The sequence below is a fragment of the Pongo abelii genome, chromosome Y (genome assembly GCF_028885655.2).
Source record: "Pongo abelii isolate AG06213 chromosome Y, NHGRI_mPonAbe1-v2.0_pri, whole genome shotgun sequence".
Taxonomy (NCBI): Eukaryota; Metazoa; Chordata; class Mammalia; order Primates; family Hominidae; genus Pongo; species Pongo abelii.
Window position 1 is genome coordinate 1,119,235 of NC_072009.2, and position 70,514 is coordinate 1,189,748.

The following is a 70,514-nucleotide window of genomic DNA, read 5'->3' on the forward strand; positions in this document are numbered from 1 at the left end:
GGGGCTTAAAATTTTATTTTGGGTTAGCGTTAGTTGGCCAGGCACAGTGGCTCATGTCTGTCATCCCAGCACTTTGGGAGGCCAAGGCGGGTGGATCACCTGAGGGCAGGCGTTCGAGACCAGCCTGGCCAACATGGCAAAACCCCGTCTCTACTAAAAATACAAAGATTAGCTGGGCATGGTGGTACACGTCTGTAATGCCAGCTACTCAGCTACTGAGGCAGGAGAAACGCTCGAATCCAGGAGGCGGAGGTTGCAGTGAGCCGAGATTGCACCATTGCACTCCAGCCTGGGCAACAGAGCGAGAGTCCGTCTCAAAAAACAAAACAAAACACCTGTGATGTCAGCTACTCAGCTACTGAGGCAGGAGAAACGCTCGAACCCGGGAGGCGGAGGTTGCAGTGAGCCGAGATTGCACCATTGCACTCCAGCCTGGGCAACAGAGCGAGAGTCTGTCTCAAAAAACAAAACAAAACAAAAAAAACAGTAGCTAATAAGTGGCCTCTGAAAAGGACATCAGTTTGGGAGTTTTTGGCCCAAACCTGGGAGAATAATAAGACGTGGGGAATTCTTTGTGTGGGCAGAAGAACATGCAGAGTGGGAAACCCAGTCTCCGTTTCTTGGAAAGCCTGGTTTTCATCTGTTCTCAGAACCTGTCTCTCAGCCACTAAACTTTAGGATAAGCTGCCAGACAAGGGAGACTTGAAATCCTGCAACTCACAGCTTCCGGGTAATCCTCAGTTCTCGAGAAGTAGAAACCGACCCCTCTGAGCCATGGGATTTTGGTTCTGGAAGTTCTGTGGGCTCCAGAGGAATGAGGGTTTTTTGGTTTTTGGTTTTTATTATGAGACGGAGTTTCACTCTTGTCACCCAGGCTGGAGTGCAGTGGCACGATCTCGGCTCACTGCAACCTCCGCCTCCCGGGTTCAAGAGATTCTCCTGCCTCAGCCTCCCGAGTTTCTGTGAGTACAGGTGCCTGCCACCACGCCTGGCTAATTTTTCTTTCTTTTTCTCTTTCTGTATTTTTACTAGAGACAGGGTTTCGCCATGTTGGCCAGCCTGGTCTCGAACTCCTGACCTCAAGTGATCCACCCCTCTCGGCCTCCCAAAGTACTGGGATTACAGGCATGAGCCACTGCACCCGGTCAGAAACAGGTTTTTCTTTTGTTTTGTTTTGTTTTTATGTTTTCAGATGGAGTTTCACTCTTGTTGCCCAGGCTGGAATGCAGTGGCACAATCTCGGCTCACTGCAACCTCTGCCTCCCAGGTTCAAGGGACTCTCCTGCCCCAGCCTCCTGAGTTTCTAGGAGTACAGGTGCCTGCCCCCACGCCCGGCTAATTTTTCTTTTTTGTTTTTGTATTTTTAGTAGAGACAGGTTTCGCCATGTTGGCCAGCCTGGTCTCGAACTCCTGACCTCAACTGATCCACCCGTCTCGGCCTCTCAAAGTGCTGGGATTACAGGCGTGAGTCAATGCGCCCAGTCAGCAAGAGACTTTTTTTGTTTTGTTTTGTTTTGTTTTATGTTTTGAGATGGAGTTTTACTCTTGTCGCCCAGGCTGGAGCGCAGTGGCTTGAACTCAGCTCACTGCAACATCTGCCTCCCGGGTTCAGGTGATTCTCCTGCCTCAGCCTCCTGAGTAGCTGGGATTACAGGCACCTGCCATCACGCCCGGCTAATATTTCTTTGGTGTTTTTAGTAGAGATGGTGTTTCACCATGTTGGCCAGGCTGGTCTTGAACTCCTGACCTCGTGATCTGCCTGCCTCAACCTCCCAAAGTGCTGGGATTACAGGCGTGAGCCAGTGAGCCCAGCCCAGAAGCTTGAGCTTTTTGTCATGGAGAATTTCCAGTTGGGAAGGAGATATCGAGACAGGATCATTCTGATCACAGTGCCCCAGGGAGACCCCTGTGAGGGGCGCTTTCTGTCATGTAGAGAAAAAAGTACAGCCTGAATGAGAAGCTCTCCGGCAGCATCATCAATGCCTCCAACCCCCAAGAGAGCAGGTGCTCTGCAGACCCCGCCCCACAGCTGAATGGTTTCTCCCTGGGGAAGCCAAGGCCCCTCTCCTTGCCCCTTAATCCCATTCCCCTGAGAGCAGGGCTTCTATTTCTTTCTTTTCTTTTCTTTTCCTTTTTTTTTTTTGAGATGGAGTCTCGCTCTGTCCCCCAGGCTGGAGTGCAGTGGCTCGATCTCGGCTGGCTGCAACCTCCGCCTCCTGGATTCAAGTGATTCTCGTGCTTTAGCCTCCCAAGTAGCTGGGACTACAGGCGCCGCCACCACGCCTGGAGAATTTTTTTTATTTTTAGTAGAGACGGGGTTTCACCGTGTTAGCCAGGATGGTCTCGATCTCCTGACCTCGTGATCCACCCGCCTTGGCCTCCCAAAGTGCTGGGATTACAGGCGTGAGCCACCGCGCCCAGCCTTTCCTTTTTTTTTTTTTTTGAGACAAAGTCTCGCTCCTGTCCCCCAGGCTGGAGTGCAATGGCGCGATCTCAGCTCACTGCAACCTCTGTCTCCCGGGTTCAAGCGATTCTCCTGCATCAGCCCCCCGAATAGCTGGGATGACAGGCGGCTGCCACCATGCCTGGTTAATTTTTCTATTTTTAGTAGACAGGGTTTCACCATGTTGGCCATGCTGGTCTCTAACTCCTCTGACCTCAGGTAATCCTCCCGCCTCGGCCTCCCAAAGTGCTGGGATGACAGGCGTGAGCCACCGCGGCCAGCCCAGAGCTTTTATTTCTTATCTCTGCATTCCCCCAACTCAACCTTCTCCCCAGCTCCCCTGCTCCCCTACCCCACCTCCTCCCCAACCCACCTCCTCCTTCACCTGCTTCTAGCCCCTTCCAGGAAAGCTGATGTCCCTTTTGAAAGAAAAATAAATCGCCGGGCGCAGTGGCTCACGCCTGTCATCCCAGCACTTTGGGAGGCCGAGGCGGGAGGATCACTTGAGGTCAGGAGCTTGAGACCAGGTCAGGAGATTGAGACCAGCCTGGCTGACACGGCGAAATCCCGTCTTTACTAAAAATACAAAAACTTAGCTGGGTGTGGTGGGGGTGCCTGTAATCCCAGCTGCTCGGGAGGCTGAGGCAGGAGAATCGCGTGAACCCGGGAGGTGGAGGTTGCAGTGAGCCGAGATTGCGCCACTGCACTCCAGCCTGTGGACAGAGTGAGACTCCATCTCAAAAAAAAAAAGAAAAGAAAAAATATGGGAAAGTTCTCTACATCGACATCAGCAACAAAGTATGAGCCACTGACAAGAACATCCACCTTCGTGGCCAGTTCTAGCAGCCTTGGTGAGCCATCTGATTTCGCTCTTGGAAAGACAAACTTCTCTACATGAATGGTGAAAGTCAGAAACAGGGTAGGAGCCATTGACAAGCAGACCCATTATGGTTTGCAGTTTAAGGAGCCTTGGTAAGACATCTGGTTGAACTCTTGGAAAGTTAAAGTTCTCTACATCGATGTCAGCAACAAAGTATGAGCCATTGACAAGAACATCCAGCTTCGTGGCCAGTTCCAGCAGCCTTGGTGAGCCATCTGATTTGGCTCTTGGAAAGACAAACTTCTCTACATCAATTCTGGAGCGAAGCAGCGTGCTATGGTTTGGGTACGGTTTGTTTGGTCCTGCCAAGTTGCATGTTGAAATTTGACCCCCAGTGTGGTAGTGGGGCCTGGTGGGAGATGTTTAAACCATGTGGGTGAATCCCGTATGAATGGCTTGGTCCTGCCTCCATAGTCATGAGTGAGTTCTCATTCTCAGTTTCCAGGAGAGCTGGTTGTTGAAAAGAGCCTGGCACCTCCACCCCTCTCTCTTGCTTCCTTTCTGCCCATGTGGTCTCCACACACAATGTCTTCCTTTCACTTTCTGTCATGACTGGAAGCAGCGTGATGTCCTCACCACACCAGGTCCAAACACCATGCTTCCTGGACAACCTGGAGAACCCCCATGAGCCGAATAAATAATCTCTTTTTTTAAAAATTTTATTATTATTATACTTTAAGTTCTAGGGTACATGTGCACAACGTGCAGGTTTGTTACATATGTATACATGTGCCACGCTGGTGTGCTGCACCCATTAACTCATCATTTAACATTAGGTATATTTCCTAATGCTATCCCTCCCTCCTCCCCCCACCCCACCACAGGCCCCGGTGTGTGATGTTCCCCTTCCTGTGTCCATGTGTTCTCATTGTTCAATTCCCACCTATGAGTGAGAACATGCGGTGTTTGGTTTTTTGTCCTTGCGATAGTTTGCTGAGAATGATGGTTTCCAGTTTCATCCATGTCCCTACAAAGGACATGAACTCATCATTTTTTATGGCTGCATAGTATTCCATGGTGTATATGTGCCACATTTTCTTAATCCAGTCTATCGTTGTTGGACATTTAGGTTGGTTCCAAGTCTTTGCTATTGTGAATAGTGCCGTTATAAACATACGTGTGCATGTGTCTTTATAGCAGCATGATTTATAATCTGTTTTTTTTTTTTTTTTTTTTTTTTTTTTTTGAGACACAGTCTTGCTCTGTCACCAGGCTGGAGTGCAGTGGTGCGATCTCGGCTCAATGCAAGCTCCACCTCCCTGGTTCAATTGATTCTCCTGCCTCAGCTTCCCAAGTAGCTGGGACTACAGGTGCACGCCACCACGCCCAACTAATTTTTGTATTTTTAGTAGAGATGAGGTTTCACCATGTTGGCCAGGATGGTCTCAATCTCTTGACCTCATGATCCGCCTGCCTCGGCCTCCCGAAGTGCTGGGATTACAGGGGTGAGCCACCGCACCCAGCCAATGATCTCTTCTTTATCGATTACCCAACCTCAGGTATTCCTTTACAGCAACATGAATGGACTAAGACACAGCTCCTGCAGGAACGGGGAGGCTAAGATGGTAGAGGTGCAGACTGTGCAGCCGTCTTTCACCTTTGCTGATGTTGTTATCTAGGTGTCATTTTCCATTGCATGTGCATGAAGCCCTATGCTTTGTTTAGGCGCCAACTGTTTGTATCGTAACACATCTCAAGTCTGCTTGGTTCTTTTTTTGGGGACGGAGTTTTGCTCTTGTTGCCCAGGCTGGAGGGCAATGGCACCATCTCGGCTCACTGCAACCTCCACCTCCTGAGTTCAAGGGATTCTCCTGCCTCAGCCTCCTGAGTAGCTGGGATTACAGGCACTCGTCACCACGCCCGGCTAATTTTTGTATTTTTTTTTTTTTTAGTGAGCCACCACCCCTGGCCTGCTTGGTGTTTCTTATGATTTTGTAGACGGCACAAAAGGCATCTGTATTTTTGTGTGTGCAAGTGTGTGTGCAGGTGTGTGTGTGCCAATATGCTTGTTTGTGCAGAGGAGTGTGCAGATGTGTGTGTAGTTGTGTGTATGCACATGTGCACAGTGTCCAGGTGTGTGGGGATGTGTGTGTGCAGGTCTGTGTGTGCAAACATGCATATGTGTGTGCAGGTGTGTGTGTGTACAGATGTGTGTGCAGGTGTGTGTGTGCATATGTGTGTGCAGATGCGCATGTGTCATTGTGTATGTGCACGTGTGCTCTGTGTGCATGCATGTGTGTGCACAGATATGTGTGCAGGTATGTGTGTGCAGATGTGCACTGTGTGCAGGTGTGTGGGGATGTGTGTGCACAGGTCTCTGTGCAGATGTGCTTGTGTACAGATGTGCATATATAGACAAGTGTGCATGCAGGTGTGTGCCATTGTGTTTGTGCAGACATGTGTGCAGGTGTGTGTGCAGATATGTGTGCAGGTGTGTGTGCAGATGTGCAGATGTGCATGTGTAATTATGTGTATGCACATGTGCACTGTGTGCAGGCGTGTGTGTGCAGATGTGTGTGTAGTTGTGTGTACGCCCATGTGATGTGGGTGTGTGCAGGTCTCTGTGCAGATGTGCTTGTGTGCAGATGTGCATGTGTAGACAAGTGTGTGTGTGTAATTGTGCTTGTTTGTGCAGACGTATGTGCAGGTGTGTGTGCAGATGTGTGTGTGTAGCTGTGTGTACACACATGTGCCCTGTGTGCAGGTGTGTGGGGATGTGTGTGCACGTCTGTGTGTGCAGACATGCATATGTGCTTGCAGGAGTATGGGATGTGTGAGTGTGCAGTTCTGTGTGTGCAGGTGTGTGTGCAGACATGTATGTGTGTGCAGGTGTGTGTGCGGGACTGTGCCAATGTGCTTGTTTGCGCAGATGTGTGTGTAGCTGTGTGCAGATGTGTGTGTACGCCCATGTGCCCTGTGTGCAGGTGTGTGGGGATGTGTGTGTGCAGGTCTGTGTGTGCAGACACGCATGTGTGTGCAGGAATGTGTGTGTAGACGTGTGTGGGACTCACACTTGAGCTGTTCCACAGGCCACTCTTTGGAGACGAGGTCAGGAGCCAATGAACTCACGGAGCAATTACAGGTTTCCCAATCCTAAGAAATGAGGAAGCAGGGGAGGGAGGAGCAGGGAGGGCCTGATGAGACAGAGGAGCTCTGAAGGGAGCTACTCAGAAGCGGGAGTCTCCGAGAGAAGAAAAGCAAGTGAAAGGAGAGGAAGCGGATGCCGTGGGGTAAGCTAAGTTCTTTCGTTCTGTGGTCTTCGAGCATGTCGAGTCACCCGGGTACATGTTTCTGCTGTGTCTGTCGATCGGAAAGAAAGAGACTGAACCGTAACGTAAGATTTCAAACGTTGACTCAAGCCAAAGTGGGGACAGCGGCCCGGAAGACTGAGACCCAAGGAACGTTGGATATGAGTTGTCTTCTGCCTTTGTTATACGCAGGTTTTTAAAGGCAAAATAAAAAAAAAAAAATTAAATAAAATAAAAAGAGGGAGGTGTTGTTGAAGGACAGGGAGGGGGCTTCTGTGAAGCTGTTTGCTGGGAATTCTCGTTGGTTTACAGAAAAAAACAATTGATTAATGATTGGCTGTACATTGCTAAGCTACAGGGCATTGGGGTATAGTATCTAGCATGGAATTATTACGTGAATTGATAGCTATCTGTGGCATCCGGAAGCCGTTTCAAGAGATGAACGCGGACGGCCGTGGTGGCTCACGCCTGTCATCCCAGCACTTTGGGAGCCTGAGGCGGGTGGATCACCTGAGGTCAGGAGTTCGAGACCAGCCTGGCCAACATGGAGAAACCCCGTCTCTACTAAAAATACAAAATTAGCTGGGCATGGTGGTGGGCACCTGTAATCCCAGCTACTCAGGAGGCTGAGGCAGGAGAATCGCTTGAACCTGGGAGGCAGACGTTGATGTCTCAAAAAAAAAAAAGAGAGATGGAAAGAGATGAACGCATAGCTGAAATGGGGAGGGAGTGTGATGGTGTTACTGGTTACTAGAAAGGGGTCCTGATCCAGACTCCAAGAAAGCGTTCTGGGATGTTGTGCAAGAAAGAATTGGAGGCAAGTTCACATTGCAAACTGAAAGCAAGCTTATTAAGATAGTAAAGGGGGGCCGGGCACGTTGGCTCATGCCTGTAATCCCAACACTTTTGGAGGCTGAGGCGGATGGATCACCTGAGCTCAGGAGTTCGAGATCAGCTTGGCCAACATGGCAAAACCACACCTTTATTAAAAATACAAAAAATTAGCTAGGCGTGGCAGTGTGTGCCTATAATCCCAGCTACTTGGGAGGCTGAGGCAGGAGAATCGCTTGAACCCACGAGGTGGAGGTGCAGTGAGCCCAGATCGCAGCACTGCACTCCAGCCTGGGCAACAAGAGCAAAACTCTGTCCCCAAAAAAAGATAACTAAAAGAAAAAATCACGGGGAGAGATGCTCCACTACAAGGGTGTCTGATAAAGGATTCATCTTTGTCATGACTATCTTTTGCAATAATCAATATTATATATATATATATATTTTTTTTGGGGGGGGGCATCTGATTCTGTCACCCAGGCTGGAGGACAGTGATGCAATCACAGCTTACTGCCGTCTTGAATTTCTGGGCTGAAGCAATCCTCCCATCTCTGCCTCCCGAGTAGCTAGGCGAAAGGCAAATGCCACCATTCGTGGCAAATATTTGTATTTTTGTAGGGACGTGGGTTTCACTGTGTTTCCGAGGCTGGTCTGGAACTCCTAGACTCAATCTGGCTTCCTGCCTCAGCCTCCCAAAGTGGTGGGATGACAGGTGTGGGCCCTACCGCACCTGGCCCAATATTATCATCTTTAAAGCAAAACGGATTCTTATACTAGGAAGGCTTTTGTTTTGAAGATATCAACACATCAGGAGGTTCCTGTGTCTGTTCAGTCCTGGGTCTATTTAGTAAACAGTATTCATCTGTTCACACATCTTGCGGAATGGCTGACCTTCAGAGAATGCTGCCCGGCCTGTCCCAGTCTCCTTGTTCCCAGCCCCTATTCAAGATGGAGACCCCCTAAGCCGGGCACGGTGTCATCCCAGCACTTTGGGAGGCCGAGGCGGGCGGATCACCTGAGGTCAGGAGTTCGAGACCAGCCTGGCCAACATGGTGAAACCCTGTCTATACTAAAAATACCCAAAATTAGCCGGGGTGTGGTGGCACGCACCTGTAATCCCAGCTACTTGGGAGGCTGAGGAAGGAGAATCGCATGAACCTGGGAGGCGGAGGTTGCAGTCAGCTGAGATCGCACCATTGCACTCCAGCCTGGGTGACAGAGTGAGACTCCATCTCAAAATAAATAAATAAATAAATAAATAATAAATAAATAAATAAAACATTTAAGGCTGGGCATGGTGGCACACGCCTGTAATCCCAATATTTTGGAAGGCTGAGGTGAGAGAGGATTGCTTGAGGTCAGGAATTCCAGACCAGCCTGGGCAACATCGTAAGATCCCCCATCCCTCGTGTATAAAAAGAAGATTAAATTATTACAAATTTTTAAAAAGACAGAAATGAAGCATCTTAGTTGCTACCCAGATTGGGGTACTAAGAGTCTGGATTTGGACAGCTTGTTGGGTGTTTTATAGGTGTGCTAAATCAGATGTCACTCTTTTTGTTGAGACAGACTCTCGCGCTGTCACCCAGGCTGGAGTGCAGGGGTGTCATCTCCGCTCACTGTAACCTCCGCCTCCCGGGTTCAAGTGATTCTCCTGCCTCAGCCTCCTGAGTAGCCGGGATTACAGGCACACGCCACCAAGCCCAGCTAATCTATTTATTTATTTGTTTGTTTATTTATTTTTTGAGACAACATCTTCCTCTGTCGCCCAGGCTGGAGTGCAGTGGTGCCATCTCTGGTGACTGCAACCTCCGCCTCCTGGGTTCAAGCGATGCTCCTGCCTCAGCCTCCTGAGTAGCTGGGATTACAGGCACGTGCCACCACACCCAGATAATTTTTGTATTTTTGGTTTTTTTTTTTTTTTTTTTTGGAGACAATGTCTTTTTCTGTCGCCCAGGCTGGAGTGCAGTGGTGCGATCTCGGCTCACTGCAACCTCCACCTCCCGGGTTCAAGCAATTCTCCTGCATTAGCCTCCTGAGTAGCTGGGATTATAGGCACGTGCCACCATGCCCAGCTAATGTTTGTATTTATTTATTATTATTTTTTTTTTGGAGACAGCGTCTTGCTCTGTTGCCCAGGCTGGAGTGCAGTGGCATGATCTTGGCTCACTGTAACCTCCGCCTCCCGGGTTCAAGTGATTCTCCTGCCTCAGCCTCCTGAGTAGCTGGGATTACAGGTGCCCGCCACCACACCTGGCTAATTTTTGCATTTTTAGTAGAGATGGTGTTTCACCATGATGGCCAGGCTGCTCTGGAACTCCTGACTTCAAATGATCCGCTCACCTTGGCCTCCCAAAGGGCTGGGATTACAGGCGTGAACCACCATTCCCAGCCGGATTTCACTCTTTAAATTTTTGGTTTAAACTCGAGAAGCTCTTCTCAAAGCCTGAAAGCTCTTGGTCCCCTATAGGTTTGCTGTAAATCACAGACATGAGGCAGATTGATTAATAAGGGAAAAGACATACACTTTTTTTTCTTTTTTCTTTTTTTTTTTTGAGACAGAGTCTCGCTCTGTCACCCAGGCTGGAGTGCAGTGGCGCCATCTCAGCTCACCGCAACCTCCACCTTCCAGGTTCAACTGATTCTCCTGCCTCAGCCTCTCCAGTAGCTGGGATTACAGGCATGTGCTACCATGCCTGCCTAATTTTTGTATTTTTGGTAGAGACAGGGTTGTTCCATACTGGTCAGGCTGGTCTCAAACACCTGACCTCAGGTGATCTGCCTGCCTCAGCCTCCCAATGTGCTAGGATTACAGGCGTGAACCACTGCACCCAGCCAGATTTACACATTTATATAATGTGTATACACAAGATTCTTCAGAATGAGGACTCCACCCCACAATGAGGTTCAGAAGCTTATACACCACATTGAGGCTACAGAAAGGATAGGGGATTGGATCCTGGTACAAAAAAAAAAAAAAGGGTTATAGGGTTGGGGGGAAAGAGGAATTCTATTGAGGAGCAATATATAATTTCTACTGAGGACTGAACTCTGATTTTTTTCTTTATTCTTTTTTTTTTTTTTTTTTTTTTGAGATGGCATCTCACTCTGTCGCCCAGGCTGGAGTGCAGTGGTGCAATCTCAGCTCACTGCAACATCCACCTCCCGGGTTCAAGCGATTCTCCTGCCTCAGCCTCCTGAGTAGCTGGGACTACAGGAACCTGCCACCATACCCGGCTAATTTTCTTTGTATTTTTAGTAGAGACGGGGCTTTCACCATGTTGGCCAGGCTGGTCTCGAACTCCTGACCTCGTGATCTGCCTGCCTCGGCCTCCCAAAGTGCTGGGATTATACGCATGAGCCACTGCGCCCAGCTTCTTCTTCTTTTTCTTTTTCTTTCTTTTTTTTTATTTTAGATGGAGTCTCACTCTGTCGCCCAGATGGGTTACAATCTCAGCTCACCACAGCCTCCGCCTCCCAAGGTCAAGCAATTCTCCTGCCTCAGCCTCCCGAGTAGCTGAGATTACAGGCGTGTACCACTACTGCCTGAGTAATTTTTGTTTTTTAGTAGAGACAACGTTTCACCATGTTGGCCAGGCTGGTCTCGAACTCCTGACCTCAAATGATCCACACGCCTCAGCCTCCCAAAGTGCTAGGATTATAGGCACGAGCCACCACACCTGGCCTCTGACATTTTTTTATCTTGCCCAAATTCCTATCTAAGAGGTCTGGGGAGGCAAGCCCTACAAACCATAAATTCTCATCAAATGGGATTTATTTAACCCTGTATATTGTGATTTACTTTCCAAGCTGACTCTGGCAAACATTACAAGACAAAGAGAAAAAAACAACATATTTTGCCCCAAAACATGTTTCTTAGCCATATTTTTTCGTTTTCTTTTGAGACGGTCTCATTCTGTTTCCAAGGCTGGAGTGCACTGGTGCAATCTTGGCTCCCTGCAACCTCCATCTTCCGGGTTCAAGCAATTCTCCTGCCTTCTCAGCCTTCCAAATAGCTGAGATAATATGCATGAGCCATCGTGCCCAGCTAATTGTATATATATATATATATATATATATATATATATATATATATATATGTTTTGTTTTTTTTTTAGTAGAGATGGGGTTTCACCGTGATGGCCAGGCTGGTCTCGCACTCCTGACCTCAGGTGATTCACCTGCTTCGACCTCCCAAAAATGCTGGGATTACAGGCGTGAGCCACCATGCCCAGCCTTCTTTGCCATATTTTGAAATGACCCCCAAAAGCTGTGCTTTGTTGGGGAAAATTTGCATCTGTAAAGAATTTCTGCTGGGGGTGGTGGCTCACGCCTGTAATCCCAGCAGACCAAGGCTAGCGGATTACTTGAGGTCAGGAGTTCGAGACCAGCCTGGCCAACATGGCGAAAACCCGTCTCTAGTAAAAACAAACAAAAAAAATACAAAAAATTAGCCGGGCGTGGTGGCACGCGCCTGTAATCCCAGCTACTTGGGAGGCTGAGACAGGAGAGTCACTCGAACCCAGGAAGCAGAAGTTGCAGTGAGCTGAGATCATGCCATCTTGTCAGAGCGAATCTGTGTCTCAAAAAAAAAAAAAAAAAAAAAAGAATCTGTTAACATAGCTGGACATAGCTGGATCTTTTTCTTCCAGAACCTCCTAATCCTTAAGAGATTAACTAAGATCTGAATAGAAAACATTTGTCAGCCTGGCGCGGTGGCTCACGCCTGTCATCCCAGCACTTTGGGAGGCTGAGGCAGGTGGATCACCTGAGGTCAGGAGTTCGAGACCAGCCTGACCAATATAAAGAAACCCCGTCTCTACTAAAAATACAAAATTAGCCAGGCGTGGTGGCAGGTGCCTGTAATCTCAGCTACTCAGGAGGCTGAGGCAGGAGAACTGCTTGAACCCGGGAGGCAGAGGTTGCAGTGAGCCCAGATCACACCATTGCACTCCAGCCTGGGCGACAGAGCAAGATTCCGTCTCAAAAAAAAAAAAATATATATATATATATACACACACACATATATATACACACACACATATATATACACACACATATATACACACACATATATACATATATATACACAGATACATATATACACACACACATATATACTTATATACATATACACACACACACACATATATACATATATATACACAGATACATATATATACACACACACATATATACATATATATACACACACACACACATATATATATATTTTACAGAGTCCGACTCTTTTCATCTACACTAATTGAATCGGAACAGAGATTAACATGTAAATAGTTCTCTTTGGAGAACTTAATATACTCGATTCTTGGAGACATGCTTTTTACTTGTAAAACGGTCTGTTCAGGTGAGGTAAGAACTTGGTCGGCGGGGCGCCTCGGCTCACATCTCCATTCTCACCACTTTGGGCGGGAGAATCGCTTGAACCCGGGAGGTGGAGGTTGCAGTGAGCCGAGATCGCGCCACTGCACTCCAGCCTGGGCGACAGGGCGAGACTCTGTCTCAAAAAAAAAAAAAAGAAGATCTTAGTCTTTTTTTTCTACAACAGATAATGAGATGACAGGGGAAAAATAAAACAAGAACAATTGTTCTCCTTGGAAGCTCCGTCCTATTGTTACGGAGGTAGAAGGAAACCTTTTCCAGAGCTTGTTGACATCAAAGGGTTTTTTTGTTTGTTTGTTGGTTGGTTTGTTTTTTTGAGACAGAGTCTTGCTCTGTCTCCAGGCTGGAGTGCAGTGGCACCATCTCGGCTCACTGCAACCTCCGCTTCCCAGGTTCAAGTGATTCTCCTGCCTCAGTCTCCCGAGTAGCTGGGACTACAGGCGCCTGCCACCACGCCCAGCTTTTTTTTTTTTTTTTTTGTATTTTTTTTTTAGTAGAGATAGAGTTTCACTGTGTTATCCAGGATGGTCTGGATCTCCTGACCTCGTGATCCACCCGCCTCGGCCTCCCAAAGTGCTGGGATGACAGGCGTGAGTCACCGCACCTGGCATGAAAGGGTTTTTCATTAAAAATCCTCGTTATACCACGGAGCCCTGTGTTGGGGTAAAATATCATGATTTCCCTCACTCTCCATCATTCTTGCTTTGAATCTGAGAAGGAAGCTTGGCGGCCTCTATTTTAGGATCAGCCGAAAATTTCCAGAAAGGGGAAAGAAAACTCATTCTGTAAACAAAAAAGAAGAAGAGAAAAAAGTATAAGCGGTACAGACAAAACGCAAAGATGTTGCATAATTTTCCATGAGTGGAAAACGTCCTGTAAACCAAAAAAGATGTATCTGAGACAGGTCTCAGTCCATTTAGAAAGTTCATTTTGCCGAGCTTAAGGACGCCTGCCCATGACAGAGCCTCAGGAAATCGCGATGACAGGTGCTCTGGAAGCACAGGGCACAATTTGCTTTCATACATTTTTTGGGGGGGTGCTGGGGATCCAGTCTTGCTCTGTCGCCCAGGCTGGAGTGCAATGGTGCGATCTCAGCTCACTCTCACTGCAACCTCCGCCTCCCAGGTTCAAGCGATTCTCCTGCCTCAGCCTCCCGAGTAGCTGGGATTACAGGCACCCACCACCACGCCCAGCTAATTTTTGTATTTTTAGTAGAGATGGGGTTTCACCACGTTGGCCAGGCTGGCCTCGAACTCCTGGCCTCAAATGATCCACCTGCCTCGGCCTCCCAACGTGCTGGGATGACGGGCTTGAGCCACTGCACCCGGCCTTTTTTTTTCTTTTTTTGAGATCCAGTCTTGCTCTGTCACCCAGGCTGGAGTGCAATGGTGCAATCTCAGCTGACTCTTACTGCAACCTCTGCCTCCCGGGTTCAAACGATTCTCCTACCTCAGGCTCCCGAGTGACTGGGATGACAGGCGCTCACCACCACGCCCAGCTAATTTTTCTATTTTTAGTAGAGATGGGGTTTCATCATCTTGGCCAGGCTGTTCTTGAACTTCTGACCTCAAGTGATCCACCTGCCTCGGCCTCCCAAAGTGCTGGGATGACAGGCATGAGCCACCGCGCCCGGCCCTAAATCTGCATTTTTACATGAACAGTAGGGCAGAGGAGCCAGGCGCAGTGGCTCACCCCTGTAATTCCAGCTCTTCGGGAGTCCAAGTCAGGTGGATAACCTGAGGTCAGGAGTTCGAGACCAGCCTGGCCAACATGGTGAAACCCTGTCTCTACGGAAAATACAAAAATTAGCCAGGTATGGTGTGGTGGCGGGTGCCTGTAATCCCAGCTACTCAGGAAGCTGAGGCAGGAGAATCACTTAAATCTCGCAGGTGGAGGTTGCAGTGAGCTGAGATCACGCCACTGCACTCCAGCCTGGGCAACAGAGCGAAACTCTGTTAAGAAAAAAAAAAAAAAAAAAAAAAAAGGTAGGGGAGAGGAAACAATCAGACTTTGAAATTTGTTTGTCCTTTGTCTCCAAGGATTTCCTTGTGGCCAAATTGTGAGGGATATATGTAGTTCTTTTTTTGTTTTGTTTTGTTTTGTTTTTTGTGATAGAGTTTCTCTCTGTCACCCAGGCTGCAGTGCAATGGCACGATCTCAGCTCACTGCAACCTCCGCCTCCCAGGTTCAAGCAATTCTACTGCCTCAGCCTCCTGAGTAGCTGGGATTACAGGCATGCACTACCATGCCCAGCTAATTTTTGTATTTTTAGCAGAGAAAGGGTTTCTCCACGTTGGTCAGGCTGGTCTCAAACTCCTGGCCTCAGGTGATCCACCAGCCTCGGCCTCCCAAAGTGCTGGGATTATAGGCATCAGCCACGGCGCCCGGCCCCAGTATGTAATTTTAAAAATCTTTGTAGTACCTTATGTACAAATAAAATGGGAGGCAGGTTTGCCTAAGACAGTTTCCACTACGACCTTTCGTGATTTTGGGGTCCTGAGACTTATTTACCTTTCACAGTTTACAGCAGGAAAATCCGTGGAGACAGCAGATCCGAGAAGCGGCGATGTTTGCGTAGAACCCTGTACGTGCTTCCTTTGGCCTGTCGGTAATGGGGTTGGGGATTTTCTTTTTTTTAAGTGAAGTGTAAAGAACTGAAATGTTTTGCTCCGTAATGATGAACCAGGATAGAAGTGAGAACTCAGGGCAGAAGAATCTGAATGAGGAACTGTCTGACCTATGACAAATTTAACATGTCACGTTCCCTCTGAGACGCTGCACATCCTCCTGAAGCAGCGTGACAAGGCACATCCTCCTGAAGAGTCTCCAGGCAGAAGATACGCATGAAGCTGTCAAAAAAAAAAAAAAAAAAAAAAAAAGAGCCGGCCAGGCGCGGTGGCTCAAGCCTGTAATCCCAGCACTTTGGGAGGCTGAGGTGGGGGATCATGAGGTCAAGAGTTCGAGACCAGCCTGGCCAACATGGTAAAACCACATCTCTGCTAAAAATACAAAAATTAACTGGGTGTAGTGGCGGGTGCCTCTAGTCCCAGCTACTCAGGAGGCCAAGGCAGGAGAATCGCTTGAACCCAGGAGGTGGAGGTTGCAGTGAGCCAAGATCACACCATCGCACTCCAGCCCGGGTGACAGAGTGACAGTCTGTCTCAAAAAAAAAAAAAAAAAACAACAAAAAACAACAAAAAACAGCCAAACACTGCAAAATATTTAAAGAGGTTTATTCTGAGCCAAATATGAGTGAGCAAGAAGGCCCAGAGAAAATAGTCTAAAGAGATCCTGAGAACACGTATCCAAGCTGGCTGAGCGGCAGCTTGGTTTTATATGTTTTTGTTTGTTTACTTATTTTACTTTATTTTATTTATTTATTTATTTATTTATTTATTTTGAGATGAAGCCTCGCTCAGTCTGTTAGGCTGGAGTGCAGTGGCGCAATCTCAGCTCACTGCAACCTCTGTCTCCCAGATTCAAGCGATTCTCCCGCCTCAGCCTCCCGAGTAGCTGGGACTACAGGAGCGCACCACCACGCCCGGCTAATTTTTTTTTTTTTTTTTTTTTTTTTTTTTTTTGAGACGGAGTCTTGCTCTGTCGCCCAGGCTGGAGTGCATTGGCGTGATCTCTGCTCACTGCAACCTCCACCTCCTGGGTTCATGCCATTCTCCTGCCTCAGCCTCCTGAGTAGCTGGGACTACAGGCGCCTGCCACCACACCCAGGTAATTTTTTGTATTTTTAGTAGAGATGGGGTTTCACGGTGTTAGCCAGGATGGTCTCGATCTCCTGACCTTGTGATCCACCCACCTCAGCCTCCCAAAGTGCTGGGATTACAGGCGTAAACCACCACGCCCGGCCAATTTTTGTATTTTTAGTAGCGACGGGGTTTCACCATGTTGGCCAGGCTGGTCTCAAACTCGTGACCTCACGTGATCTGCTCACCTCAGCCTCCCAAAGTGCTGGGATTACAGGCGTGAGCCACCGTGTCCGGCTATTTTATTTTATTTGTTTTATTTTTTGAGACAGAGTCTCACTCTGTCGCCCAGACTGGAGTGCAGTGGAGCGATCTCAGCTCACTGCAACCTCTGCCTCCGGAGTTGAAGCAATTCTCCTGCCTCAGCCTCCCAAGTAGCTGGCATTACAGAGGTACGCCAACACGCCTGGCTAAATTTTGTTTGTTTGTTTGTTTATTTTTGTTTTTCAGTAGACACAGGGTTTCACCATGTTGGCCAGGCTGGTCTCGAACTACTGACCTCACATGATGTGCCTGCCTCAGCTTCCAGAAATACTGGGATTACAGCCGTGAGCCACCTCACCCAGCCAGCAGCTTGGTTTTATGTTTGTTTGTTTATTTTTAATTTTTGGAGACAGAGTCTCGCTCAGTCGCCCTGGCTGGAGTGCAGTGGCGTGATTTCGGCTCATGGCAACCTCCACCTCCCGGGTTCCAGTGATTCTCCTGCCGCAGCCTCCCGAGTAGCTGGGAGTATAGGTGCGTGCCACTGTATTGTCCAGGCTGGTCTTGAACTCCTGACCTCATGATCCGCCCACCTGAGCCTCTCCAAGTGCTGGGATTACAGGCGTGAGCCTCTGTGCCCAGCCAAGAGACAGTTTTGCAGGACCATTTCAAAATATGTCAAGTAAATATATTTTGGGGTGAAATGTATTTTGGAGTGGCATATACTGATTTCCCACAGTCTTATCTGGGGAGGCATATCCTGGCCTCGTAGAAAGGTTACACAATAGCAGACAGGTGTGGTGGGTCACGCCTGCAATCCCAGCCCTTTGGGAGGCCGAGGCAGGTGGATCATGAGGTCAGGAGATTGAGACCAGCCCGGCCAACATGGTGAAACTCCATCTCTACTAAAAATACAAAAGTTAGCTGGGCGTGGTGGCGCATGCCTGTAATCTCAGCTACTCAAGAGGCTGAGGTAGGAGAATCGCTTGAACCCGGGAGGTGGAGTTTGCAGTCAGCTGAGATCGCGCCACTGCACTCCAGCTTGGGCGACAGAGCGAGGCTCCGTCTCAAAAATAAATAAATAAATAAATAAATAAAAGCTTATGCAGTAGCTGAAAAGACAGGGAAAGGAGGTGAAGAAATGACAGAAAGCTTAGAAGTCTCTCGTTATAACCCCTTCTTGCCCCATCTTATGGTTCCCTTAAAGCACCAACCAAAGGTACTTGTGTTACAGGAAAGGGGTTCGGATCCAGCCCCCAAGACAGAGGGTTCTTGGATCTCATGCAACAAAGAATTCAGGGCGGCCGGGCGCGGTGGCTCACACCTGTAATCCCAGCACTTTGGGAGAGGCAGAGGCGGGTGGATCACGAGGTCAGGAGTTCGAGACCAGCCTGGCCAACGTGGTAAAACCCCTTATCTACTAAAAATACAAAAATTAGCCGGGCGCGGTGGCAGACGCCTGTAGTCCCAGCTACTCGGGAGGCTGAGGCAGGAGAATGGCGTGAACCCGGGAGGCAAAGCTTGCATTGAGCTGAGACCCCACCACTGCACTCCAGCCTGGGTGACAGAGCGAGTCCATCTCAAAAAAAGAAAAAAAAAAAATTCAGGGTGAGTCGGCAGTGTAAAGCCAATGCAAGTTTATTACAAAAGTAAAATAGTGAAAGACTAGATACTCCAGAGGCCGGGCACAGTGGCTCATGCCTGTAATCCCAGCACTTTGGGAGGTCGAGGTGGGCAGATCACCTGAGGTCAGGAGTTCGAGACCAGCCTGGCCAACATGGTGAAACCCCATCTCTGCTAAAAATACAAAAATTAGCCAGGCGTGGTGGTGCGTGCCTGTAGTCCCAGCTACTTGGAGGCTGAGGCAGTAGAATCGCTTGAACCTGGGAGGTAGAGGTTGCAGTGAGCCGAGATGGTGCCACTGTACTCCAGCCTGGTTGACAGAGTGAGACTTCGTCTCCAAAAATTAAATAAATAAGTCATCCAAGAGGGCCGGACGCGCAGTGGCTCACACCTGTCATCCCATCAGTTTGGGAGGCCAAGGCAGGAGGATCACTTGAGATCCGGAGTTTGATACAAAAATTAGCCAGGCGTGGTGGCGCATGTCTGTAATCCCAGCTACTCGGGAGGCTGAGGCAGGAGAATGGTGTGAACCCGGGAGGCGGAGGCTGCAGTGAGCCGAGATGGCGCCGCTGCACTCCAGCCTGGGTGACAGAGAGAGACTCTGTGTCCAAAAAAATAAATAAATAAATAAGTCAACCAAGACGGCCGGACGCACAGTGGCTCACACCTGTCATCCCATCAGTTTGGGAGGCCAAGGCAGGAGGATCACTTGAGATCCGCAGTTCGAGACCAGCCTGGCCAACATGGTGAAACCCTGTCTCTACTAAAAATACAAAAATTAGCCGGGCGTGGTGGCGGCGCCTGTAATCCCAGCTACTCGGGAGGCTGAGGCAGGAGGATGGCTTAAACCCGGGAGGCGGAGGTTGCAGTGAGCCGAGATCGTGCCGTTGCACTCCAGCCTGGGCGACAGAGCAAGACCATCTCCAAAATAATCATAATAATTAATAATAATAATAATAAGTAGTGCAAGAGAAGTACACAAATATTCCAAACATTTAGTGACTCAGCAGAGGGGCCAGTCTCGCGGAACAAGAGTTCTGCACCTGTTACCACCACCCAGGGAGTTGTATCTGAATCTCAACATTTAGTGACTCAGCAGAGGGGGCCAGTCTCATGGAACAGGACTTCTACACCTGTTACCACCACCTGGGGAGTTGTATCTGAATCTCAAGGTCAGGCCCACCCAGACAGAACGTGCATCTCTACGGTGCCACAGGAGAGTCTGTCCAGTGCCCAGAGACACCTGCAAGACCCAGAAGCAGGCTCCAAGAAGCGGGGTGCTGCAGTCCAGTGGGGAAAGCAGCCACATCCCTATGTCATGTGGGCTACAGATGAGTAGGGGGGGGCGGGGGCAGGAGAAGAAGAAACAGGTGTGGCCTACATGCTTTTACTTCCCCTTAGCAAGCGAGGTTCCTCTTGCAGAGGAACGGTCTCAGAGACACAATCTTTTTTTTTTTTTTTGAGTTGCAATCTTGCTCTGTCACCCAGGCTGGAGGGCAGTGGTGCGATCTTGGCTCACTGCAGCCTCCACCTCCCGGGTTCAAGCAATTCTCCTGCCTCAGCCTCCCGGGTAGCTGGGATTACGCACCCACCACCCCACCTGGCTAATTTTTGTGTTTTTAGTAGAGACGAGTTTTCACCATGTTAGCCAGGCTGGTCCCGAACTCCTGACCTCAGGCGATCCGCCTGCCTTGGCCTCCCAAAGTGCTGGGATTACAGGCATGAGCCACTGCGCCCAGCCGAGAGACGCAATCTTTCAGAGAGGAGGTTTGGAGCAGGAACCTCAGAGTGGACAGATGGTTCCCACCAGGTGCAGAAGCTTGAACTAAAGATGCTACAAAGGCCGGGTGCAGTGGCTCACACCTGTAATCCCAGCACTTTGAGAAGCTGAGGCAGGCAGATCATCTGAGGTCAAGAGTTTGAGCCCAGCCTGGCCAACATGGCAAAACAGCGTCTCTACTAAAAATGCAAAATTAGCCTGGCATAATGGCGGGCGCTTGTAATCCCAGCTACTCGGGAGGCTGGAGCAGGAGAATCGCTTGAACCCGGGAGGCTGAGGTTGCAGTGAGCCGAGATTGCACCACTGCACTCCAGCCTGGGCGACGGAGCGAGACTCCGTCTCAAAAAAGAAAAAAATGAAATACATTAGTTTGGTTCATAAAGGTGGGACAACTCAAAGTGGGGGCTTCCGGGCTATAAATGAATTTAAACATTTTCTGGTTGACAATTGGTTGAGTTTGTAGCTCCTCCTCCTTCTCCTCTTCGTCCTCCTTCTCCACCCCCCTTCCTCCTCCTCCTTCTTTTTCTCTTCTTTCTTCTTCTTCTCCTTCCCCTTCTTCTTTCTTCTTCTTCCTCCTTCTCCTCCTCCTTTTTCTTCTTCTTCCTTATGGGCTTGGATAAAAGTATATTGACATGGATCCACCATTTGTAGAATCATAGAGTAGCTTCTTTTCTCCTCCTTCCCCTCCTTCTCCTCCTGCTCCTTCTCTTCCTCCTCCTCCTCCTTCTTCTTCTTCCTTTTTTGCATAAATAAGTATCAAGTAAGAGTAGTTTCACTGCCCTAAAAATCCTCTGAAGTCCATGTATTCATCCCTCCCTCTGCCCAGCGCCTACCAACTCCGGATCTTTTTACTATTTCCATGATTTTGTCTTCTTCACACTGTCCAAGTGTTAGGATGACTCAGTCTGCAGCCATCTCAAAGTGGCTTCTTTCCCCTTAGTCATAAGTATTTAAAATTCATTCATGTCGTTTTATGTACTCACCCTTTCTTTCTTCCTCTTCTTTTTTTTTTTTTTTCACTTGCCTTTTATAGCTGTTGCAAAAGTCAAGATTTTTTAAAAAGTATAAAAGAGCAGGGCTGGGCGCAGTGGCTCACACCTGTAATCCCAGCACTTTGGGCGGGCGAGGCAGGTGGATCACGAGGTCAGGAGATCGAGACCATCCTGGCTAACACGGTGAAACCCCGTCTCTACTAAAAATACAAAAAAAAAAAAATCAGCTGGGTGTGGTGGCGGGTGCCTGTAGTCCCAGCTACTTGGGAAGCTGAGGCAGGAGAATGGTGTGAACCTGGGAGGTGGAGGTTGCAGTGAGCCGAGATCACCCCACTGCACTCCAGCCTGGGCGACAGAGCATGACTTCGTCTCAAAAACAAACAAACAAACAAAAACTACAAAAGAGCAAAACAAAACAAAAAAACCAGTTATGAAAATGAAAACCTGAGCCATCCTTTCTTATTTTATTTCCCCAAATCCACTAATTATTAACAGAAAGTAAAGCTATGAGAAATGAATAAAAGTGACTGCAATTTCCTCGAAATGTGTGAGAACCCACCTTTAGTGTCAGCTATGGGTTCCCTCGTGAAGGTCAGCTGAGCCGTGACCCATGAACCACGGAAGCTTGACTCTAGATTGACCATCTTGAGATGCCAAAGATGTCCACGTCCTAATCCCCATGTGGGAGACACAATAATGGCCCTGCAGACCTTCCCCAGCTGGCCATGACCCCTCATTCGACCAGGTCCGCAGCTGACCACCATCCTGGGTTTGTTTCCCCAAATCACCTCCCTAGGGTCCCCTGCCAGGAATGTCCTGGGAGAGGCACCCTTCTCACTGTGTGACATTTTCTCTCGTGCAGCTCTTCCCTTCCCTCTGACCAGCACCATGCTTCTCCTGGTGACAAGCCTTCTGCTCTGTGAGTTGCCACACCCAGCATTCCTCCTGATCCCAGAGAAATCGGGTAAGTATGGAAACCTGGCTGAACCTTCTCTACAGCTCCTGTTTAGACGTCCTGCATCTGGAGACCTATTTGGATACCTGGGTCCATCTGCATTTCATCTCTCATGTTTATGAGGGACCCAATAAGCACCAGCCAACCCACCAGAAGCTCAGAGCTCCTCTTGTTCTCACCTCCCTTTCTACCATTAATTCCCATCCACCCATTCTAGAGATGAGAAAACGGAGGCTCAGATACCTCCACGGTTTAACCCAACGACCATCCAGGTAGTGATGGGGCCAGGATGAGGACCCATGTCTGCATGGAGCCAAAGTGTTTCTTCCTTCCTTCCTTCTTTTGCTTCCTTCCTTTTTCCTTCCTCCCTTCTTCCCTCCCTTGCTTCCTTCTCTTCCTCCTGCCTTCCCTCTTTCCATCCTTCCTTCTCTCCTTCCTTCCATCCTTCTCTCCCTCCTGATTCATTTCTTCTTCCTTTCTTTCTCTTTCTTCCTTCCTTCCCTCCTTCCCTCTCTCTCTTTCTTCCTCCCATTGTTTCTTTCTTTCCTTCCTTCTTTCCTCCTTCCTTCTTTCTTCCTTTCTTTCCTTCCTTCCTTCTTCCTTTCTTTCTTTCCTTCCTTCCTTCCCTCCTTCCCTCTCTCTCTTTCTTCCTCTCATTGTTTCTTTCTTTCCTTCCTTCTTTCCTTCCTTCCTTCCCTCCCTCCCTCCTTTCTTTCTTTCTCTTTCTTCCTTCCTTCCCTCCTTCCCTCTCTCTTTCTTCCTTCCATTGTTTCTTTCCTTCCTTCTTTCCTTCCTTCCTTCCTTCCTTTCTTCTTTTCTTTCTTTCCTTCCTTCTTTCCTTCCCTCCTTCCCTCTCTCTCTCTTCCTTCCATTGTTTCTTTCTTTCCTTCCTTCCCTCCCTGCTTCCCTCTCTCTCTCTTTCTTTCTCCTTCTTTGTTTCTTTCTTTCTCTTTCTTTCTTTCTTTCCTTCTTTCTTTCTTTTTCTTTCTTTTCAGAGTCTCCCTCTTGTTGCCCAGGCTGCAGTGCAATGGCTCAATCTCAGCTCACTGCAAACTCAGCCTCCTGGGTTCAAGCGATTCTCCTGCCTCAGCCTCCCAAGTAGCTGGGATTACAGGTGCCTGCCACGAGGCCCAGCTAATTTTTTGTATTTTTAGTAGAGACAGGGTTTTGTCATGTTGGCCACGCTGGTCTCAAACTCCTGGCCTCAGGTGATCCACCTGCCTTGGCCTCCCAAAGTGCTGGGATTACAGGTGCCTGCCACCATGCCCAGCTAATTATTGTATTTTTAATAGAGACGGGTTTTGTCATGTTGGCCAGGCTGGTCGCAAACTCCTGGCATCAGGTGATCCCCCGCCTTGGCCTCCCAAAGTGCTGGGATCACAGCTGTGAGCCACGACACCCAGCCTCTTGTTTTTGGACTTCTTAATAACAGCCATTGTGACTGGTGTGGAATGACAGCTCATTGTGGTTTTGATTTGCATTTCCCGGAGGGACCTTCTTGACTGAAGATGTCAGGGCCTGCTTCGGGAAAATATTTCCAGGTTTTTGTGACCTGTTTCAGGGAAGACAGACAAAGACAGCTTTCTGTTTCTGCAATTTTCTCAAATTCCTTCGGCTTTATTTTAAACTGCCAAGGTTCCATAATTTGGGAAGCGTGTTCAGAGCCACATCACTCTGGATAAAGAGTATTTGCCAGTTCTCATTCAAGCGGTGTTCTCTCTCTCTCTCTCTCTCTCTTTTTTTTGAGACAGGGTCTCGCTCTGTCACCCAGGCTGGAGTGCCATGGTGTGATCTCGGCTCACTGCAGCCTCAACTTTCTGGGATCAAGTATCATCCCACTCCAGCCTCCCAAGTAGCTGGGACTACAGAAATACAGCACCACACCAAGCTAATTTAATTTTTTTTTTTAAATTTTATAGAGATGAGATCTTGCTATGTTGCCAAGACTGGTTTTTGATTTTTTTTTTTTTTTTTTTTTTTTTTTTTTTTTTTTTTTTTTTTTTTTTTGAGACGGAGTCTTGCTCTGTCTCCCAGGCTGGAGTGCATTGGTGCGATCTCGGCTCACTGCAGCCTCCACCTCCCAGGTTCAACCGATTCTCCTGCCTCAGCCTCCTGAGTAGCTGGGATTACAGGCACCCACCACCATGTCCACCTAATTTTTTTGTATCTTTAGTAGAGACGGGGTTTCACCATGTTGGCCAGGCTCGAACTCCTGACTTCAGGTGATCCACCCACCTCAGCCTCCAAAACTACTGGGATTACAGGCGAGAGCCACGTCGCCTGGCCAGTTTCTGATGATTTCTGCAGTAAACATCTCCATGTGGAGAAGGAGCAAGCTGGGACTACAGACGTGCACCACCACGCCTGCCTAATTTAAATTTTTTTAAAAAATTGTTTTTTTTAAGAGATGCGATCTTGCTATGTTGCCCAGACAGATCTCAACCTACTGGGCTCAAGTCTGCTTTTTGCCTCAGCCTCCCAAGCTGCTGGGATTAGAGGTGTGAGCCACTGTCCCCAGTCTTCAGATAATTTTTGAATATTTCTGCAGTAGAAATCTCCTTTTTCGGAAACAGCAAGGGGGCTGTGAAAAGGAGGGAAGATGGACAAGGGAGGAACAGATACCTGAGGATGTGGGATGTCCTGGGACCACATGAGTGACAGAGGAAAGTCAGCAGGCTCCAGCCCTGAACTTCACCTCCCAGAACCGAGTGAGAGGAGAGAAAACAGGGCCAGCCGGGCGTGGTGGCTCAGGCCTGTAATCCCAGCACTTTGGGAGGCCAAGGTGGGTGGATCACCTGAGGTCAGGAGTTCGAGACCAGCCTGACCAACATGGTGAAACCCCGTCTCTACTAAAAATACAAAAATTAGCCTGGCATGGTGGTGCGCGCCTGTTATCCCAACTACTCAGGAGGCTGAGGCATAAGAATCACTTGAACCCAGGTGGTGGAGCTTGCAGTGAGCCAAGATCGCGCTATTGCACTCCAGCCTGGGCGACAGAGCCAGACTCTGTGTCAAAAAAAAAAAAAAAAAAAAAAGGAAAAGAAAACAGGAAAAGAGGAAATTCTGAATCCAGTGCCCGTTCCTTGCAGATCCGCCAACAGTGGTACCAGCCTCTAGTCTCAATGTGAGGTTTGACTCCAGGACGATGAATTTAAGCTGGGACTGCCAAGAAAACACAACCTTCAGCAGGTGTTTCTTAACTGACAAGAAGAACAGAGTCGTGGAACCCAGGGTGAGATGAATTTCCCATGCTCAACCCATGTCCTTTACACAACCCTTGCTGAGTTAACAGCAACAGGGTCGGCCGGGCGCAGTGGCTCACGCCTGTAATCCCGGCACTTTGGGAGGCGGAGGCGGGTGGATCACTTGAGGTCGGGAGTTCGAGACCAGCCTGACCAACATGGTGAAACCCCGTCTCTACTAAAAATACAAAAATTAGCCAGGTGTGCTGGTGGGTGCCTGTAATCCCAGCTACTGGAGAGGCTGAGGCAAGAGAATCACTCGAACCCGGGAGGTGGAAGTTGCAGTGAGTCGAGCTCGTGCCATTGCCCTCCAGCCTGGGCGACAGAGCGAGACTCCGTGTCATAAAATAAAATAAGGCCGGGTGTGGTGGCTCACGTTTGTCATCCCAGCACTTTGGGAGGCCGAGGCAGGTAGGTCACCTGAGGTCAGGAGTTCAAGACCAGCCTGACCAACATGGTGAAACCCTGTCTGTACTAAAAATACAAAAATTAGCCTAGCGTGGTCCTGCATGCCTGTAATCCCAGCTACTTGGGAGGCTGAGGCAGGAGAGTCACTTGAACCCGGGAGGTGGAGGTTGCAGTGAGCTGGGCGTGGTGGCAGGTGCCTGTAATCCCAGCTACTCGGGAGGCTGAGGCAGGAGAATTACTCGAACTCAGGAGGCGGAGGTTGCGGTGAGCCGAGATGGTGCCATTGCACTCCAGCCTGGGCAACAAGAGCAAAACTCTGTCTCAAAAAGTAATAATAATAAATTAAATTAAATTAAAGCGAGACGGCCACAGACACAACACAAGCGTGGTATTTGGAGAAATGTCAGAGCCATAATCTCACAGGGACTGGGAAAGTGCTGTTGGCTCATGGCCGCAAGGTGTACCAGAGCCTGATTCCCTGAGGCAGAGCCTATTTTACCGTATTTTAGCGCAAGAGCATATTTTACCCCAAGAGAAGAGAAACCCTGGCAAATGCGGTTGGATGTGTGCCTGGGTCTGTGGTAGAAGCAGGACGGAGAAAAGTAAAGTGTCAGTGACGTTGTCAGTGTGTCACCGTCCTGGTCCCCCAAAGGATTAAGGTCAGGGTTTTCGGAACACAGGAGACAGAGACAGAAGAGTGGGGAGAGGGGAGGGAAGGAGGGAGAAACACAGAGAAAGAGAGAATAGAAGGAGGAAGGAGAGGAAGAGAGAAATATATGATCGATAGGTAGGTGATAGATGATTTATTGACTGATAGGTGATAATAGACGATTGGGTGATTGGTAGTCAATTCTATAGATAGATGTTACACGGGTGGATGGGTGGTCTTGCTATGTTACCCCAGATGACATATTTTTTTTTTTTTTTTTTTTTTGAGATGGAGTTTCGCTCTTGCTGCCCAGGCTGGAATGCACTGGTATGATCTTGGCTCACTGCAACCTCCACCTCTCAGGTTCAAGCGAGTCTCCTGCCTCAGCCTCCCGAGTAACTGGGATTACAGGCACCCGCCACCATGCCCAGCTAATTTTTGTATTTTTAGTAGAGACGGGGTTTCACCATGTTGGCCAGGCTGGTCTTCAACTCCTGACCTCATGATCCGCCCCCCTTGGCCTCCCAAAGTGCTGGCATTACAGGTGTGAGCCACCGTGTCTGACCTTTATTTTTTGGGGTGGAGTCTCACTCTGTCGCCCAGGCTGGAGTGCACTGGTGCAATCTCGGCTCACTGCAACCTCTGCCTCCCGGGTTCAAGAGATTCTCCTGTCTCAGCCTCCCAAGTAGCTGGGATTACAGGTGCCCGCCACCACACCTGGCTAATTTTGTATTTTTAGTAGAGACGGGCTTTCACCATGTTGGCCGGGCTGGTCTCGAACTCCAGACCTCAAGTGATCCACCCGCCTCAGCCTCCCAAAGTGCTGGCATTACAGGTGTGAGCCACTGTGTCCGATCCTTTTTTTGGGGGGTGGAGTCTCTGTCTGTTGCCCAGGCTGTAGTGCAATGGCATGATCTCAGCTCACTGCAACCTGTGCCTCTTGGGTTCAAGAGATTCTCCTGCCTCAGTCTCCTGAGTAGCTGGGATTACAGGTGCCTGCCACCACACCTGGCTAATTTTGTATTTTAGTAGAGATAGGGTTTCACCATGTTGGTCAGGCTGGTCTCGAACTCCTGACCTCAACTGATCCACCCGCCTCAGCCTCCCAAAGTGCTAGGATTACAGGCGTGAGTCACTGCACCTGGCCTCTAGTCTGATACTTTCAGCACTGCTAGAGTATAAGATTGAGTTTTCACCTGCAAGCTGGTATTCGGCGTATCCACTCAGAGTCCTTGGAGGAAGCATAGGGGGATGATTTCACAAAGGGAGGCAGGTGGGTGTCACCAAATCCAGGTAAAAACCAATACCATGGCCGGGCGTGGTGGCTCATGCCTGTAATCCCAGCACTTTGGGAGGGCGAGGCAGGTGGATCACCTGAGGTCAGGAGTTTGAGACCAGCCTGGCCAACATGGTGAAACCCTGTCTCTACTACAAATACACAAATTAGCTGGGTGTGGTGGCAGGTGTCTGTAATGCGAGCTACTCGGGAGGCTGAGGCAGGAGAATTGCTTGAACCTGGAAGGCGGAGGTTGCAGTGAGCCGAGATCGCGCCACCGCACTCCAGCCTGAAGAGTGTAGGAGACAGAAGGTTGTTTCCTAATCGGCTCTGTCTGGTTGCAACTCTTCAGCTCAATAACAATGAATGTTCGTGCACATTTCGTGAAATTTGTCTGCATGGAGGAGTCACTTTTGAGGTTCACGTGAATACTAGCCAAAGAGGATTTCAGCAAAAACTGCTTTATCTAAATTCAGGTAAGCAGGACAGCTCAGAGATCTGTTTACAGCACTACCCATCACCATCCCGCCAGCATCAAAGTACATCCCGTTGAGCTTCGGAGTGAAAATTATTTTGTTTCTGCCTCTTCCCAGGAAGGGAGGGTACCGCTGCTCAGAATTTCTCCTGTTTCATCTACAATGTGGATTTCATGAACTGTACCTGGGCGAGGGGTCCGACGGCCCCCCGTGACGTCCAGTATTTTTTGTACATACAAAACTCAAAGTAAGTGTTCACCTCATGTGAAGAATTATGAGCAATGCAGGGATGGGAGAAAAATTATGCTTGTTTTTTTTTTCTTTTTCTTTTTTTAAGACATGGTCTTGCTCTGTTGCCCAGGCTGGAGTACAACAGTGCCATCTCGGCTCATTGCAACCTCAACCTCCTGGGTTCAAGCAATTTTTCTGCCTCAGCTTCCCAGGTAGCTGGGATTACAGGCGCCCGCCACCACATCCAGCTAAATTTTGTATTTTTAGTAGAGACGGGGTTTTGTCATGTTGCCCAGGTTGGTCTCGAACTCCTGACCTGAAGTGATCTGCCTTCCTTGGCCTCCCAAAGTGCTGGAATGACAGGCGTGAGACACCACACCACGTCCCACATATGTATTTAGAGACAGAGTCTTGCTCTGTCACCCAGGCTGGAGTGTAGTGATGTGATCTCAGCTCCCTGCAACCTGCGCCTCCCTCCCGGGTTCAAGTGATTCTCCTGCCTCAGCCTCCCGAGTAGCTGGGACGACAGGTGCGCACCATCACACCCGTCTAATTTTTGTGTTTTTGGTAGAGACGGGGTTTCACCATGCGGGCCAGGCTGGTCTTGAACTCCTGACCTCAGGGGATCCACCCACCTCGGCCTCCCAAAGTGCTGGGATTACAGGCGTGAGCCACTGCACCGGGCATGTTTTGTTTTTTTGTTGTTTTGTATGTTTCTTTTTGTTTTGTGTGTTTCTTTTTGTTTTGTGTTTTTGTGTTTTTGTTTTTTTGTTTCATGTTTTTGTGTTGTTTTGTCTTTTTGTGTTTTTGTTTTGCTTTGTGTTTTTGTGTTTTGTTTTGTATTTCTTTTTGCTTCGTTTTGTGTTTGTTTTTGTTTCGTTTTGTGTTTTTGTGTTTTTTTGTTTCGTGTTTTGGTGTTTTTGTTTTGTGTTTTTGTGTTTTGTTTTGTGTTTGTTTTTGTTTTGTGTTTGTTTTTGTTTTGTTGTTCTGTTTTCTGTTTGTTTTTGTTTTGTTTTGCATTTTTGTGTTTTTGTTTTGTTTTGTGTTTTTGTGTTTTGTTTTGTTTGTTTTTGTTTTGTCTTGTGTTTTTCTGTTTTGTTTTGTGTTTCTTTTTGCTTTGTTTTGTGTTGTTTTTGTTTCGTTTTGTGTTTTTGTGTTTTTTTGTTTCGTGTTTTGGCGTTTTTGTTTTGTGTTTTGTGTTTTGTTTTGTGTTTGTTTTCGTTTTGTGTTTTTGTTTTGTTTTGTTGTTCTGTTTTGTGTTTGTTTTTGTTTTGTTTTGCGTTTTTGTGTTTTTGTTTTGTTTTGTGTTTTTGTGTTTTGTTTTGTGTTTGTTTTTGTTTTGTTTTGTGTTTTTGTGTTTTGTTTTGTTTTCCTGATTGCTCTCTGAGCACTTTCTAATCTTTCAGGAGAAGGAGGGAGATCCGATGTCCTTATTACATGCAAGACTCGGGAACCCATGTGGGATGTCACCTGGATAACCTGTCAGGATTAACGTCTCGCAATTACTTCCTGGTTAATGGAACCAGCCGAGAAATTGGCATCCAATTCTTCGATTCACTTTTGGACACAAAGAAAATAGGTGAGAATAACACATATGATTTTCCTATTGTTTATAGGTGAAATGGAATTTGCCTTAAAATCTGTGTAACTGAGGCCAGGTGTGGTGACTCACACCTGTAATCTCAGCACTTTGGGAGGCCGAGGCAGGCCGATCACCTGAGATCGGGTGTTCAAGACCAGCCTGGCCAACATAGAGAAACCCCATCTCTACTAAAAATACAAAAATTAGCCAGGCGTGGTGGCACATGCCTGTAATCCCAGCTACTCGGGAGGCTGAGGAGAATCACTTGAACCCAGGAGGTAGACGTTGCAGTGAGGTGAGATTGTGCCACTGCACTCCAGCTTGAGTGACAGAGCAAGACTGTGTCTCAAAAACAAACAAACAAACAAAAAAACTGTGTAACTTTGGTGCTGTAACAAATTAGAACTGAGTCGATTTAACTTTCCTTTTTTTGAGATACAGTCTCACTCTGTTGCCCAGGCTGGAGTGCAGTGGTGCAATCTCAGCTCACTGCAACCTGTGCGTCCCAGTTTCAAGCAATTCTCCTGTCTCAGCCTCCTTAGTAGTTTGGATTATAGGTGCCCGCCACCCACCACGCTCGGCTGATTTTTGTATTTTTAGTAGAGACGGGGTTTCACCATCTTGGCCGGGCTGGTCTCGAACTCCTGACCTCAGATGATCCGCCTGCCTTAGCCTCCCAAAGTGCTGGGATTACAGGCATCAGCCACCGCACCTGACCTCCCTCTTTCTCTCCTTCCTTGTTTCCTTCCTCCCTGCCTTTCTGCCTTTCTTCTTTCTTCTTCTCTTCCTTTATTCCTTCCTTCCTTCCCTCCCTCCCTCGCTTCTTTCCTTCCTTCCTTACTCCTTCCCTCCCTTCTTTCCTTCCTTCCTCCTTCCCTCCCTCCTTCCTTCCCTCCCTCCCTCTCTCCCTCCCTTCTTCCTTCCTTCCTTCTTCTTCTCCTTCTTTCTTCACTCCTTTCCTCCTTCCTTCCTCTTTTTCTTCATTTCTTCCTCACCAGCACCTCTTCGTGTCCCAGTGCCCCGCTCCTGGCTGGCCTTTTGGAGCCAGTCCCATATGCCCACACGCTCTCCTCTTCCCAAGCCCACCACATCCCACCAGTGGACTCCCTCATCCTGTTGGACGTTCTCAGCCTCTTCAGGCTCAGGACTCTCACAGAAGTGTGACTCCTGCCCACCGAGCCCATCCCCACCTCCCACCCTGGACCCCCTGCCCCAGTGGGTATCTCTCCTGTACATGGTAACTGCCCCACCTCCACCTGGACCCAGTGTAGACAGGAGACCCTGCCCCACCTCCACCTGGACGCAGTGTAGACAGGACCTTTCTGGTTCAGGGGTGTGTCCTGCGCCCTCATTACAGAACAATTCAACCCTCCGGGCAATGTCACCGTACATTGCAACACGACGCACTGCATCGTACGGTGGAAACAACCCAGGACCTACCAGAAGCTGTCGTACCTGGACTTTCAGTACCAGCTGGACGTCCACAGAAAGGTCGGTGAGAGCTCCCCAGGGTTGGGCACCAGGAGGGAGGCGAACGGGACACGCCCACACAGGAGCCTGGGAATCCCGGGGAAGTGGCCTGGGGGAAGGATGGCTGGGTGGTGAGCGGTGACTCTGGGGTGAACGCACTTTGGGTAGCGGAGGAAGAGGTGAAGGGTCTGTGGCCTGTGAAGCCACCTTGAATGAGGTTGCAGGGAGGATGGACAAGGACGATCCTGCACCCATGGGACCAGGAAGTGGACCGGGAGGTGTGGGGGACGATGCCACAAGCAAGGGAAAGCGTCCGCTCCACCTCCAGCTGGACGCAGTGTAGACAAGAAGGAGAGCCTGCCCCATGTCTACCTGGACCCAGTGTAGCTAGGAGGAGACCCGACCCCACCTCCATCTACACCCAGTGTGGACAGGAGGAGACGGAGACCCTGCCCCACCTGCACGGAGACCCAATGTACACAGGAGGAGCTCTTGTCCCACAACCACCTGGACCCAGTGTAGACGTGATGAGAGACGGCCTCACGTCCACCTCGATCCGGTGTAGACAGGAGGAGCTCTTGTCCCACAACCACCTGGACCCAGTGTAGACGTGATGAGAGACTGCCTCACGTCCACCTCGATCCGGTGTAGACAAGAGGAGATCTTGTCCCACAACCACCTGGACCCAGTGTAGACGTGATGAGAGACTGCCTCACGTCCACCTCGATCCGGTGTAGACAAGAGGAGATCTTGTCCCACAACCACCTGGACCCAGTGTAGACATGATGAGAGACTGCCTCACGTCCACCTCGATCCGGTGTAGACAAGAGGAGATCTTGTCCCACAACCACCTGGACCCAGTGTAGACGTGATGAGAGACTGCCTCACGTCCACCTCGATCCGGTGTAGACAAGAGGAGATCTTGTCCCACAACCACCTGGACCCAGTGTAGACGTGATGAGAGACTGCCTCACGTCCACCTCGATCCGGTGTAGACAAGAGGAGATCTTGTCCCACAACCACCTGGACCCAGTGTAGACGTGATGAGAGACTGCCTCACGTCCACCTCGATCCGGTGTAGACAAGAGGAGATCTTGTCCCACAACCACCTGGACCCAGTGTAGACGTGATGAGAGACGGCCTCACGTCCACCTCGATCCGGTGTAGACAGGAGGAGCTCTTGTCCCACAACCACCTGGACCCAGTGTAGACGTGATGAGAGACTGCCTCACGTCCACCTCGATCCGGTGTAGACAAGAGGAGATCTTGTCCCACAACCACCTGGACCCAGTGTAGACGTGATGAGAGACTGCCTCACGTCCACCTCGATCCGGTGTAGACAAGAGGAGATCTTGTCCCACAACCACCTGGACCCAGTGTAGACATGATGAGAGACTGCCTCACGTCCACCTCGATCCGGTGTAGACAAGAGGAGATCTTGTCCCACAACCACCTGGACCCAGTGTAGACGTGATGAGAGACTGCCTCACGTCCACCTCGATCCGGTGTAGACAAGAGGAGATCTTGTCCCACAACCACCTGGACCCAGTGTAGACGTGATGAGAGACTGCCTCACGTCCACCTCGATCCGGTGTAGACAAGAGGAGATCTTGTCCCACAACCACCTGGACCCAGTGTAGACAACGAGAGCCTGCCCCAGGTCTACCCGGAGACAGGAGAATACCCTGCCCCAAGGCCAGTGGGCCCTTTCTGGATGGGTTACAGGAAGATATCTGGCCAGGAAGACTTCTGTGTTTGCAGCTCCTCATCCCACCTGTCTTGTAGATTCGGGGTTTGTGGAGGGAGACCTGCCCGCCACCCCTCAGGGACTCTTTCCCATTCGGTGCCCACACCAGGGGAGACACTGTGTGAACCATCTAAAGTGTTTTAGAAATGGAAACAGTGAGCCTTGTATTGTGTTTTGTTTTGTTTCTAGAATACCCAGCCTGTCACGGAAAACCTACTGGTAAGTGAAACCACAGACCCCACTGATGACCCTCAGCATAACCCTGCAGTGCCGTACTCACCACATCTAGCATAACCCTACAGTCCCCTACTCACCACCCCTAGTGTAACCCTACAGTCCCCTACTCACCACCCCTAGTGTAACCCTACAGTCCCCTACTCACCACCCCTAGTGTAACCCTACAGTCCCCTACTCACCACCCCTAGTGTAACCCTACAGTCCCCTACTCACCACCCCTAGTGTAACCCTACAGTCCCCTACTCACCACCCCTACAGTCCCCTACTGACGACCCTCAGCATAACCCTACCGTCTGCTACTCACCACACGTACTGTCACCCTACAGTCCCCTAGTGATGACCTCCAGCATAACCCTACAGTCCCCTATTCACCACCCCTACAGTCCCCTACTGACGACCCTCAGCATAACCCTACCGTCTGCTACTCACCACACCTAGTGTAACCCTACAGTCCCCTACTCACCACCCCTACAGTCCCCTACTGACGACCTCCAGCATAACCCTACAGTCCCCTACTCACCACACCTAGTGTCACCCTACAGTCCCCTACTCACGACCCCTACAGTCCCCTACTGACGACCTCCAGCATAACCCTACAGTCCCCTACTCACCACCCCTAGTGTAACCCTACAGTCCCCTACTCACCACACCTAGTGTCACCCTACAGTCCCCTACTCACGACCCCTACAGTCCCCTACTGACGACTCTCAGCATAACCCTACAGTCCCCTACTCACCACCCCTAGTGTAACCCTACAGTCCCCTACTCACCACCCCTAGTGTCACCCTACAGTCCCCTCGTCATGACCCCTGGAGTAACCCTACAGTCTCCTACTCACCACACCTAGTGTAACCGTACAGTTCCTTACCCATGACCCCTGGCATAACTCTATAGTCCCCTACTCACAACCCTTACAGTCCCCTACCCCTGACCCCTGGCGGAACCCTACAGTTCCCTATTCACCACCCTGGCGGAACCCTACAGTCCCCTACTCATGACCCTACAGTCTCCTACTCACCAAACCGAGCGTAACCGTACGGTTCCCTACCCATGACCCCTGGCAGAACCCTACAATTCCCTATTCACAACCCTGGCATAACCCTACAGTCCCCTACTCATGACCCCTAGTGTAACTGTACAGTCCCGTACCCGTGACCCCTGGTGGAACCCTACAGTCCCCTACTCATGACCCCTAGTGTAACTGTACAGTCCCGTACCCGTGACCCCTGGTGGAACCCTACAGTCCCCTACTCATGACCCCTAGTGTAACTGTACAGTCCCGTACCCGTGACCCCTGGTGGAACCCTACAGTCCCCTACTCATGACCCCTAGTGTAACTGTACAGTCCCGTACCCGTGACCCCTGGTGGAACCCTACAGTCCCCTACTCATGACCCCTAGTGTAACTGTACAGTCCCGTACCCGTGACCCCTGGTGGAACCCTACAGTCCCCTACTCATGACCCCTAGTGTAACTGTACAGTCCCGTACCCGTGACCCCTGGTGGAACCCTACAGTCCCCTACTCATGACCCCTAGTGTAACTGTACAGTCCCGTACCCGTGACCCCTGGTGGAACCCTACAGTCCCCTACTCATGACCCCTAGTGTAACTGTACAGTCCCGTACCCGTGACCCCTGGTGGAACCCTACAGTCCCCTACTCATGACCCCTAGTGTAACTGTACAGTCCCGTACCCGTGACCCCTGGTGGAACCCTACAGTCCCCTACTCATGACCCCTAGTGTAACTGTACAGTCCCGTACCCGTGACCCCTGGTGGAATACAACCCTGGCGTCATCCTACAGTCTCCACAAACCCAGTGTAACCCTACAGTCTTGGTTTACGGGACTGTTAGTGCCAGTGTGGCCCAGGGTTGGACACGGTGGGGTGTGATCCTGAACCGGAGGATGCAGATCTCCCACGGATGAGGGCCCCCTCATAGTTCTCACTGGGCAGGGTCTGCTCTTGGCCTCAACCTTCATGTCCCAATGGTTGGAATATTTACGCTCAGCCTGTTCTACTGATTTTCCCATTTTATTCCTCTTTCCTCTGAGTGGGTTAAAAATATATCCCAGTGACTGTCTAGGGAGATTATGTCTCCCTCTAAAATGCTTTTAGAGTGAGTACGGTTGCCGGATATTTACCAAGTCTCCTGGCGACTCTGACCCTCAGTATCCTCCTCTGTCCGACGCGTATGCTAGACTTGGGGATCTTAATATCCCTTGCTAAACTATCCATCTGAAGCTCTGTTAATATCAGTTGTTACTCCTGAATCATTTATTTATGTATGTATTTATTTTTAGACGGAGTCTCGCTCTGTCCCCCAGGCTGGAGCGCAGTGGTGCGATCTCAGCTCACTGCAACCTCCACCTCCCAAGTTCAAGCGATTCTCCTGCCTCAGCCTCCCTGGTAGCTGAGACTACAGGCGCCCACCCCCACACATGGCCAACAATTTCTGTTTCAAAAAATAAAATTTTAGCCAGGCACGGTGGCTCACACCTGTCATCCCAGCACCTTGAGAGGCTGAGGTGGGCAAATCACTTGAGGTCAGGAGTTCAAGACCAGCCTGGCCAACGTGCAGAAACCCTGTCTCTACTAAAAATACAAAAATTACCCATGCACGCTGGCGGGCACGTGTAATCCCAGCTACGCGGGAGGCTGAGGCAGGAGAATCGCTTGAACCCAGGAGGCGGAGGTTGCGGTGAGCCCAGATCATGCCACTGCACTCCAGCCTGGGAGACAGAGTGAATGTGTCTCAAATAAAATAAAATAAAATAAAATAAAATAAAATAAAAGAGGCCGGGCGTGGTGGCTCATGCCTGTAATCTCAGCACTTTCGGAGGCCGTGGTGGGCGGATCACGAGGTCAGGAGTTCGAGACCATCCTGGCTAACACGGGTGAAACCCGTCTCCACTAAAAATACAAAAAAAATTATCTGGGTGTGGTGGCGGGTGCCTGTAGTCCCAGCTACTCGGGAGGCTGATGCAGGAGAACGGTGTGAACCCGGGAGGCGGAGCTTGCAGTGAGCCGAGATTGCACCACTGCACTCCAGGCTGAGCGACAGAGCGAGACTCCATCTCAATAAATAAATAAATTAATTAATTAATTAATTAATTAATTAAATAATTTAAAGCCTACATCACCCAAATTTTCCCAATTTGTCTCCCATCCAAATACTAACGAGGCTTGACTGTGCTTAGCTTCCAAGACCCGATCAGACCAAGTGCATTCAGAGTGGTAGAAAAAAAAGAAAAAAAAAAAAAGGAGAAAAAAAATTAAAAGACAAAAGAATGAAAAAAGACAACCTTTTCCTCCACGCAGAGGACGTCTATCTCTAACTTTTCTTTTTTCCTCCAAAGATTGATGTTTCTGGTGATTTGGAAAATAGATACAACTTTCCAAGCGCTGAGCCCAGAGCAAAACATAGTGTGAAGATCAGAGCTGCAGACGTCCGCATCCTGAATTGGAGTTCGTGGAGTGAAGCTGCTGAATTTGGTAAGCGTTGGGCGGAGGTAAGGGGTGTTTGTGCCATCTGCCGCCACCTTGGAGCAGGCACAGAGGTCAGGTGCTCTGTCCTGGGCGCTGAGATTGAGTTGAGAACGTTGCTGGGAGCAGTATCAGGCTCTGAGTTTATTGCTGAGGCTCAAAAGAAGGAGGTGGTCTCGTACTTGGTCACGCAACATTGCTTTGCTGATGTTTTTTCAGGACGGATGAGCTAGTTTCCGTTAATAACCAGAGAAGGGCCGGGCGCGGCGGTTCAGGCCTGTAATCCCAGCAATTTGGGAGGCCGAGGCAGGCGGATCACCTGAGGTCAGGAGTTTGAGACTAGCCTGGCCAACATGGTGAAACCCCATCTCTACTAAAAATACAAAATTAGCCCAGCGTGGAGGCGGGTGCCTGTAATCCCAGCTACTCGGGAGGCTGAGGCAGGAGAATGACTTGAACCCGGGAGGCGGAGGTTGCAGTGAGCTGGGATCACACCACTGCACTCCAGCCTGGGTGACAGAACAAGATTCCGTCCCAAAAATAATAATAAAAAAAAAAAACTAGCCAGGTGTGGTGGCACATACACCTGGTAATCCAGGTGTAATCTCAGCTGCTCAGGAGGCTGAGGGCAGGAGAATCTTTTGAACCCGGGAGGCGGAGGTTGCAGTGAGCTGAGATCGCACCACTGCACTCCAGCCCGGGCAACAGAGCGAGACTCTGTCTCCAAAAAAAAAAAAAAAAAAAAAAAAAGTAGAAGGAGGTGGTCTCATACTCATACGGGGTCATGCAACATTGCTTTGCTGGTGTTTTTTTCAGGATGGATGAGCTAGAATCCCTTAATAGCCAGAGAAGGACCCCACTGATAGCCCTCCTAAAGCCCCACCTCCCTCTGCTCCACTGGGAAATAATTAGTCAGTCTTCGTCCAGTCAAACCATCACCATTCCGGCTCCCTGGCCAAGGGGAAGCTCTCTCCCTCTTTTTTTTTTGAGATGGCGTTTCGCTCTTGTTGCCCAGGCTGGAGTGCAATGGCGCCATCTCTGCTCACCACAACCTCCGCCTCCCAGGTTCAAGTGATTCTCCTGCCTCAGTCTCCCGAGTAGCTGCAATTACAGGCACCTGCCACCACACCCGGCTAATTTTGTATTTTAGTAGAGACGGGGTTTCTCCATGTTGGTCAGGCTGGTCTCGAACTCCCAACCTCAGGTGATCCGCCCGCGTCGCCCTCTGAAGGTGCTGGGATGACAGGCGTGAGCCGCCGTGCCTGGCCGGGGAAGCTCTCTTCAAAGCCAGGTCTGGGCCCCCCAGGAGACAGGTCTATGCTTTTCTCTGAAGATGATTTTGAGGGCTCCAAATTGAAAAGGGGAAGGGGCAGGACATTGAGAATACGCGGTTTTCACCTAAACAAAGGGGACAGAGGAAAAAATGTGAGCTGGAGTGCAGTGGTGCACCTCCACCTCCCAGATCACACAGACAAAATGGGGTACAGGGATGATTAGAGGTGCATTTGTGTCCGGTGGGCCAGGGTGACTGCACCTGTAAGAAATTTTTTTTTGTTTGTTTATTTTTTGTTTTTTGAGACGGAGTCTCACTCTGTCACCAGGCTGGAGTGCAACGGCACGATCTCGGCTCACTGCAACCTCCGCCTCCCGGGCTCAAGCGATTCTCCTGCCTCAGCCTCCCGAGTAGATGGGATTACAGGCATGCATCACGCTTGGCCAGTTTTTGTATTTGTATTTTTATTTATTTATTTATTTTGAGATGGAGTTTCGCTCTGTCACCCAGGCTGGAGTGCAACGGCACGATCTCGGCTCACTGCAACCTCCGCCTCTCGGGTTCAAGTGATTCTCCTGCCTCAGACTCCCAAGTAGATAGGATTACAGGTGCACGCCACCACGCCTGGCTAATTTTGTATTTTTTTTAGTAGAGACGGGGTTTCACCATGTTAGTGAGGCTGGTCTCTAACTCCTGACCTCAGATGATGCACCTGCCTCAGCTTCGCAAAGTGCTGGGATAACAGGAGTGTGCCACCGTGCCTGGCCCAATTTTTGTATTTTTAGTAGAGACGGGGTTTCACCATGTTGCCCAGGCTGGTCTCGAACTCCTGACCTCAAGTGATCTGTCTTCCTCAGCCTCCCAAAGTGCTGGGATGACAGGCGTGAGCCACTGCGTCCGGCCCATGGTGGATTAGTTTTAACAGCTCACCACAAATTTCCTTGTTGGTAAAACATGGAGCAGGCAGGTCGCCTTTCATCTCAGAGCCATCTTACTTAGGAACCAAAAAGAGGGAGGCAGGTTTGCTGGACCCAGTTTTCAGCTTGACTGTTCCCTTTGGCTAAATGCGTTTGGACACCCAAAGAGATTTAATTTCCTTTCACATGTCCATCAACGATTCACCGCAGACGCAAACCTGTGTGTCTCTCTAGGCTCTGACGACAGAAACCTCAGCTCTGTGTACATTTATGTGCTCCTGATCGTGGGAACCCTTGTCTGTGGCATCGTCCTCGGCTTCCTCTTTAAAAGGTAATCTGTGAAACACCTCAGCCTCCCCCAGGCAAACAGGGCAGGCCGGGAGGAAAGCGCTTTCTCCAAAGTCTCTGTCTCTGTCTCTGAGAAAGAGAAACACAGCCTTGGCCGGGCGTGGTGGCTCACGCCTGTCATCCCAGCACTTTGGGAGGCCGAGGCGGGAGGATCACCTGAGGTCGGGAGTTCGAGACCAGCCTGGCCAACGTGGAGAAACCTCGTCTCTATTAAAAATACAAAATTAGCCGGGTGTGGTGGCGTGCACTTGTCATCCCAGCTACTCGGGAGGCTGAGGCAGGAGAATCGCTTGAACCTGGGAGGCGGAGGTTGTGGTGAGCCGAGATCAGGCTGTCGCACTCCAGCCTGGGCACCAAGAGCGAAACTCTGTCTCAAAGTAAGTAAGTAAATACATAAATAAATTTTACTTTAAAAACAGACCCCGGCCGGGCGCGGTGGCTCATGCCTGTAATCCCAGCACTTTGGGAGGCTGAGGTGGGCGGATCACCTGAGGTCAGGAGTTTGAGACCAGCCTGACCAACATGGGGAAACCCTGTCTCTACTAAAACTGCAAAATTAGCCGAGCGTGGTGGCGCGTTCCTGTAATCCCAGCTACTCATCAGGCTGAAGTAGGAGAATGGCTTGAACTCAGGAGGCAGAGCTTGCAGCGAGCTGAGATTGCACCACTGCACTCCAGCCTGGGCGACAGGGCGAGACTCCATCTCAAAACAAACAAACAAAAAACATCTCCAACCCAGAAACCACGCTCTTCAAGGCTGGTGGGATCAAGGCAGGCGTTTCCCCTCTGGAGCTCAGCCCTTCAACACCAGTGACCTCAGACTCCCTGAAGCTGCCCACAGCTGACTGCCTGTTCCATTCCCATCCCTGTGCCTGAGGGGCTAAGGGAAGAGTCTAGAAAGATTCCCTGTGAGCATCACTGTGTATTCCTGTAGGATCTCCTGTTTTCTCGGTTTTTTTTTTGTTTGTTTTTTGTTTTTTGTTTTTTTGAGATGGAGTCTCACTCTGTCTCCCAGGCTGGAGTGCAGTGGTGCAATCTCGGCTCACTGCAACCTCCACCTCCCGGGTTCAAGCAATTCTCCTGCCTCAGCCTCCTGAGTAGCTGGGATGACAGGCATGCACCATGATGCTCACCTAATTTTTGTATTTTTAGGAGAGTTGGGGTTGCTCCATGTTGGCCAGGCTGGTCTCAAACTCTTGACCTCAAGTGATCCACCCACCTCGGCCTCCCAAAGTGTTGGGATAACAGGCGTGAGCCACCAAGACTGGCCTAGTTCCTTCAGATTTTCATCATTTGGTGATTCTTTTATTTTTTGAGATGGAGTCTCGCTCTGTCGCCCAGGCTGGAGTGCAGTGGTGCAATCTCGGCTCACTGCAACCTCCACCTCCTGGGTTCAAGCAATTCTCCTGCCTCAGCCTCCTGAATAGCTGGGATTACAAGCATGCACCACGATACTCAGCTAATTTTTGTATTTTTAGTAGAGACAGGATTTCACCATGTTGGCCAGGCTGGTCTCGAACTCTTGACCTCAAGTGATCCACCCGCCTCAGCCTCCCAAAGTGCTGGGATTACAGGCGTGAGCTGCCACGACTGGCCTAGTTTAAGATTTTCGTCATTTGGTGATTTTTTTTTTTTTTTTTTTTGAGATGGAGTCTTGCTCTGTTGCCCAGGCTGGAGTGCAATGGCGCAATCTCGGCTCACTGCAACCTCCACCTCCCGGGTTCAAGCAATTCTCCTGCCTCAGCCTCCTGAATAGCTGGGATTACAGGCATGCACCACGATACTCAGCTAATTTTTGTATTTTTAGTAGAGATGGGGTTACACCACGTTGGCCAGGCTGGTCTCGAACTCCAGACATCAAGTGATCTGCCCACCTCATCCTCCAAAAGTGCTGGGATGACAGGCGTGAGCCACTGCGCCCGGCCTAGTTCCTTAAGGTTTTTGTCACTTGGTGATTCTTAGTGAAGTTGTTTTGCGTAGTTGAGCGCAGACACCCCGCACGCAGCATCCCTCAGCACAGGGCGCTGATAGAAGGAACTCTGGTGACCTGGGGTTCGTTCTCCTCACACTTTTTCTCTGTGTCTCAGGTTCCTTAGGATACAGCGACTGTTCCCGCCAGTTCCGCAGATCAAAGACAAACTGAATGATAATCATGAGGTGGAAGACGAGGTAGGTAGGGGTTGGCGGAGCAGTGACCTGGGATGGAAAGTGGGGAGTGGGGAGCGTGGGACACGGCCTCTGAGTGTCGACCATCTTGCTTCCCCACCAGCTGCGACCGCAGCGTCACCACGGGTGTGGCTGGAATCTGTATCCCACTCCTGGGCCTTCTCCCGGGTCGGGGTCGTCTCTGTAAGCTCCATTAGGAGAAACTGAGGCAGGGTGGTGGTCAAAAAAAGGAGGAGAAGATGGTAGAGAGGGCCAGGCACGGTGGCTCACGCCTGTCATCCCAGCACTTTGGGAGTTCGAGGCAGGCGGATCACCTGAGGTCAGAAGTTCGAGACTAGCCTGACCAACATGGTGTAACCCCATCTCTGCTAAAAATACAAAAAATTAGCCGGGCGTGGTGGCAGGCACCTGTAATCCCAGTTACTCGGGAGGCTGGGACAGGAGAATGGCTTGAACCCAGGGGGCGGAGGTTGCAGTGAGCCGAGATCGTGCCACCGCACTCCAGCCTGGGTGACAGAGTGAGATTCCACCTCAAAAGGAAAAAGAAGGTAGAGAGGAGAGGCAGAAATAAAGAGACAAGAGACAAGAGACAGAGGTGGAGAAAGATGGAGGAGAAGGAGGAGAGAGAGAGGAACATAGAAGAGAATGAGAAGAAGACACCAGAGAGAGGGAAACAGAGGCAGACAGACTGACAGAGAAACAAAGGCAGACACACAGACAGAGAAACAGAGAGAGGGAGGGAGAAAAGGGAGAGGGAAAGAGAGAGAGAGACACACAGAGAGGAAGACAGAGACATACGAAGAGAAAAAGACAATCAGAGAGACAGAGATGGAGAAACAGAGACAAACAACAAACACAAAGACCCAGGCGGGGGCCGGGCGCAGTGGCTCACACCTGTCATCCTAGCACTTTGGGAGGCTGAGGCGGGTGGATCACTTGAGGTTGGGAGTTCGAGACCAGCCTGACCAACATGGAGAAACCTTGTCTCTACTAAAATTACAAAAATTAGCCGGGCGTGGTGGCACTCGCCTGTAATCCCACCTACTCTGGAGGCTGAGGCAGGAGAATCACTTGAACCCAGGAGGCGGAGGTTGTGGTGAGCCGAGATCGCGCCATTGCACTCCAGCCTGGGCAACAAGAGCAAAACTCTATATATCAAAAACAAAACAAAAGTAAACACCGCAGCAGGGAGAAGAGAGAGACAGAGAAGAACAGAGGCACAGAGAGGGGAGAGAGACAAAGACAGAGACACAGAGAAAGACAGAGACAGAAAAAGAGAGAGAGACGGAGAAGGAGAGATAGAGACAGGGACAAAGAGAAAAAGACAGAGAGACAGAGGGAGAAACAGAGAGAGAGAGAGACATAGGTGGACACGGAGAGGGGAAAGAGAGAGAGAGGGAGGAAAGAGACAGAGAGGGAGGCAGAGAAGAGAGACACAGAGACGCCGAGAGAGACAGGGAAGACACAGGAGTGGGATTTAGTCTCAGCGAGAGCCCAGAGACGGTGAACAAGGGCGAGGAATCATTGACCTGCACCCCGAGACCCCATTGGCGCTCCTCTCCCACCCACCTCTCTCCAGCTCAGGGACTATGTCTTATGTTGCAGTACGCTGGCAGGCTGCAAAGTCAGGCCAGGGCTGATGCTGCATCCCAGAGGCAGAACCGTCCTGCATTCTCAGAGTAGGAGATGAAATTTTTAAAAAGGAAATAAAACTCTTGTCCGGGGAACCTCAGCTTTTATCCTTTAGACCTTCGACTGATTAGATGAGGCCCACCCTTCCCACGTTAGACCTTCGACTGATTAGATGAGGCCCACCCTTCCCACTGTAGACCTTCAACTGATTAGATGAGGCTCACCCTTCCCCTTTATAATTTTTTTTTTTTTGAGATGGAGTTTCACTCTTGTTGCCCAGGCTGGAGTGCAATGGCACAATCTTGGCTCACTGCAACCTCCACCTCCCAGGTTCAAGTGATTCTCCTGTCTCAGCCTCCGGAGTAGCTGGGATTACAGGCACACACCACCACGCCCAGCTAATTTTTTGTATTTTTAGTAGAGACGGGGTTTCGCCATGGCCAGGCTGGTCTTGAACTTCTGACCTCAGGTGCTCCACCCACCTTGGCCTCCCAGAGTGCTGGGATTACATGCGTGAGCCACTGCACCCAGCCACTTTTAGGCTTTTCAATGATTAGATGAGGCCCACCCTTCCCCCTTTAGACCTTTGACTGATTAGATGAGACCCAGCCTTCCCCTTTAGACCTTCAACTGATTAGATGAAGCCCAGCCTTCCCCTTTAGACCTTCAACTGATTAGATGAAGCCCAGCCTTCCCCTTTAGACCTTCAACTAATTAGATGAGACCCACCATTCCCCTTTAGACCTTCAACTAATTAGATGAGACCCACCATTCCCCTTTAGATCTTCAACTGATTAGATGAAGCCCAGCCTTCCCCTTTACACCTTCAACTTATTAACTAGATAAGGCCCACCCTTACCCATTAGACTTTCAACTGATTAGATGAGGCCCACTCTCCCCGTTTAGACCTTCGACTAATTAGATGAAGCCCACCATTCCCCTTTATACTTTCGACTGATTAGATGAGGCCCGCTCTTCCCCCTTTTCCCCCTTTACACCTTTGACTGATTATATGAGGCCCACCCTTCCCCTTTAGACCATCAGCTTATTAATTAGATAAGGCCTACCCTTACCCTTTAGACTTTTAACTCATTAGATGAGGCCCACTCTCCTAGTTTAGACCTTCGACTGATTAGATGAAGCCCACCATTCCCCTTTAAACCTTTGACTGATTAGCTAACGTCCACCCTTCCCCCTTTAGACCTTTGACTGATTAGATGAGACCCATCCTTCCCCTTTAGACCTTCAACTGATTAGATGAAGCCCAGCCTTCCCCTTTATAGCTTCATCTTATTAGGCTCACCCTTATCCTTTAGACTTTCAACTGATTAGATGAAGCCCACTCTCCCCGTTTAGACGTTTGACTGATTGGATGAAGCCCACCATTCCCCTTTATACCTTTGACTGATTAGATGAGGCCCACCCTCCCCTTTAGATCTTCAACTGATTAGATGAAGCCCAGCCTTCCCCTTTAGACCTTCAACTTATTAATTAGATAAGGCCCACTCTTCCTCTTTAGACTTTCAACTCTCCCCATTTACACCTTCGACTGATTAGATGAAGCCCACCATTCCCCTTTAGACCTTCAGGTGATTAATTAGATAAGGCCCACCCTTACCCTTTAGACTTTCAACTGATTAAATGAGGCTCACTCTCCCCGTTTAGACCTTTGACTGATTAGATGAAGCCCACCATTCTCCTTTATGCCTTCGACTGATTAGATGAGGCCCACGGTTCTCCTTTGGACCTTCAACTGATTAGATGAGGCCCACCCTCCCTTTTATACCTTCGACTGATTAGATGGGGCCCATCCTTCCCCTTTAGACCTTCAACTGATTAGATGAAGCCCACCTTTCCCTTTTTAGACCTTTGACTGATTAGATGAGGCCCACCTTTCCCCCTTTAGACCTTCCACTGATTAGATGAAGCCCACCTTTCCCTTTTTAGACCTTTGACTGATTAGATGAGGCCTACCCTTCTCCCTTTAGACCTTTGACTGATTAGATGAGACCCACCCTTCCCGTTTAGACCTTCAATTCATTAGATGAAGCCCAGCCTTCCCCCCTTCCCCTTTAGACCTTCAACTGATTAGATGAGGCCCACCCCCTTTAGACCCTTCGACTGATTACATAAGGCCCACCCACATTCTCCAGTCCAATCTCTTTTCCTGGAAATCAGCTGATTGTGAACTTGACATCTACAAAGCACCTTTGTAGCAGCCCCTGAGTCATGGTTTGATTCAATAACTGGGGACTGTAGCCTAGTCACAGGGACACGTCATTGGTGCTGGGTATCCGAGACATCATTGGTGCCAGGTATCTGAGACAGGGACCAAGAGATGAAAGAGAAACAGAGAGACTCAACCCGAAAGAGGTAGACACGCAGGAAGACGGAGATAGAGACCCAGAGATGGGGGTGGAAGGAAGGTGAGAGGGGGAGGAAAGAGAGACAGAGAGGGAGACAGAGAAAAGAGGCAGAGAGACCGAGAGAGAGGCTCAACAGCAAGACCCCAGAGAGGGTGACTAAGAGTGAGAGATCTGCATGACCCACATCCCAAGACCCCGTGGGTGGCCTTCTCCCACCCACCTCTCTCCAGCTCAGGGGCTGTGTCTTCCTCCCATGGGGAACTCCAGTTCCAGCCCAGGGTTGCCCCGAGTGCCCTCTTCCCTGCCACATAGGTAACATCCTCCCGGTTGCCACTTGCACACCCCCGTCCTAGACCCGGCCATCTGTCATTCCGTTACCTTCTACCCCCACGCCAGCCTCCTCCTTGGCCCCTGCTTTCCACTGACCCCCAGGGGTCCCCCACATCGAGGTGCCAGGATGATGGCTTCAGGCTTCAACCTTCCCTTCTCCGAGCTCCGTTGGCCCCAGGGGCTTAGCACCTGCTGTACCCTGCCCAAATTTCACGCTCACAAGCTCTTCCAAAAGCCACCCTGTTCATCGTCAACTATGAGGCCGCATGGGTGGATCTGTCTCAGATCTTTACCCCAGGAAAAACCCCTGGCCAGGCGCAGTGGCTCACGCCTGTCATCCCAGCAGTTTGTGAGGCCAAAGCGAGTGGATCACCTCAAAGTCAAGAGTTTGAGACCAGCCTGGCCAACATGGTGAAACCCCATCTCTACTGAAAATACAAAATGTAGCCGGTGGTGGCTAAAGGGGGAAGGGTGGGCCTCATCTAATCAGTCGAAGGTATATAGGAGGAAGGGTGGGCCTCATCTAGTCAGTCAAAGGTCTAAAGAGGGAAGGGTGGGCCTCATCTAATCAGTCGAAGGTCTAAAGGGGGAAGGGCGGGCCTCAGCTAATCAGTTGAAGGTATATACGGGAAGGGAGGGCCTCGTCTAATCAGTCGAAGGTATATACGGGAATCAGTCAAAAGTCTAAAGGGGGAAGGGTGGGCCTCATCTAATCAGTCGAAGGTCTAAAGGGGGAACGGTGGGCCTCATCTAGTCAGTCAAAGGTCTAAAGAGGGAAGGGTGGGCCTCATCTAATCAGTCGAAGGTCTAAAGGGGAAGGGTGGGCCTCATTTAATCAGTCGAAGGTCTAAAGGGGGGAGGGTGGGCCTCATCTAATCAGTCGAAGGTATATAGGGGAAAGGTGGGCCTCATTTAATCAGTCAAAAGTCTAAAGGGGGGAGGGTGGGCCTCATCTAATCAGTCGAAGGTATATAGGGGAAAGGTGGGCCTCATTTAATCAGTCAAAAGTCTAAAGGGGGAAGGGTGGGCCTCATCTAATCAGTCGAAGGTATATAGGGGAAAGGTGGGCCTCATTTAATCAGTCAAAAGTCTAAAGGGGGAAGGGTGGGTCTCCTCTAATCAGTCGAAGGTCTAAAGGGGGAAGGGTGGGCCTCGTCTAATCAGTTGAAGGTATATACGGGAAGGGTGGGCTTTGTCTAATCAGCTGAAGGTACATAGGGGAAAGGTGGGCCTCATCTAATCAGTCAAAAGTCTAAAGGGGGAAGGATGGGCCTCATCTAATCAGTCGAAGGTCTAAAGGGGGAAGGATGGGCCTCATCTAATCAGTCGAAGGTCTAAAGGAAGAAGGGTGGGCCTCATCTAATCAGTTGAAGGTATATACGGGAAAGGTGGGCCTCATCTAATCAGTCGAAGGTATATACGGGAATCAGTCAAAAGTCTAAAGGGGGAAGGGTGGGCCTCATCTAATCAGTCGAAAGTCTAAAGGGGGAAGGGTGGGCCTCATCTAATCAGTCGAAGGTCTAAAGGGGGGAGGCTGGGCCTCATCTAATCAGTCGAAGGTATATAGGGGAAAGGTGGGCCTCATCTAATCAGTCAAAAGTCTAAAGGGGGAAGGGTGGGTCTCCTCTAATCAGTCGAAGGTCTAAAGGAGGAAGAGTGGGCCTCATCTAATCAGTCAAAAGTCTAAAGGGGGAAGGGTGGGCCTCATCTAATCAGTCGAAGGTATATACGGGAAGGGTGGGCCTCGTCTAATCAGTCGAAGGTATATAGGGGGAAGGGTGGGCCTCATCTAATCAGTCAAAAGTCTAAAGGGGAAAAGGTGGGCCTCGTCTAATCAGTCGAAGGTCTAAAGGGGGAAGGGTGGACCTCATCTAATCAGTCGGTATATAGGGGGAAGGGTGGGCCTCATCTAATCAGTCAAAAGTCTAAAGGGGGAAGGGTGGGCCTCATTTAATCAGTCGAAGGTATATAGGGGAAGGGTGGGCCTCATCTAATCAGTCGAAGGTATATAGGGGAAAAGTGGGCCTCACCTAATCAGTCAAAAGTCTAAAGGGGGAAGGGTGGGTCTCGTCTAATCAGTCGAAGGTCTAAAGGGGAAGGGTAGACCTCATCTAATCATTCAAAAGTCTAAAGGGGGAAGAGTGGGCCTCATCTAATCAGTCGAAGGTATATACGGGAATCAGTCAAAAGTCTAAAGGGGGAAGGGTGGGCCTCATCTAATCAGTCGAAGGTCTAAAGGGGGAACGGTGGGCCTCATCTAGTGAGTCAAAGGTCTAAAGAGGGAAGGGTGGGCCTCATCTAATCAGTCAAAAGTCTAAAGGCGGAAGGGTGGGCCTCATCTAATCAGTCGAAGGTCTAAAGGGGGAACGGTGGGCCTCATCTAGTCAGTCAAAGGTATATAGGGGAAAGGTGGGCCTCATCTAATCAGTCGAAGGTCTAAAGGGGGAAGAGTGGGCCTCCTCTAATCAGTTGAAGATCTAAAGGAGAAGGGTGGGCCTCATCTAATCAGTCAAATTTGTGGTGGCGGGCACCTGTAATCCCAGCTACTCCAGAGGCTGAGGCAGGAGAATCGCTTGAACCTGGGAGGCCGAAGTTGCAGTGAGCTGAGATCACACCAGAGCACTCCAGCCTGGACAACAGAGTGAGACTCCGTCTCGAGGGAGAAAAAGAAAATAAATACAGCCCACTGAGTCCCAGGCTGAGCTTGTGAAGATCTGACCGCCTGAATCCTCCTTCTTTTTCTCAGATCATCTGGGAGGAATTCACCCCAGAGGAAGGGAAAGGCTACCGAGAAGAGGTCTTGACTGTGAAGGAAATTACCTGAGACCCAGAGGGTGTAGGAAGGGCATGGACATCTCCGCCTCCACGACACTGGGGAACTGTTTTCTTGTTGATGATGCTGTGAGCCTTTATATCATTTTTTATGTTTTTATTTAAAAACATGATATCTGGGGCCAGGCGCGGTGGCTCATGCCTGTAATCCCAGCACTTTGGGAGGCCAAGGCGGGCAGATCACCTGAGGTCAGGAGTTCAAGACCAGCCTGGCCAACATGGTGAAACCCCATCTCTACTAAAAATGCAGAAATTTACACCCAGGCATGGTGGTGGACTCCTGTCATCCCAGCTACTCGGGAGGCTGAGACAGGAGAATCGCTTGAACCCAGGAGGCAGAGGTTGCAGTGAGCCAAGATCGCGCCATTGTATGCCAACTTGGGTAACAGAGCAAGATTGCATCTCAAAACAAATAATAATAATAAATAAAATAATACTAAAAGCATAATATTTGTCTGGGCGCCGTGGCTCATGCCTGTAATCCTAACACTTTGGGAGGCCAAAGTAGGAGGATTGCTTGAGACAGGAGTTTGAGACTAGTCTGGGCATCATAGCGAGACCTTATCTCTACAAAAAAGGCAAAAATTAGCTGGGGAATGGTGGCTTGTGCCTGTAGTCCCAGCTACTCGGGAGGCTGAGGCAGGAGAATGGCGTGAACCCAGGAGGCGGAGGTTGCAGTGAACCGAGATCACACCACCGCACTCCAGCCTGGATGACATAGCGAGACTCCATCTCAAAAAAAAAAAAAATTAATTTATTATTGTACAGTGCCAGGCCTCCCTGGGTTAAAAATCCAGTTTTTAGCGGGTCTGGTTTCTTCTGGAGGACAAAGTGATGATATAGTTTGGTTGTTTGTCCCTTGCAAATCTCAGTTTGAAATTTGGTTCTCCAGGTTGGAGGTGGGACCTCGCAGGAGGTGTTTGAATCAAGCGGGGCAGTGCCTTTCTTGTAGTAATGAGTGAGTTCTTTCTCTATTTGTTCCTGAAAGAGCTGGTTGTGAAAAAGAGGCTGGTGGCCGGGCGCGGTGGCTCACGCCTGTAATCCTAGCACTTTGGGAGGCCGAGGCGGGCAGATTGCCTAAGCTCATGAGTTCGAGACCAGCCTGGGCATCATGGTGAAACCCCGTTTCTACTAAAATACAAAAAATTAGCCGGGTGTGGCGGCAGGTGCACCTGTGGTCCCAGCTACTCAGGAGGCTGAGGCAGCAGAATTGCTTGAACCCAGGAGGCGGAGGTTGCAGTCAGCCAAGATCACGCCATTGCACTCCAGCCTGGGCAACAGAGTTAGACTCTGTCTCCAAAAAAAAAAAGTAAAAAGAAAAAGAGGCTGGTACCTCCTTCCCTTCCTCTTGCCACCTCTCTCAATATGTAACACCAGCTCCCCTTCCTCTGCCACCAGGAGGGGAAGTTGCTGAGGTTCTCACCAGCAGCAGATGCTGAAGGCATGACTCCCGTACAGTCTGCAGAATCATCAGCCAAATAAACCTTTTTTTTTTTTTTTTTTTTTTTGAGGCAGAGTCTTGCTCTGTCACCCAGGCTGGAGTGCAGTGGTGCAATCTTGGCTCACTGCAACCTCCGCCTCCCCGGTTCAAGCAATTTCCCTGCCTCAACCTCCCAAGTGGCTGGGAATACAGGCACCAGCCACCACGCCCAGCTAATTTTTTTTGTTTTGTTTTGTATTTTAGTAGAGACAGGGTTTCACCATGTTGGTCAGGCTGGTCTCCAACTCCTGACCTCGTGATCCACCCCCCTCGGCCTCTCAACGTGATGGGATGACAGGCGTGAGCCACCGCCTCCAACCAAATAAACCTCTTTTTAAAATACATTACCCAGCCTGGGGAATTCCTTTGTAGCAACACAAAACAGACTAAGACAAGACGGAAATTCATTTCCCTCCATTTCCCACGTCTAGAAAAGGCTGACTGTCTTCATTGGTGGTTGCTGTCACTCAGGCCTGCTCTTGCCTCTTCATATCTCACTGGACTGTAACTCTCTTGCCTCTCTCTTATAAGGACAATTATTATTATTTGAGATGGAGTCTCGCTCTGTCACTCAGGCTGGAATGCAGTGGCACGATCTCAGCTCACTGCAACCTCTGCCTCCCAGGTTCAGGCAATTCTCATGCCTCAGCCTCTCGAGTAGCTGGGATGACAGGCACCTGCCACCACCCCTGGCTAATTTTTGTATTTTTAGTAGAGGTGGGGTTTCACCATGTTGACCTGACCACAGGTGATCCACCTGCCTCAACCTCTCAAAGTGCTGGGATTACCGGTGTGAACCACCGCACCTGTTCCTTATATAAGGACAATTATAATTACATGTCAGGCCCACAGGGACACTCCAGAATCATCTCTCCATGGCAATATCCCTGGAATAAAAGTCCTCCTTCCATAGAGAGCATTCTGTAATGTGTCGACAGGATGCTCATCCAGGTAAGAACATGCTGGGGGCTGTTATTCTGTGTAACACATGGGAATTACGACGTGGACATCTTTGGGGCCATTATTCTGTCTCCTACATAGGGATTAGGACGTGGACATCTTTGGGCCATTATTCTGTGTATCATATGGGGGATTAGGATGTGGACATCTTTGGGGCCATTATACTGTCTCCCACATAGGGAATTAGGACGTGGACATCTTTGGGGCCATTATTCTGTCTGCCACATGGGATTAGGATGTGGACATATTTATGGGACATTATTTTGCCTCCTACTAGCAGTGAGTAATTCAATCGCCACAGATGCTTAAACATCAACTGAGATGGTGGCTGACAGGTGGTCTAGGGCCTACAGGGGACTTCAGGGCTTGGATCCGAGAGAGAGCTGAGCTTGGGATGGATCTGACGATGAGATGGCAGCTCTTTCCTCCCTCATGGGCGTTCCACGTCCCTCCTGCAAACCCCAGCCAGCCCCTGGCTTCCGAGTGTCAGGGGAGATTTGACGATGGTGCAGAGGCAGACTTACAGAACCTTCTACACCTGACCTTTCGATTCACAAGTCAAAGCTTGGGGAAGAGATGGGGCCAGGCTCTTGGCGGGGAGAAGCGTCTAAAACACAGCAAGGAAGAAGCGTGGAATGCCCTGGGCCCACAAGAAGTGAGAGCAGGAGACCCCCACAGGGCGCCCCAGGAAGCAGGTCCACCTCCCCAAGGGAGCACCACATTACTGGGTAGGAACCTGTGGGTTTCAGAGACCTCGGGCCCCACTTAGCTCAGAAGCAGAGGCCTCCAGTGTCAAAGAGACAGCAGAGGCCAGGCGCGGTGGCCATGCCTATAATCCCAGCACTTGGCCTGGCCAAGGCAGGTGGATCACTTGAGTTTAGGAGTTCAAAACCAGCCTGGCCAACGTGGTGAAATCCCGTCTCTACTACAAATACAAAAAAAAAAAACAACAAAACAAAACGCTGGGTGTGGTAGTGGGCGCCTGTAGTCCCAGCTACTCCAGAGGCTGAGGCAGGAGAATCGCTTGAACCCGGAAGGCAGAGGTTGCAGTGAGCCAAGATCACGCCATTGCACTCCAATCTGGGTGACAGAGAGGAGCTGTGGCCAGGCACGGTAGCTCATGCCTGTAATCCCAGCACTTTGCAAGGCCAACCAGGCAGATCACTTGAGGTCAGAAGTTCAAAACCAGCCTGGCTAACACGGCAAAACCTCGTCTCTACTAAAAATACAAAAAAAAAAGACAGGTGTTGTGGCAGGTACCTGTAATCCCAGCTACTTGGGAGGCTGACGCAGGAGAATCGCTTGAACCCAGGAGGTGGAGCTTGCAGTGAGCTGAGATGGCACCTTTGCACTGCAGCCTGGGCGACAGAGCAAGACTCTGTCTCAAAAAAAAAAAAAAAAAAAAAAAAAAAAGCCGTGGCCGGGCGCGGTGGCTCACGCCTGTCATGCTAACACTTTGGTAGGCCGAGGTGGGTGGATCACGCGAGGTCAGGAGTTGGAGACCAGCCTGGCTAACATGGTGAAACTCCATCTCTACTAAAGATACAAAATCTTAGCCAGATTTGGTGGTGCCTGTAATTGCAGGCGCTGTACTCAGGAGGCTGAGGCAGGAGAATCGCTTGAACCTGGGAGGCAGAGGTTGCAGTGAGCCGAGATCATGCGATTGCATTCTGGCCTGGGTGACAGGGTGAGACTCTGTCTTAAAATAAATAAATAAATAAAATTAAATTAAATTTCAAAAAATAACAAACAGCCAGCAGAGACAGGGCCTAGGATGACTGAGGCCCCTGAAGGCTGTGGAGATCAGCCCCTGCCCTGTGTTCTCTGCCACCTAAGGACCCTCTTCAAGGGATGGGTGGGCAGAGGCTGTCAATATTGGCTGAGAGGGAGCTTTTGCCCAACCGCACTGCACCTGCCCGACCGCACTGCGCCTGCCGGACCCCACTGCGCCTGCCGGACCTCACTGCGCCTGCCCAACCGCACAGCACTTGCCCAACCCCACTGCGCCTGCCCAAAAGCACTGCAGCTGCCCAACCCCAGTGCAGCTGCCCAACCCCACTGCGCCTGCCCAGCCCCACTGCGCCTGCCCAGCCCCACTGCGCCTGCCCAACCATACTGCGCCTGCCCAACGGCACTGCGCCTGCCCAGCCCCACTGCGCCTGCCCAACGGCACTGCGCCTGCCCAGCCCCACTGCGCCTGCCCAACGGCACTGCGCCTGCCCAAAAGCACTGCAGCTGCCCAACCCCAGTGCAGCTGCCTAACCCCACTGTACCTGCCCAACCCCACTGTGCCTGCCCAGCCCCACTGCGCCTGCCCAGCCCCACTGCGCCTGCCCAGCCCCACTGCGCCTGCCCAACGGCACTGCGCCTGCCCAGCCCCACTGCGCCTGTCCAACGGCACTGCGCCTGCCCAGCCCCACTGCGCCTGCCCAGCCCCACTGCGCCTGCCCAGCCCCACTGCGCCTGTCCAACCACACTGCGCCTGCCCAACCACTCTGCACCTGCCCAACCCCACTGCACCTGCCCAGCAGCGCTGCACCAAAGGAAGAGCAATGCAGACATTCAATCCTTTGCACGCCTAAACTGGAGAAAAACTGTTTATAAGATGCATTCAGGTGGGATTCAACTGTGGGGGGGGGTCGTGGGTCACCTGCGTGAGATCAGAGTTGTGCAGCTGGAGAAAAGAGGGGGAGGGCAGAAAGATTCTAGGATGAGGCTGGGTGTGGTGAAAATGGGTCTCAAAAGAAATTTAAAAAATAGATGATATATATAGAACACAGATAGATGATTGATAGATGACAGATGAAAAATATATATGATAGATGAATAGATGTATAGGTAACAGATGATAGCTAGATAGATGATTGACTGATAGATATTTGATAGATAATGATAGATGAATTTTATTTTATTTTATTTTGTTTTAAGAGACAGAGTCTCATTCTGTCACCCAGGCTGGAGTGCAGTGGCACGATCTCAGCTCACTACAACCTCTGCCTCCCAGGTTCAAGAGATTCTCCCGCCTCAGCCTCTTGAGTAGCTGAGATTACAGGTGTGTGCCACCACACCCAGCCAATTTTTTATATTTTTGGTAGAGATGGGGTTTCACCGTGTTGGCCACGCTGGCCTCGAACTCCCAACCTCAAGTGATCTGCCCGCCTCAGCCTCCCAAAATGCAGGGATTACGGGCATGAGCCACCTTGCCCAGCCATAATGGATGAATTTTAGATAGATGATAGACATAGATAGATAAATAGATAGATAGATAGATAGATAGATAGATAGATAGAAAATAGAAAAAATAGATGATAGATAGATGAATGGATAAATAGATGGATAGATAGGTGGATGAATGGATAGACAGATGATAGATAGATAGATAGATAGATAGATAGATAGACTATAGATCAATAATAGATGATAGATCGATGATAGATAGATGGATGATAGATAATAGATGATAGATAAATAGATGATTGATAGAAAATAGATGATAGATAGATAGATAGATAGATAGATAGATAGGTAGATAGACTAGATAGACAGATATATAGATAGACCAACAGAGAGACAGATATATAGATACATAGATAGATAGACCAATAGATAGATAGATAGATAGATAGATAGATAGATAGATAGAATAGATAGACAGATGGATAGATAGACACATAGATAGATACATAGATACATAGACAGATACATAGATGATAGATTAGATAGATGTTAGAATAGATAGATGGATAGATAGACATATAGATAGATACATAGATACATACATACATACATACATAGATGATAGATGATAGATAGATAGATAGATAGACAGACAGACAGACAGATAGATAGCTGGGATCTATGTGCTGTTTCTCAGGCTCCCTCCTGGAAGTTGGAACTGATCTCACTTGTTCCAAGGCCCTCACCTTAAATCACATTGTTAGACGGTGAACTATCCAAAGCCCCCAGGCCAGCAAAGATACTACCAGGGGCCATTCCAGGACCTGAGGGATCACCACCCTCCAGCCAAGACCCAAGGCAAGACTCCCCTTTGGGTAAGGCTGGGTCTTCGGTGCACAGCATCTAACAAGGGACAGGAGAAAGGTATCTCCTGGAGATGGGCTTGGCCCGAGAAGAGCCGTGGAGACTCAAGTTTAGCCCCTGCCCATCCACGCGGGAGGGAACACCGGCGTCATGGGGCTCCCCAACGCCTGGGCTCTCCTGAATGAGATCAACAGCACCACCACCTCCTACACCCGTGCCTGCGTCTCTCATCCTGTTGAGTCATGCCGTGGGGAGCAAGTTCCCTAACTCTGTCTTCCTGTGTGGACACAAAACCAGCAGCCGACGCCCCAACACAGAGGCGTTGAGGGCGTGGGGCCAACACGCTTGCCCCCCTAAGGGTTTGCTGAATAATCACTAACAATGAACCAGATAGATTACTAAGAAACAAGACATGCATATTTTCTTTCTTTCTTTTTTTTTTGGGATGGAGTCTCACTCTGTCGCCCAGGCTGGAGTGCAGTGGCGCGATCTCGGCTCACTGCAGGCTCTGCCTCCCTGGTTCATGCCATTCTCCTGCCTCAGCCTCTGAGTAGCTGGGACTACAGGTGCCCGCCGCCACGCCCGGCTAATTTGTTTTGCATTTTTAGTACAGACGGGGTTTCACCGTGTTAGCCACAATGGTCTCGAACTCCTGACCTTAGGATCCACCTGCCTCGGCCTCCCAAAGTGTTGGGATGACAGGCGTGAGCAACTGCGCCCGGCCGAAGCTGAACTTTTGTCTCCACTGGTCACTGGGACGCAACAGTAGTTAGCCAAAGTGTGGGTGCACCTTCTCCTCTTCTCCCCAGGCCATTGGACTTTGCCCCACTCCCCCTGAGCCGCTGATAGCCCCTCCTGAGAGAAAGGGTAGAAAAGACTTGGAGAGGTTTGCAGATGTCTGGGAAGAAAATTGCAAAGCTTCCTTCGCCCCCTGGTGACAGAGATCCTTTAGTTCCTTATTTTATTTTATTTATTTTTTGAGACTGAGCCTTGGTCTGTCACCCACGCTGGAGTACAGTGGCATGATCTCGGCTCACTGCAACCTCCGCCTCCCGGGTTCAAGCGATTCTCCTGCCTCAGCCTCCCGAGCAGCTGGAATTACAGACGCCCACCACCACGCTCCGCTTATTTTTATTTTATTTTATTTTTTTGAGACGGAGTTTCGCTCTGTCACCCAGGCTGGAGTGCGGTGGCGTGATCTTGGCTCACTGCAACCTCCGCCTCCTGGGTTCAAGCAACTCTCCTGCCAAAGTGCTGGGATTACAGCCATGAGCCACCATGCCCAGCCTTTTTATTTTATTTATTTGAGATGGAGTCTCTCTCCGTCACCCAGGCTGGAGTGCAATGGTGAGATCTCGGCTCACTGCCACCTCCGCCTCCCGGGTTCAAGCGATTCTTCTGCCTCAGCCTCCCTAGTAGCTGGGATTACAAGTGCCCGCCACCGTGCCCAGCTAATTTTTGTATTTTTAGTAAAGACAGGGTTTCACCATGTTGGCTAGGCTGGTCTTGAACTCCCGGCCTCAGGTGATCCACCCTCCTCGACCTCCCAAAGTGCTGGGATTATAGACATGAGCCACCGTGCCCGGCCTCCCTTTTAAATTTTTGAGACAGGATCTTGCTCCTTTGCCCAGGCTGGAGTGCAGAGGCACAATCATAGCTCACTGTAGCCTCAGACTCCCCGGCTTAGCAATCCTCCTCTCTCAGTCTCCTGAAATAGCTGGGACCACAGCTGAACGTCGCCACACCCGGCTAATTTTTAATTAAAAAAAATTTTTTTTTTGAGACAGAGTCTCGCTCTGTCTCCGAGGTTGGAATGCAGAGGCAACATCTTGGCTCACTGCAACCTCTACCTCCTGCGTTCAAGCAGTTCCTGAGTAACTGGCATTAGAGGCATGCACCACCACGCCCGGCTAATTTTTGTATTTTTAGTAGAGACGGGGGTCTCCCTAGGTTGCCCAGGCTGGTCTCGAACTTCTGGCCTCAAGCGATCCACCCTCCTCGGCCTCCCAAAGTGATGGGTTTACAGGCATGACCCACCACACCTAGCCCAAGTTTTTTGTAGAGATGGAATCTCACCATGTTGCCCAGACTGGTCTTGACTCCTAGGCTCCAGTGATCCTCCTGCCTCAGCCTCCCAAAGTTCTGGAACTACAGCCATTCTTTACACTTTTACTCTTTTTTTTTTTTTTTTTTTAGACAGAGTCTTACTCTGTTGCCCAGGCTGCAGTGCAGTGGCACAATCTTGGCTCATTGCAACCTCTGCCTCCCAGGTTCAAGCAATTCTCCTGCCTCAGCTTTCCAAGTAGCTGGGACAACAGGCATGTGCCACCACGCCCGGCTAATTTGGTTTTTTTGTTTCGTTTTGTTTTGTTTTGAGACGGAGTCTCGCTCTGTCCCCCAGGCCGGAGTGCAGTGGTGTGATCTCAGCTCACTGCAAGATCCGCCTCCCGGGTTCACACCATTCTCCTGCCTCAGCCTCCTGAGTAGCTGGGACTACAGGCGCCCGCCACCACGCCCGGATAATTTTTTGTATTTTTAGTAGAGACGGGGTTTCACCGTGTTAGCCAGGATGGTCTCGATCTCCTGACCTCGTGATCCACCTGCCTCGGCCTCCCAAAGTGCTGGCATTACAGGCGTGAGACACTGCGCCCGGCCTGTTTGTATTTTTATTAGAGACAGAGTTTCAGCATGTTGGTCAGGCTGGTCTCGAACTCCTGACCTCATGATCCGCCTGCCTCAGCCTCCAAAGTGCTGGGATTACAGGCGTGAGCCACTGTGCCTGCCTGGAAGATTTCTTTCTGTCAAGAAATCTCTTACATGTTTATCCTATTCAGGTTTCATGCCACTTCAGTAATAAAATAATTACCTTTTTGTTTGTTTGTTTGAGATGGAGTTTTTGCTCTTGTCGCCCAGGCTGGAGTGCAGTGGCGCGATCTCGGCTCACTGCAAGCTCTGCCTTCCAGGTTCACGCCATTCTCCTGCCTCAGCCTCCCAAGTAGCTGAGACTACAGGCGCCCGCCACTGCGCCCAGCTAATTTTTTGTATTTTTAGTAGAGATGGGGTTTCACCGTGTTAGCCAGGATGGTCTCAATCTCCTGACCTCGTGATCCGCCCGCCTCAGCCTCCCAAAGTGCTGGGATTACAGGCGTGAGCCACCGTGCCCGGCTCAATTTTTAATTTGTACATGCATAGGGTGTTAATATAAAAGAAAAAACACTCCTGGAGAAGCAATTAGGTTCAGGTCTTATATATCATTTTACAAACAGCAATACATCGTGGAGGTAACTAGGCAAAGAAGAGCAGGTTTGAGCTTCTGTGGGAAATAAATTGTGGAAAGGTGAATATATGGGGAAAATTAATGGAAGATAAGGGCTATTTAAATAAGGTTTGTTTGTGCAGATAGTTTTTTTTTTTTTTTTTTTTTTTTTTGAGACAGAGTCTCGCTCTGTCTCCCAGGCTGGAGTGCAATGGTGTGATCTCGGCTCACTGCAGCCTCCACCTCCCGGGTTCAAGCGATTCTCCTGCCTCAGCCTCCAAAGTAGCTGGGATAACAGGTGCCTGCCACCAAGCCCGGCTAATTTTGTATTTTTAGTAGAGATGAGGTTTCACTATGTTGGCCAGGCTGGTCTCGAACTCCTGACCTCAGGTGATCCACCCATCTCACCCTCCCAAAGTGCTGGGATGACAGGCGTGAGCAACGGCACCCGGCTAATGCTGCGTTCTTTGTGGTCATAAAACTTCCCCAGAGAGAGAATTTACAACACTCATCATTTCTCAGAGGTTTTGGCTTTTAGTCAGAAAGGGGAAGCTCCAAGAAGTTTCTTTCTAAATCTGTTGATTCTCAAATGCCTCAGTTCAGAAGAATTTATATACCAATGTGGGTATTTTTTTTTTTTTTCCGAGACGGAGTGTTACTCTGTCACCCAGGCTGGAGTGCCGTGGCGTGGTCTTGGTTCACTGCAACCTCTGTCTCCAGGGTTCAAGTGATTCACCTGCCTCAGCCTCCTGAGTAGCTGGGACTACAGGCACCCACCATCATGCCCAGCTAACTTTTTTTTGTTTGTTTGTATTTTAGTGGAGATGAGGTTTCGCTGTGTTAGCCAGGATGGTCTTGATCCCTGGATTACAGGCAGACGCCACCACGTCCAGCTAATTTTTGTAATTTTTCTTAGCAGACATGGGGTTTCACCATGTCGGCCAGGCTGGTGTTGAACTCCTGACCTCAGGTGACCCGCCCTCCTCGGCCTGCCGCAGTGCTGGGATTATAGGCTGAGCCCCAACTTGGCATATTTTGGATTGACCCATTCTGGTCCCCTTTAAGAACTGCAGACAGCGGCCGGGCGCAGTGGCTCACGCCTGTAATCCCAGCACTTTGGGAGGCCGAGGCGGGCGGATCCAGCCTGGGTGACAGTGTGAGACTCCGTCTCAAAAAAAAAATGCAAAAACTTAGCTGGACATGGTAACGTGTTCCTGTCGCCCCAGCTACTGGGGAGGCTGAGGTGGGAGGATTGCTTGAGTCTGGGAGGTGGAGGTTGCAGTGAGCTAAGATCACACCGCTGCACTCCAGCCTGGGTGACAAAGTGTAACTCTGCCTTTAAAAAAAAAAAACAAAAAACAAAACAGAGGCCGGGAGGGGTGGTTCACGCCTGTAATCCCAGCACTTTGGGAGGTAGAGGCTGGAGGATCACTTGAAGTCAGGGGTTAGAGGCCAGCCTGGGCCACATAGCAAGATCCTGTCTCTAAGAAAAAGGAAGGGGAAAGAAGGAAGGAAGGAAGGAAGGAAGAAAGGAAGGGAGGGAGGAAGGAAGGAAGGAAGGGGGTGAAGGAGGGAGGGGAGAGAGAAAGAAAGAAAAAAAGAAGAGAAACAACGAACCTAAGAGAAAGAAGGAAGGAGGGAAGGAAGGAAGGAAGGGAAAAGAGAAAGGAAAGAAAGAGGAAGGAAGAAGGAAGTAAGGAAAAAGGAAGAGAAAGGAAAGAAAGAGAAAAAGAAAGAAGAAAGAAGAGAGAGAGAAAAAAAGAAAGAAAGAAAGAAAGCAAGCAGGGAGGGAGGGAGGGGAGGGAAGGAAGGACCATTGCTTCTAGCAGGTCCACTGGATGGCAGGACACAGGAAAGCTGCTTAATGGAGAAACAGCCCAGAAGCTCGGACGCAGCCCTCCAGTCCGTCCCCAGCATCCAACCAACACACTTCAGCCAAGAAGTTACCTCCCGGCCATTCCCTCGTTCCCTTATGGCCACCAGGCGGCCTGATCTTCCTCTCCTGTGGACCTCTCCAGACCCAGAAATCCCAGGACAGCCAGGGGTGGTGGCTCCCACCTGTAATCCCAACACTTTGGGAGGCTGAGGTGGTGGATCATCTGAGGTCAGGAGTTCGAGACCAACCTGACCAACATGGAGAAACCCCCGTCTCTACTGAAAATACAGAAAATTAGCCGGGCGTGGTGGCAGGCGCCTGTCATCCCCGCTGCTTAGGAGGCTGAGGCAGGAGAATCGCTGGAATACAGGAGGCAGAGGTTGCAGTGAGCAGAGATTGTGCCACTGCACTCCAGACTGGGCCACAAGAGCAAAACTCTCTCAAAAAGAAAGAGAGAGAGAGAGAGAGAGAGGAAGGAAGGAAGTAAGGAAGGAAGGAAAAGGAAAGAAAGAAAGAGAAAGAAAAAGGAAGGAAGGAAAGAAAGAAGAAGGAAGGAAGGAAGGAAAAGAAAGGTAAGAAAGAAAGAAGAAAGAAAGGAAGGAAGGAAAGAAAGAGAAAGGAAGGAAAAGAAAGAAAGAGAAAGAAAGGAACGAGAAAGAAAAAAACAAAAAGGAAGGAAGGAAAGAAGAGGAAGGAAGGAAAAGAAAGGAAAGAAAGAGAAAGAAAGGAAGGAAGAAAAGAGAGAGAGGAAGGAAGGAGCCAGAATGGCGCACTCCAGCCTGGTGACAAGAGCAAACTCTGTCTCAAGAAAAAACAAACAAACAAACAAACAAACACCCTTAGTAAAGTCCAGCCCTGAATGGGGCACCCACCAACCTGTCCCGGGCTTCTCTTTCCAACGCTGAAATCTGCTATTTCTGCTGACTCAGCACACACAGTCCCAGACAGCCCTTCCCTTCCCTCTGAAGGTATCAACTCTTCTCTCCGTCTTGGCACCCTTCCCGAATTCCAGCCCAACCTCAGCCCTTCCCTGGAGCCTCCATCTTGCAAACAGGCTCTTTTTTTTTTTTTTCTTTTTTTTTTTTTTTGAGACAGAGTCTCGCTTTGCTTGCTCTGTCGCCAGCCAGAGTGCAGTGGTGCTATCTTGGCTCCCTGCAACCTCTGCCCCAGGTTCAAGCGATTCTCCTGCCTCGGCCTCCCAAGTAGCTGGGACTACAGGCACCTGCCACCACGCCTGGCTAATTTTTAAATTTTTACTAGAGACGGGGATTCACCATGTTGGCCAGGCTGGTCTCGAACTCCTGACCTCAGGTGATCTGCCCTTGTCGGTCTCCCAAACTGCTGGGATGACAGGCATGAGCCACCACACCTGACCACTAAGATATCTTTTTTTTTTTTTTTTTTTTGAGACAGAGTCTTGCTCTGTCGCCCAGGCTGGAGTGCTGTGGTGCAATCTCAGCTCACTACAACCTCTGCCCTAGGTTCAAGCGATTCTCCTGCTTCGGCCTCCCGAGTATTTGGGACTACAGGTGCCTGCCACCAGGCACGGCTAATTTTTGTATTTTTAGTAGAGACTGGGTTTCACCGTGTTGGCCAGGCTGGTCTTGAGCTCCTGACCTCAAGTGATCCACCCGCCTTGGCCTCCCAAAGTGCTGGGATGACAGGCGTGAGCCACGGCACCTGGCCCTGTCCTGGCTCCTGTTATCTCTCCTGCTGCTCCAGGGTGAGTTGTGTCTGTCCCCACCGCCCCCCAAATTTATGTCCACCTGGAGTCTCAGAACATGACCTTATTTTAGAAGAGGGTTGTTGCTGATATAATTAACTCAAATGAGGTTTTCTGGGAGCAGGATGGACTCTAAAGCCAATGACAGGCGTCCTTCTAAGAGACAGAAGAGGAGACACAGACACAGAGGAGAAGACCACATGGAGACGGAGGCAGAGACTAGAGTGATGCGGCCACAAGCCCAGGGACACCTGGAGCCCCCAGGAGCTGGGAGAGGCAGGAAGGACCCTCCCCTAGAGCCTCCAGAACACAATCACAGTGGATCCAACAGTGGCCCCCAGAAAGATCTGTCCACATCCTAAGAAGGACAGACAGGGAGTCTTAACACTCAGACACACAGAGAAGGCCACGTGGAGATGGAGGCAGAGACTGGAGTGATGCGGCCACAAGCCCAGGGACGCCTGGAGCCCCCAGGAGCTGGGAGAGTCAGGAAGGATCCTCCCCTAGAGCCTCCACCGGGAGTGTGGCCCTGAGACAGCTGCACCTCACACTCCTGGTCTCCAGGGCTGGAAGAGGCAGGAAGGATTCTCCCTTAGAGCCTCTGGAGGGAGCGTGGCCCCGAAGAACTTGAATCTCAGACTTCTGGTCTCCACAGCTGTCCTCTCCTATTTCCTCCTCCAGGCTCAGAATTCACATTTTTTTTTTTTTTTTTTTTTTTTTTGGAGACAGAGTCTGTCTGTATCACCAGGCTGGAGTGCAGTGGTGCGATCTCAGCTCACTGCAACCTCCGCCTCCCGGGTTCACACCATTCTCCTGCCTCAGCCTCCCGAGTAGCTGGGACTACAGGCGCCCGCCACCACGCCCGGCTAATTTTTTGTATTTTTAGTAGAGACGGGGTTTCACCGTGTTGGCCAGGCTGGTCTCGATCTCCTGACCTCGTGATCCGCCCGCCTCGACCGCCCAAAGTGCTGGGATGACAGGCGTGAGCCACGGCGCGCAGCTCAGAAGTCACATCTTGTTGCAAATTCAGGTGTTTCTGAAATGAGCGGTGTTGGACACACAAGGCCTATTCCCAGTGCAGATGGCTTGGTCTGGGGTCCCTCTGGGTCTGGGACCCTGCTCTGGGCAGACAGGGGTGATAGGTGTACTCACAGAAGAAGACAGCACATCAAAGTCCTACGGCCTTCAGCCGTGAGACCCTGAGGGCCTGCAGTTGAGCGCAGGGCTGGGCCCGTGTGGGGAGGCTCCTGTGTTAGATGCCACGATGCACTTGGTGATCCGGACAGGGACCCAGCTCAGAGGCTGACTCTGATGCACCAACCTGGGTGGGGCATTTGCCACCAGCTCTGTGGAAACAACAGCCTGGGAAGGAGAGGGTTGAGACGGGCACAGGAGGGGACCCAGGGCGACTTGAAATGCCGGAGCAGGTGCAGGGCAGGTTCTGGGCGGAAGCGTGGGGATGACAAGGGGATGACGAGGCAAAATTACCCCACACTTTTACCTCAGAACAGCTCCCGTTACAACACACACAGGCGCTGTCGTTATGCATTATGAGTCAAAGTGTTCTCTGGGGCAATGACCCTGAGTTTCCTCTGTTCTTAGAGTACCCCAAAATCAAAGAAAAGGGTTTTAGGCTTTCCTCCCTCCTCTCCCTGCCTCTTCTCCTTCCTTCCTTTCTTCTTTCTTTCTTGTTCTCTTTTTCCTTCTTTTCTTCCTACCTTTTTTCTTTCTTCCTTCCTTTCTTTCCTTCTTTTTTTTTTTTTTTTTTGAGACAGAGTCTCGCTCTGTCCCCCAGGCTGGAGAGCAGTGGTGGGATCTTGGCTCACTGCAAGCTCCGCCTCCCGGGTTCACGCCATTCTCCTGCCTCAGCCTCCCGAGTAGCTGGGACTACAGGCGCCCACCACCACACCCAGCTAATTTTTTGTATTTTTAGTAGAGACGGGGTTTCACCGTGTTGGCCAGGATGGTCTCGATCTCCTGACCTCGTGATCCGCCCGCCTCGGCCTCCCAAAGTGCTGGGATGACAGGCGTGAGCCACCGCTCCCGGCTTCCTTCTTTTTTTCTTTCTTCCTTTTCTGTTCTATCTTTGCTTTTTCATTCTTTTCTTCCTACCTTTTTTCTTTCTTCCTTTCTTTCCTTCTTGTTTTTCTTTCTTCCTGTTCTGTTCCTTCTTTCCTTTTTTCTTTTCTTTCTACCTTTTTTCGTTCTTCCTTCCTTTCTTTCCTTTTTTTCTTTCTTCCTTCCTTTCTTTCCTTGTTTTTCTTTCTTCCTTCCTTTCTTTACTTCTTTTTTCTTTCTTCCTGTTCTTTCTTTCGTTTTCCTTCTTTTCTACCCCCCTTTCTCTTTCTTTCCTTCCTCCCTCTCTTTCTTCCTTCCTTTCTTTTCTCTTTCTTCTTGTTTCCCTTTCCTTCCTTTCCTTTATATTTCTTTCCTTCCTCCCTCCCTTCCTTCCTTTTTCCCTCCCTCCCTCTCTCTCTTTCTCCTCTTTTTTTCTTTCTCCTTTCTCTCTGTCTCTTTCTTTCTTTCTTTTTGACAGAGTCTCGCTCTGTCACCCAGGCTGGAGTGCAGTGGCGCCATCTCAGCTCACTGCAACCTCTGCCTCTCGGGTTCATGCGATTCTCCTGCCTCAGTCTCCCGAGTAGCTGGGATGACAGGCACGTGCCACCACGCCCGGCTGATTTTTGAATTTTTAGTACAGACAGGGTTTTGCCATGTTGGCCAGGCTGGTTTCAAACTCCTGACCTCAGGTGATCCACCTCTGTTGGCTTCTGAAAGTGCTGGGATTACAGGCATAAGCCACCGCGCCTGGTCTCTTCCTTCCTTCCTTCTTTATTTCTCTCTCTCTTTCCTTTCTCTTTTCCTTCCTTCCTTTCTTTTCTTTTCCTTTTTGTTTCCCTTTCTTTGCTTTCCTTTCTCTTCCCTCCCCTCCTCCCTCCACCTCTTCCTTCCTCCCTTCTTTCCTCCCTCCCTCCTTCCTCGTTTCTTTCTCTCTCTCAGGATCAGCAGTCACTACAGCCCCCATCACAGCCCTCCTTAGAGACACACAAGATAGAAAGAAGATAGAAAGAAGTAAATTAAACACCAGGAGTGGCAGGTGTAAGTGTGATGGTGGGTGGGGAGTGCTCTGGGGCAGGCAGAGACACATACTTCATTTCACGAAGATGTCAGAGCTGCCGGGAGTGAGCACAGGAACCCTGTGCTCACAGGGGGGTATTCTAATTTTAAAATTAATTTTTTTTTTTTTTTTTTTCAGAGATGATGTCTCGCTATGTTGCCCAGGCTGGTCTGGAACACCTCAGCTCAAATGATCCACCCGCCTCAGCCTCCCAAAGCGCTGGGATCACATGCGTGAGCCACCATACCTGGCAAAGGCAAGGCGTTCTAGATGCAGAAAACACCAGTTGCCAATGTTCCAGGGCCTCGACTTCTGTATGGATAACTCGACTCTGTGGATAAGTAAGGGGAGGATGGTGGCCAGGCGCGGTGGCTCACACCTGTCATCCCAGCACTATGGGAGTCCGAGGCGGGCAGATCACGAGGTCAGGAGTTCGAGACCAGCCTGACCAACATGGATGAAACCCCATCTCTACTAAAAATACAAAAATTATCCAGGCGTGGTAGCGGGCGTCTGTAATCCCAGCTACTGAGGAGGCTGAGGCAGGAGAATCGCTTGAACCGGAGAGTTGGAGGTTGCAGTGAGCTGAGATCACGCCACTGCACTCCAGCCTGAGCAACACAGTGACACTCCATCTCAAAAAGGAAAAAAAAAAAAAAAGAGAGAGAGAGACAGAGAGAGAGGCTGGGCATAGTGGCTCATGCCTGTAATCCCAGCACTTTGGGAGGCCGAGGCAGGTGGATCACCTGAGGTCAGGAGTTCGAGACCAGCCCGGCCAACATGGTGAAACCCCATCTCTAATAAAAATACAAAAATTAGCTGGGCATGATAGCGGGCACCTGTAATCCCAGCTACTCAGGAGGCTGAGGCAGGAGAATCCCTTCAACCTGGGAGGCGGAGGTTGCTGTGAGCCAAGACGGCGCCACTGCACTCTAGCCTGGGTGACAGAGCAAGATTGCATCTCAAAAAACAAAACAAAACAAACAAACAAAACAAGAAAAGAAAAAGAAAAAGAGAAAAAAGAAGAGAAGGGAGGGAGGGAGGAAGGAGACAGAGAGAGATGGAGGAAGGAGACAGGGACAGAGGGAGGAAGAGAGAAGAAAGGAGGAAGGAAGAAAGGGAGGGAGGGAGGGAAGGAAGGGAGCGAGGAAGGAGACGGGGAGAGAGGGAGGAAGAGAGAGGAAGAAACGAAGGAAGGAGAGAGGAAGAGAGGGAGGGAAGGAGGGAGGGAGGGAAGAAACTTGAGCAAAGTTTCCAGAAAGCGGGCAGCCTGAAGCGGGTCGTGGTGTTGCTGTTGGAAGTCTCAGCCCGCCGGGGGCTCTTTTATCGTGAGGCCTTCCCGGGTGGCAAGGAGAGAGAACCAAGGCTTTGGGGGCCCCTCCCAGGGTGCCCTCTACCCCGCTGTAACCTCCCCCAGCTGCTGTGGCCCCTGTGAGTGGGGGTTGAGAGGGCCCTTACCCCACCCAGAGGGAGTGTGAGGTCCTGGCCCCACGTTGCGGTTCTCTGTGTTAAACCAGGGCCATCCGCCTGGCCTGGTGCTGCCGTGAGGATTCGGGAGGCAACGGTGGCCTCAGGGACGGGTGGCTTGTGGACGTGGCCTCAGGGACAGGTGGATTGCGGACGTGCCCCTGGCTGTGGATCGGGTGGGGAGGGCTTTGCCATATTTTAATGTGACAGTTTCCCTCCAGAAAAAAACAGCAGGAAGTGAGACCCACCACCCTAAGTCCCCGCCGAGGACAACAGCCTTCAAAGCTTTTCCTCTCTCCTGGACGATCTGCTCAACCCACACTATCCCCGGGCTGCCCACTGCTCCCCCGGCATCCTTTTCCTTTCTCTTTTGCTTCCAACAACCCTTTAACTGTGTTTGGGGGCCAGAGTATCTCCCCGTCCCCTGGTCAGCCCACCCTGGACACCCAAGGCTCAACTGTCTTCTGTAGACACACTGAAACCTTTACTGCGGCCCAGGAGGCTAAGATGCACCCAGGACCCCAAATACACATAAGTCTCCTACACAGGTTTTGTTTTGTGTTTTTCAGATGGAGTTTCGCTCTTGTCGCCCAGGCTGGCGTGCAGTGGCGCGATCTCGGCTCTCCGCAACCTCCGCCTCCCGGGTTCAAGCAATTCTCCTGCCTCAGCCTCCCGAGTAGCTGGGATGACAGGCACCTGCCACCACACCCAGAAAAGGAAGTTTGAAATGACGGGGTTGTAAACTTGATGTCAACTCATGGCTAACCGCTTCCTTATTTTTTTTTTAATTGGATATATTTAACATACAAACAAGATGATTTGATACAGAATTGACTCTTAAACAATGTGGAGGTTACAGACGCTGCCACCTTATTCAGTCGAAAATCCAAATATAGGCCGGGCGCAGTGGCTCACGCCTGTAATCCCAGCTCTGTGGGAGGCCAAGCTGGGTGCATCACCTGAGGTCAGGGGTTCGAGACCAGCCTGGCCAACATGGTGAAACTCCATCTCTACTAAAAATACAAAAATGACCCAGGCATGGTGGTACATGCCTGTCATCCCAGCTACTCAGGAGGCTGAGGCAGGAGAATCGCTTGAACCCAGGAGGTGGAGGTTGCAGTGAGCTGAAATCACGCCATTGCACTCCAGCCTGGGCGACAGAGCGAGACTCCATCTAAAAAAAAAAAAAATCCAAGTGTAACTTTTAACTCCCCCAAACCTTAACAACTAACAGCCGACTGTTAACCAGAAGCCTTACTGATAACATAAACAGCTGATTCATACATATTTGTTATGCTCTGTGTATGCTATACTGCATTCTTGCAATTAAATAGGCTAGAGAAAAGAATGGTATTAAGAAAACCATGGCGGCAGGCTGGGCGCGGTGGCTCACACCTGTCATCCCAGCACTTTGGGAGGCCGAGGTGGGCAGATCACGAGGTAAGGAGTTCAAGACCAGCCTGAACAACATGCTGAAACCCCGTCTCTACTAAAAATACAAAAATTAGCTGGGTATGGTGGCAGGTGCCTGTAATCCTAGCTACTTAGGAGGCTGAGACAGGAGAATCGCTTGAACCTAGGAGGCAGACGTTGCAGTGAGCTGAAATCGCACCACTGCACTCCAGCCTGGGCAACACAGCAAGACTCCGTCTCAAAAAAAAAAACAAAAACAAAAACAAAAAGTAGCCGGGCATGGTGGCAGACACCCGTAATACCAGCTACTGAGGAGAATAAGGCAGGAGAATCGCTTGCACCTGGGAGGTGGAGGATGCAGTGAGCTGAGACTGTGTCACTGCACTCCAGTCTGGGCAACAGAACGAGACTCCATCTCAAAAAAAATTAATACAAACACCCTGGCATGCTTGGGTCAGTTTTTTTCTGTGGTAACATCTTACAAAACGAGGGTTGCAATGTTGCAACCTGGAGATTGATACAATCTTACTTAGGTGTTCCCAGTACTACTAACCATTCAATTCTAAGTAATTTTATCACATGTAGAAAATAGCCCTTTAGATGATCATTCATTCTACTATAAAGACACATGGACACGTATGTTTATTGCAGCACTATTTACAATAGCCAAGACTTGGAACCAACCCAAATGCCCATCAATGATAGACTGGATGAAGAAAATGTGGCACATACACACCATGGAATACTATGCAGCCATAAAAAAGGATGAGTTCATGTCCTTTGCAGGGACATGGATGAAGCTAGAAACTATCATTCTCAGCAAACCAGTGCAAGGACAGAAAACCAAACACCGCATGTTCTCACTCATAGGTGGGAACTGAACAATGAGAACACATGGAGACAGGAAGGGGAACATCACACACCGGGGCCTGTTATGGGGTGGGGAGAGGGGGGAGGGACAGCATTAGGACAAATACCTAATGCATGAGGGGCTTAAAACCTAGATGATGGGTTGATGGGTGCAGCAAACCACCCTGGCACATGGATATCTATGTAACAAACCTGCACGTTCTGCACATGTAACGCAGAACTTAGAGTAAAATAAAATGAAAATAGAATTAAAAAACAAAGAAAACAGCCCTTTAAAAACCAACACCTCCCCTCCACCTTGAGTCTGGGGGGATGGGGTCTTTTTATTTTACTTTTATTTTTATTTTTATTTTTTTTAGATGGAGTCTCTCTCTGTCGCCCAGGCTGGAGTACAGTGGTGTGATCTCGGATTACTGCAACCTCTGCCTCCTGGGTTCAAGAGAGTCTCCTGCTTCAGCCTCCCGAGTAGCTGGGATGACAGGCACCCGCCACCACGCCTGGCTAATTTTTGTATTTTTAGTAGAGACCAGGTTTTGCCATGTTGGCCAGGCTGGTCTCGAACTCCTGACCTCAGACAATCTGCCGGCCTCCCAAAGTGCTGGGATTACAGGCGTGAGCCACCATGCCTGGTGGGGGCCAACTTATTTATTCATTGATTGATTGATTTTTGAGACAGAGTCTTGCTCTGTCACCCAGGCTGGAGTGCAGTGGTGTGATCTCGGCTCACTGCAACCTCCACCTCCCAGGGTTCAAGTAATTCTCCTGCCTCAGCCTCCCGAGTAGCTGGGATTATAGGCACCTGCCATCATGTCCAGCTAATTTTTTTTTTTTTTTTTTTTCTTGAGATGGAGTCTCGCTCCGTCACCCAGGCTGGAGTGCAGTGGTGAGGTCTCAGCTCACTGCAACCTCCGCCTGCCAGATTCAAGTGATTTTCCTGCCTCAGCCTCCCGAGTAGCTGGGACTACAGGCACCCGCCACCATGTCTGGCTAATTGTTGTATTTTTAGTAGAGATGGGGTTTCAGCTTCTTGGTCAGGCTGGTCTTGAACTCCTGACCTCAGGTGATCCACCTGCCTCTGCCTCCCAAAGGGCTGGGATGACAGGCATGAGCCACCGCACCCGGCAGGGGTCATTCTGAAAAACTCCTTGGGCTGGTGGCAGAGGAGGGAGGCAATTGGGAATAGCTTCAGAAGCTTGCGGGAGGGGTGGCAGCCTTGGCAGGACTTGGGCATGAGGAACAGAAACAAGGAAATGAGAAGGGATGGTGGGTAAGTCTGGGAGATAACACAGATGGGAGACACCCGAAATAGAACCTCCTTATCGCAGCAAGGCGTGCACCTGTGTGTGCACACCCTTGTGTGTGTGCCACACACGCCAGTAGCACAGCCGACTTTTTGTTTGTTCTTTGAGACGGAGTCTTGCTCTATCGTCCAGGCTGGAGTGCAGTGGCATAATCTAGGTTCACTGCAAGCTCCGCCTCCCGGGTTCAAGCGATTCTCCTGCCTCAGCTTCCTGAGTGGCTGGGATGACAGGCA

General features: G+C 50.0%; 1 protein-coding gene across 4 annotated transcripts; it reads left to right on the forward strand.

Moving 5' to 3' along the window:
• The first annotated feature begins 6,451 nt into the window (after positions 1-6,451).
• CSF2RA (colony stimulating factor 2 receptor subunit alpha) lies at positions 6,452-49,227 on the forward strand. 4 transcript variants are annotated; one of them, XM_054545415.1, is made up of 13 exons: positions 6,457-6,553; positions 15,326-15,389; positions 22,022-22,123; positions 25,204-25,346; positions 28,042-28,165; positions 28,283-28,412; positions 29,803-29,975; positions 31,336-31,469; positions 33,385-33,414; positions 36,790-36,925; positions 39,341-39,437; positions 41,541-41,622; positions 48,694-49,227. In XM_054545415.1, exons 1-13 carry the CDS (start codon positions 6,461-6,463, stop codon positions 48,769-48,771), a joined length of 1,386 nt encoding a protein of 461 aa, XP_054401390.1. In that variant the 5' UTR covers positions 6,457-6,460; the 3' UTR covers positions 48,772-49,227. The 4 variants fall into 4 exon arrangements, with proteins under 4 accessions (XP_054401391.1, XP_054401390.1, XP_054401392.1 ...); XM_054545416.1 differs by lacking the exon at positions 15,326-15,389 and having other exon boundaries at positions 6,452-6,553; XM_054545417.1 differs by lacking the exon at positions 39,341-39,437.
• Positions 49,228-70,514: the final 21,287 nt, after the last annotated feature.

What these genes read in the sequence shown, in the direction of transcription:
- CSF2RA (XM_054545415.1), top strand. Translation starts at nt 6,461, where the DNA reads ATGAGACAGAGGAGCTCTGAAGGGAGCTACTCAGAAGCGGGAGTCTCC. An exon ending in ACTGCTTTATCTAAATTCAG is followed by an intron (nt 28,166 to 28,282) that starts GTAAGCAGGACA and finishes GCCTCTTCCCAG; the next exon opens with GAAGGGAGGGTACCGCTGCT. An exon ending in AGCTGGACGTCCACAGAAAG is followed by an intron (nt 31,470 to 33,384) that starts GTCGGTGAGAGC and finishes TTTTGTTTCTAG; the next exon opens with AATACCCAGCCTGTCACGGA.